Source organism: Aricia agestis, chromosome Z (genome assembly GCF_905147365.1).
Source record: "Aricia agestis chromosome Z, ilAriAges1.1, whole genome shotgun sequence".
Taxonomy (NCBI): domain Eukaryota; kingdom Metazoa; phylum Arthropoda; class Insecta; order Lepidoptera; family Lycaenidae; genus Aricia; species Aricia agestis.
The window spans coordinates 9,231,427-9,303,515 of NC_056428.1; the positions used below are offsets into that span (position 1 = coordinate 9,231,427).

Genomic DNA, 72,089 nt, shown 5'->3' on the forward strand with positions numbered 1-72,089 from the left:
AGTATATTATTATCATTACAAAAGAAAATAAGTCAATGTTAACAACGTAAACTATCCTCGTTCCTATTAATAACATTTTAAAATTGTCCGCAAGCAGACCTTAGGACTACCCCATTGCCTCACCTCTACTCGGAAGAAATTCATGAATGAGCGACCTCATGGTTACCCCTACTCGTACCATGACTCTCGCAGTAGGCGACGAAGTCGAGGAAAACCCCAAGATTTTTTGTCGATTTAGCATTGACGGAGGTATCGTGGTAGAGGGCCGAGACGATCGTCTTACAAAATCGTATCGCGTGCATCTTTACGTTGGTCGAAGTATAAAGCGTCGCGGCGGCAGAGGTTGCAGCCATTCCGACGCAAACGCAGCTCAGACAAGCTTGTGAACGAAGTTTAGACAAAAGTGACAAATAAGGCAGTGTTACGATACCGTAAGTGCCAAATAAGTGTTTAGAAAGTGATTTAGTGCGCTCAAAATTAATATTTTCCGGGAAGTTACTAAACCTAATAATTCTATATTAAAATTTTATAAAAATCAAAAGTATGAAATAAAATAAAAAATTCAAATATTTTACTAAAAAGTGTTAACCAAAAATTAAGATTTCTTTCGTTTGTAAATTATGCCAAAAAGTGTTTTTTAAAATGCATATTGTAGACTGCAATACTATGCATTTAATGTTGACAAGGCATTGCCCACTCCAAGACATGCATTTTAGAACAGTTCACGTATTTGCGGACAAACTCCTACATAAACTTTCACTTTAATCTGATAACAATGAAACTCGAGACTGAAGTTAAATTTACCGCAACTGATGTAATTACAAACTGTGTCAGTCCAATAAAAAAAATATAAATAAAGTTTATTGAGTCCAAATGCTGTAACCTATTGCATAATTAAAAAGTATAACGTAGGAAGTTACATCAGAGGTTGCGAGAAATGGTGACGCACCGAAAGAAACGCGCGAAGAATTGCAAATCGCAAAACTCTTGTGCCGGTTTTTGGTGACATTGACACCATTTGCTATACTCCATAACATGAGTAACTAATAGAAAACAAAGCTTATGTTCATTTTTAACATTATAATAATATGATTAAGTATATTTTTTATTGTTCAGATGTTCAAAATAAGCATAATCTAATATCAAAACATTTGAGGCCTATAGCATACAATTTTCTAAGCTGTTCAAGAATTTTAAGTCAGGCCAATTAATTTATATCATCAGTATAATATTGAGATGTGTCTTTTATACGTAACTCAGTGTCATTACACAAGAGAGTGCTGTCGCGGACTCACGCTCCCCTGCACAGTCTCGGCTCCGACAAAGACACTTACCGCTTACGTAACAGAGTTCGTGAAAGTAAAAGTGATTATCCATGAGTTTCGAAACCGCTCGTGTGGGACTCTAATTTGTTTACATACAACCTTTTTTCGCAGATCATGCGGTGGCTCACGTGTAGTATACTGCTGCTAGTGATAGCTAGCGCGACGGCTGACTGGTCGTGGAACGACGATACGGAGAAAAAGAGCGAGGACAATGAGAAGACACCGGAACTATTGCAGGGGGAGGAATCTGAGACACAGGAAAAAGTCTCCGAGACTAATGGAACGGTACTCGATGATATCGTCGATGAATTGGTGAGCAGCAAGCAGGGTAGAAGTTTGAACGGCTTCGACGACGTGTACAGCGATCCCACGATTAAGGAGGCTTTAGATTCTGGTGACGACGCCGAGGCCAGGAACCTTATTAAGGATCGCCTCTGCACATTGGGTCTTGTACAAGTAAGTTATGGTTTATATTTTGAATGGTTTTAAATAAATTGAATTGGTATTACGAGTATATAAATTGCAGGTAAAAATCTTGAATTTTTAGAATCTTGTCCCTTTGTTCACATTGTTTAAGGAGAATATTATATTATTAAACTAATTATAACTTTGTTATATTTTTAGTGCGAGGATGGTGAAAACCAAGAAAAAAGAGCCTACGGATACTCACCAGAAGAACTTATTTACGCACAACCAGTAGACATTAAGCCTATTGGAAAACCAGTTGCATCGATTCCCGTACGAGGCCCACCGAGAGCCTATGGCCCTGCCAAGCCTATGCCCTACCCCCCACACCATTCTAAGGCTCCACCAAAACGACCGAACTACGGACCTCACAGGCCCGGTTTCTCTGACAAATACGGAGTCGTAGGCGGTAACTACCAATATGCCCAAAATAGTGCATCTTACGGTGGAGAAACTAACTATGTAACGAGACGACCGACATTTGGCAACGACGGACCATATGCGTTTGAGAACTCAAAACCCAGTTACAATAAACCACCCACACACTCTAACACCAAAACAGAAACGGTTGTGCAACAGCACGTACATCATCACTATGTGCATGAAGACGCAGACAAAAATCCTAAGGTTATAATCAAGCCTGTTGCCGTACCTGTAGGATCAGTTGGTAACTTGGCGTCACAAAACATCCAAGGACAAGATTTCGGCGACTTCTCTGCTTCAGGCGCAGAATTCAATGGTGGATTTAAGCCTATGTCATCAAACTATCCTTTCAACAACAAACCAGGTTTTGATGACTCCGACACGATTTATGGATCACAATATGGTAATAACAAGGGAAGCTCCCATTTACTGTCCCAAGGATTGCCTAATCCCAATGGTTTCGACGATCAAAAATATGGTAGCTCCTATGGTGCTCAAAATACTGACTTCTACAAAAAAGAATTGAACGTTGGATCGTCCAGCAACTTGTACAACCAGGGACCAGCTACTTTCGGCCAAAGCGATCAATATCAGCAAAGTTATCATGAACCCAAAGCTCAGGGGCTCGAATGTGTCTGTGTTAGCTACGATCAGTGTCCTAGTCAAGAAATCATTGGCCGTAGAGACGATTTATATCTTCCCATCGATCCACGTAACAAAGGCAGTGAAATTGTAGCTTTGACTGAGGAGCAATTGGACAACTTAAATAAAAACGTAACTGAATCTGATGACAGCGTAACAAATGCAACTGAAACTAAAAAAGTTAGTAAACGTGAAGCCGACGAAGACAAGGACAAAGAAGCTACAAAAGAAATCGAACCTGTAAGTAAAACTCATTTAAATTATATAGAAACTAGTAACATCATAAAAATTGTAAGCTCACCCGTTCCATCCTCACCATTATAATTCCTAATCATTCATCACTGCTACAAAACCTGGGGTAACATAATATAATATTTCAATGACATATTCACTCATTTGAAATATTATAGACAAAAGGACAACTAAACAAAGGGCACTTACAATTTAACACTAAATAAATTCGACACTAAATATCGAAATATTACTGCAGCGCCTCTTTGGATCGGCCGGATACGGAGGCAATGGCGGCGGTAATGCCGGATTCGGAGGCATTAATGGCGGTGGTAATAACAACAAACAAGTGCAGCCTACGTTTGGTGTCTCTTTTGGGTTGCCCCAGCCTTCCAATGGCTATCCCATCAATCCCTACAATTCGAATCCTTTAATAAATCCATATGGACCGGCTTTGAATACCGGGGGATTCAATTTAGGTTTAATCTCGGTGAACCCCTTACTAGCAGTACAAGTGACCAAAAACGATTACGGCGACAAAGTTATAAAGCCTTTCGTTAATTTGCACGTCACGCCTAATGAACACGTGGTAAATAAAATAGGTCATTTATTCCATGAAAAGAAACATTATCTTTTGAACAAACATGAACACTATCACAATTACAATCCATACGTAGGACACCCGCCAAGACCATATGTACCAGGTCCACATGATTATCCTCATTATAACGATATACATAGACCAGTGTATCCTCAACCACAAATATACTCCCCACATTATCCTCACCATGGTCCTGGGCCTTCCGGACCTTACGGACATCATCGAGTGCAGCCCTATAGCAGTAACGGTCAGCCACACTCGATCGATGATGACTATTACGACGACGACAACACAGAAAACTACGAAAATCCTCTTGATTACAATAATCACTATCAAGACACACACGATAGGTCTTTTAATGCCACAAATTATGATGTTGACAATCGAAACTATGCTAATCGTTATGCTCACGCCCGTTCCCTTTCGTTTCCTTCTCAATCCAATGGGGCAAGCCAGCCGAGCCAAACAATTAGATTTCCCGACAGAAGAAGGAGAGAGACTCCTAGGGAAAATCCCGGAACAGAAATTATCGAGGAGGTAAAATCTCCTTCAATTAGAGTTACTTCCACCCATAGATAAATAATATTAAAACTTTTTGTTATTTTAGCGTCAAGGATACTTCGGCCGACCACAGTACCAGCAGTGTCAACAGAACCAAGTGTGCTGTCGCCGCCCATTACGGCCGCAAGCTTCTAACAAAGGACAGTGCGGAATCCGTCACTCCCAAGGAATCAACGGAAGGATCAAGACTCCCAGCTACGTTGACGGTGACAGTGAATTCGGAGAATATCCTTGGCAAGTCGCCATTCTGAAGAAGGATCCCAAAGAGTCTGTCTACGTCTGCGGAGGAACTCTTATCGATGGGCTTCACATCATGACTGCTGCTCATTGCATTAAATCGTACGTATTTTGACTGACAAATCAGTACCGTATTTCAAACTTGAGAATAATTTAAAGCAACAAACTAAATAGACACTAGACAGATTGAATGGTCCAAAAGGTTTTAAAGAGTTCACATCCATGCTCAAGTAAAAATAGATTTTGTCAATATTTTCCGATTTTATACTATCCATAGACCATATTAAATAAGATGTTCACTTTTCAGATACAAAGGATTCGAGTTGAGAGTGCGCTTAGGAGAATGGGACGTCAACCACGACGTCGAGTTCTATCCCTACGTGGAGAGAGACGTGGTGTCCGTGCACGTCCACCCCACGTACTACGCCGGAACGCTCGACAACGACCTGGCCATCCTGAAACTCGAGCACCCAGTCGACTATACCAAGTACCCGCACATCAGCCCCGCCTGCCTGCCCGACAAGTACACCGACTACGCCGGCCAAAGATGCTGGACCACCGGCTGGGGCAAGGATGCGTTCGGCACCAACGGGAAATACCAGAACATCCTCAAGGAAGTCGACGTGCCGATTCTTGGTCACAACCAGTGCCAGCAGCAGCTGAGGCAGACTCGTCTCGGCTACAACTACGAGCTGAACCCTGGGTTCCTGTGCGCCGGAGGAGAGGAAGGCAAGGACGCCTGCAAGGGTGACGGAGGTGGTCCCCTGGTGTGCGAGCGTGGCGGAACCTGGCAGCTAGTCGGTGTAGTCTCCTGGGGTATCGGTTGCGGGCAACCAGGAGTGCCCGGAGTCTACGTGAAAGTGGCTCACTACCTGGACTGGATCGCACAGATCACTGGGAAATTTTCACCTTATTAAGTATAAATGACGTGGAGTCTATAAAAGCAGGATACAGACGAATATTAGGTTCGTTTATGAAAAGTTCTTGAGACTTATTGATATTTGAAAGCTTTTTACCATAAAATATTAGTAAACTCTGTTTTACCGGAAAGAGTCTTGTAGCCTCCAGATTAGATGTTAGATGTTATTTATATGAATAATTTATTATGCTCCTTTGAACGGTAATGTTCAGAGATGAAAAGTAAATGCATGTGCAGTTTTTGTAAAATATTTAATAAATATTATTTTTTTTAATCAGCATTATTACTTGTATTTAGCTAATTAATTATTTCCCCTGTGGTAAAAAATTAAATATCTAGTTCCAAGAACTGATTTTTATAGGTCTACCAGAACCAATCTGATGGCAAAAAGTGAGAAAATAAATTGACTCTAGCAATACCGGGGTAATTGGAATAAAACATTTATTTAGACCCCATGATGTTATATTATAAAAAAAATCATTGGATAGACCTATAAAAATATTTATTGTTTAATTATCTATATCTATAAAACTTAAAGGTGACTGACTGACATGGTGATCTATCAACGCACAGCCCAAACCATAGACTTATTTAATACATCCGACACAGTATAGCAATATGACATAGGGACTAATATTGCTATACTGTGATCCAGGACCAAACCACATTTTGTTGCATGCAGGTAGATGTTATGACGTAGGCATTCGCTAAGAAAGGGTTTTGATAAATTCCAACCCCAAGGGGTTAAAATAGGGGATGAAAGTTTGTATATAATAATCTTATAGCTTTAAAATATATATATATATATATATATATATATATATATATATATATATATATATATATATATATATATATATATATATATATATATTCTTGTATATAATTGGAATCGATCTAGCTAGGAATCATTTTTAGAAAATGTCATTTAATTCGTGTTTTATCGAATACCGAGCAAAGCTCGGTCAAATAGCTAGTACTTCTTAATGCGAGCGAAGCCGCGGGCAAAAGCTCGTTAAGTTATTGTTTTCCACTTATTAAGTGTACAACAATACTATGAAATGCATAAGTATAGAATTTTTTTATTTTATTAAATTAAGCCATTTCGAATTCGACTCACTGTAGTCTGTAAACATAATGAAAATACTTAAGTAGATTTTTAGATACATTCTGAGATTACAGTACTATTAACCACGACACTATCATCATGTATTTCCATTTTCCTATTGCTGTGAAAGTTCCTAGACAGTTACCGGAGCCTATCTTAACGAAGATATTGTGGTTATAAACAAGTTAACTATATTTTATACCTATGACGTAATGGAGCAAAGAAACATAATACAATATTAGGTTAACCTTATTTAAATAGAATTGGGACTTCAATATTAAGTTTAATTCAGTGAGCAGCTAAAACGAAGAAATCAAAAAGCACGATAATTTTAAATTATAACATTTTTAAGACCCTTCTGACAGTGAGCGGCATCACGCATTCAAGCGTTCTGCGTTCGCCTTCTACATTTGAGCCATAAAGTTAATATACCTAGCGGAATAGAGCAACCTTTGATTATATACTATATAATCAAAAAGAGCAACAATCTCGAGCTGTCAAACGAAACTTAAATTGGTTTTCATCTATGTGAAAAATATGTGTACGTATACACTTACACAATCATGATTGAAGAATTCTATGTGATTAAAATTGTCAACGTGCGGCACGTGCCGACAGGAAGTCAAAAAAAGGAGTGCTGCTGTCATGTATCACACGTCTCTTTTTAACACGCAGTGTTACTGATAGTGACATCTCTCTTGCTCAGGCCTTTGTTTCTCTATTCCGCTAGGTGTATTAAGTTTATGGTTTGAGCGTACAAGTAGTTTGAGTGAAGGAGTCTGACGTGGTCAGAGAGCCCCCTAAATAAATAAGTAAAATAAAAATAAAAAATAAAAAAGCATTTTATTTCCTCTAACTTAAGCTAGTTTTACAAATAACTATATTTTACTAGTGCGTTAACAACATTTTTCTTTTGACTCTACATACATATTATTTTTACACGTAATATAAACTTAATAAAAATGTTACAATTTTTTTAAAGTTTTTTTGAAAAATTTATAAGTATAGTAAATATTTTTAAATGAGGAACCCCTCTCGGGTAAAGGCCTCTTCCAAACCTAACCATTTTTCCCGGTCATGGGCCACATCACAATAGACATGCCACGTCTTGCCAGTTTGGCCCTGCAACTTTTCTTATCAGAAGATGGCGCTATATTTTCATGCACGCTTCTGGTAAGTACACAACACAACTTGGAGAGGACCACAAGGAAAACGACCGAGAGGTAGACCACACGCACGCTGGGATGACGACATAAGAAACGTTGCAGGGCCAAACATAGGTAACAAAAAATTTAAACAACTATACAACCTTACATTTAAGTTTTATAAAGCGCCAACAGATGGCAATCTTATACTTTTTATGTTTTTGACATTTGGCCGTGTTCGTCGGCGTATTTTTGGACAAACCTTTTATTGCGCATGTCCAAAAGATGTCATGGCAACGCCATAACAAGTTGCTGGTCAAGTCGTAAACAACGTATTAATTGTTTATACATGATTAAAATAATAAAAACTAAGCATAAAAACATAAGCCTAAATTGTCTAAAATAATTTATTTTACACTATAATAGTGTTTGATTATTTTAGAATGGAAAATATGGTTATGGATCACTTGGAAAAAGTAGTGGAGGAAGTTATCGAGGTAGGTATTAATATTATTTAAATGGTTAAATGTCAAGTCGTAAACAAACAGTATATATTAAGTCTATGCTAAAAATTACGCCGACGAACACGGCCAAGGGATTTGAAACAGTACTTTGACAATTTATCAGACAATCAGTACTTATATTGTTTATTTTCAGTTTTTCTCTATGCAATCAGATAATGTTGAGATCAAAACAAAGCTTAACGTACTACTTTTACTTGTTTGTGTTTATTTTGTAGTGTTATTCGTAATTAATTAATAATTAGCAATAATGCCACCTAAAAATACGGGAAAGAGGGCAAAAAGCAAGGAGTTCCCTTCAACAGACAACTTGTCACAGTTTGCTCTGCCCAGTAGTCTATCATGTTCAGAAGTCGAGTTTCCCATTTTAATTCCTACCAGAAAAAATAAGGCTAACTGGGCTGATATTTTACGAGGGAGTGACGAAAAGAGACAGGAAATTAAAAACTATACTGAGCGGAATGTACCTCCGGTGCCCAAATCACCGTTCCTTGGTAAGGTTTTAAATTTTACAAGACTGATAAACAAGCAGATGCGTTACCAGTTGGCAAGTGATTTCTGCTAAGTAATCGAAAACCTGATATCTGTAAAAATATAAAATAAATATACATGACTGATAAAAAGATTTACAAAATTTACAGGCATTATGTGTGTCCCACTGCCGGGGGCAAAGACGTGAAAGAGCCATGCTTCGGCACGAATGGGCCGGCTCTACTGGAGAAATACCACGTTCTCACAGAAAACCGGGGTGAAACAGCGCTTGCTGTTTCACGCCGGTTTTCTGTGAAATTATATAAAATTGATTTTTCAACGTGAAATGAACCTTGAAACACATATAAATGAAGATTATATTTTTCGTCAAGATGGGCGCCCAAAGGAGAGCCGCGCGGTTTACGTCAGACTGGAGTTAAATGCATCCGCGCGTAAGCGAGGTTTCGCCGCTAAAGCACAAGATCACAAGCAAATATTATGTAGGTACTCTTGACGGCGCTCTTGCGGTCGCACCGGGCGCCGTGCATCCTACGCCCTCTGTGCCTCCTTCTCATGTGATCTACGTATTAATTTGCTTCCCGCTCTCTTTATACAGCTTCCGTTTGCGACATAACAGTTTCGCAGAGGGTATAAGCTACTGCCTCCCAATAAGTTGTAAGGTCCAATCAGCAGCAGCTGTCTATTGCGGGCGCCTATGTGTTCCGCCCAAACAAGACTGCAGGACCTCTGTATAAAGCCGTCTGCAGGTGGGCCCTGGACGACAGATTTTGGCAGAAGGCGATTCAGGGACATGGCCATCTTCTTCCGTTTTAGTGCCGATCGACGAAAATGAGGGGTAAAGATCCATTCAGAATCTAGGACCAAACCCAAGTACTGTATTACAATGCCGATCGGTGCACTCTCCCCCACATCTCTGCGATGCGCAGTGATGCTTCCGCGGGGGCGGTGCTTCTGGGGCCCATAGACAACAACGCTTCTATAAACGCCACAACCTGAGACTCGCCCACTATTGGCAGGCGACAGGCGTATTGTCACCTCAAACATGTGTCCGGGGACCAGCATGTATGTGTCGTCAGGATAGCAGACCAAATGTAGCTCACGGAGATGGGCCGCTCGCAGGATGCAATGGTAGCCGATGTTCCACAGAAAAAGGCCAAGAACAGACTCCTACCAGATCAGACCACCTCAAAGTCATTAGACTTTGAGGTCATAGATGGCATTCATGAATCATTATAATATTTTGTATGCTAGAGAATTGAAATTCTCAGATTATCTATTTCTGTTGCCTCTTTTGTAAAAATACTCAAAACAAAATAAATTTAATATAAGTAAATTAGGGTTACAATCCCATAGAACAAATGTGATTTTTTTGGCCATTAAGTAATATCAATAACTCAACTCAAGTTATCTCACTCACTCTCTACTCAACTACTCAATACGATATAGTAGGCACTTGAAATATTCACAAAATACTTAATTGTATTTGTACTTACAGAAACATTTAAGGGGCTCCCATAAAAAACATTATTTTTTGCCTATCTTTGCTTTATAATCGTACAGAACCCTTCGTGCGCGAGTAAAACTTGCACTTGGCCGATTTCTTTTTATTTAGAAGGGCGTCACTTTGTTTTCGCACCACCTGAAAATTTTACTAGGAACGGCACTGCCTCACTCCTCACCCTGAGCGGCTGGAGAAACTACTTATACTCTGTACCCATTTCATTTTGACCGCGCGCTTGCTAGGGGGCGCTCGCTAGAGTAATATGTCCACACTGGCGCCACATGGGCTAGAGACGGCCCTGGGCAAAGGCCTCCCCTTTTTCTTTCCAAAGTACATCCTGTGATGTTACTGGCCACTCTTTATCGAACTCATCTAGTTCGTCGCGCCACCTCTCCTTAGGCTGGTTTTACAGTCACGCGTTTCGCAGCGCCGTTGGAGCGCGCGCGTTCGAAGCTGTAACAAACGTATGGACGAACGGCGCTGCTCAAGCGCGCGGACTTTAAAACGCAACTACTACCCCCATACATAGACGAGCGCGCGCGCTCCGACGGCGCTGCCGAAACGCGTGACTGTAAAACCAGCCTTGGGTTAGCCTCTGACGCCGACCAGTCGGTAGCCACTCTGAAACTAGACGCGACCACCTGTCAGGGTGCATACGGGAGACGTGCCCTGCCCAGCTCCACCTGTAGACTGCTAATAATAATATTAATTATTATCAGTACTGTCTTATATAATTTCTCTATGATAATAATGATAGCTAGTAATATTATGTCCCTGTCTGTCAAGTGACATTTCTTACGCATTTGGCCTGGATTTTTTTATTTTTATTTCAGATGTTGAAAGTGAATACATAAAAGAAAAGGTGTTTCCTTACCTCATTCCTGCCCTGGAGGAGACACTGAAAAAGGCACAAGTATGGAATGTGTTTGAGGCACAAAAGTCTTTCTTCAACGGAATTGATCATATTGTGCAGGTAAATGAAAAATATTTTTGCATTGCTTTTTGCTCTTAAAAATATTACTTATAGCTGACATTTACTAAAGAAAAATGTAATATTTTAGGTATTATGGAATAGTAATCCTTTGTATCCAGAACGCAAAAAGCAAAACTTACATTTATTTAATATGCCCTGGGTTCGTGAATCCTTGGAACAGAAGTAAGTTTATAAAAAAATCTTAAAATAATTATAATATTAGAAACTGCATAATGGATATTATAATATGGAAATTAACATTATTATGGCCCCATAATATGTCACAAATACTTATATTGGCGGCTCTCGACATATGCCGGCTCTTGATATAGGCGAACGCGTTGGCCAACGCGTCTGCAGACGCGTTGGCAGTGCGCTTGCAACGGCGTTTGTGAGTAATCCACACATAGGAAGGTCGTTCAGTATGCTTTGGATCGCGCCAATGTGCGGACGGATTCAAAATGGATGTTTAGTCGCTAACAGCTGCAGCTGTTTATTTATTCACAGCTTATAATTACTTTGTAAATGTGGACAAGAAAAAGTTTTTAAAGAGTATTCTGGAAATAAATAAATAAAAGGCGAGAAAACGTAACAAACAAAGAAATAAACTCACTTTTACATAATATTTTATAATATTAAAATAATATAAGTAATTATTTTATTACCTACTTATTATTTATTAAATTATTACATACAAAAATTATTACATATTATAATAATTATCATAATTATAACTCCGGGCAAACTGATCGCGCGGCCTATGTGTGGATGGAGCGCGAAGCTTGCGACAAATGTCCTTTGATCTTTTGCCGACATTTCCGACCCGCGCGGCAAGCTCGCAGATGCGTCGGCCAACGTCTAAATACCTACGGCCAACGCGCGAACGCCCGTTCTACACATTGGGCCAACGCGTCTGCAGACGCGTTGGCCCAATGTGTAGAACGGGCGTTCGCGCGTTGGCCAACGTCTAAATACCTACGGCCAACGCGCGAACGCCCGTTCTACACATTGGGCCAACGCGTCTGCAGACGCGTTGGCCCAATGTGTAGAACGGGCGTTCGCGCGTTGGCCGTAGGTATTTAGACGTTGGCCGACGCATCTGCGAGCTTGCCGCGCGGGTCGGAAATGTCGGCAAAAGATCAAAGGACATATTTTGTCGCAAGCTTCGCGCTCCATCCACACATAGGCCGCGCGATCAGTTTGCCCGGAGTTATAATTATTATAATATGTAATAATTTTCGTATGTAATAATTTAATAAATAATAAGTAGGTAATAAAATAATTACTTATATTATTTTGATATTATAAAATATTATGTAAAAGTGAGTTTATTTCTTTGTTTGTTACGTTTTCTCGCCTTTTATTTATTTATTTCCAGAATACTCTTTAAAAACTTTTTCTTGTCCACATTTACAAAGTAATTATAAGCTGTGAATAAATAAACAGCTGCAGCTGTTAGCGACGAAACATCCATTTTGAATCCGTCCGCACATTGGCGCGATCCAAAGCATACTGAACGACCTTCCTATGTGTGGATTACTCACAAACGCCGTTGCAAGCGCACTGCCAACGCGTCTGCAGACGCGTTGGCCAACGCGTTCGCCTATATCAAGAGCCGGCATAAGAGGATGTAGCAAAACTTAGTGATAATAATTTATGTAGCGCGTGTGTTAATTGTTATTATTGTTTATGTGTGCGTAATATTATTGTCAACGACGCCCGCCAAAACGAGCCGATCTGTTGCATCGAGGCTCGAGGTCAAGAGGCACCGCGGTGTGAAGCGTTCTAGAATGCACCGGCGAGCGCGGCACCACCGCGCCAGTCGGGACGCGCCAAATATATACTAGTAATCTGTGGGACGCGCGAGCGTAAGCTGCACTACTTGATTGTGTACTTTGTTGTTATTATATGTAATAGTTATTAGAGAGCCACACCTGTATTTTAGTGCATAAGTAAAGTGAAAGTATTGTGAATTAAAAATTGCGCCCAACTTGTGGCCGGACCACAAGAAATGCCGAAAACGACAACAAGAAAACGCGAGTGCAGAAGAAACTGACGCTAACATGGCGGCGCCCGCGCCTGTGAATACCGGCGCCACATTGTCAGAAGCCCAGTTCACCGCACTTCTAAGCGGCGTGATCCAAAGTCTTCAGTCACAGACACAAGCAGCACCCGCCCCGACTCCGGCGACAGCAACGGTAGGAAATTTCGTCGCGTGCACCGCCCGCTTCGACGGAAATAAAAACGACGCCGACGCCGTAGAAGCATTTATCGATAACATAGTTACGTACAAAGAGTGTGCGAATGTACCGGACCACATCGCGCTCCGTGGCATGCCTATGCTGCTAACGGGAGAGGCTGCGGTATGGTGGCAAGGCATAAAATCCACCGTACAAACGTGGGACGACGCAATAAAAAGGCTACGTTACATGTTCGGCGCACCACGCCCCGCCCATTGGATATTTCGCGAAATTTTCGCCCTAGAACAAGAGGACGAGCACGTCGATTCCTTCGTGTCGAAGATCCGTGCCCACTTCGCTCGACTCCCGTACGAGGTCCACGAAAAAATGAAGATCGATATAATTTATGGACTGTTAAGTGATAGTATTAGGAAGTGCGTGCCGCGCGAAAATAGATAGCATAGATTGTTTGTTATGCCGGCTCTTGATATAGGCGAACGCGTTGGCCAACGCGTCTGCAGACGCGTTGGCAGTGCGCTTGCAACGACGTTTGTGAGTAATCCACACATAGGAAGGTCGTTCAGTATGCTTTGGATCGCGCCAATGTGCGGACGGATTCAAAATGGATGTTGAGTCGCTAACAGCTGCAGCTGTATATTTATTCACAGCTTATAATTACTTTGTAAATGTGGACAAGAACAAGTTTTTAAAGGGTATTCTCGAAATAAATAAGTAAAAGGCGAGAAAACGTAACAAACAAAGAAATAAAATCACTTTTACATATTTTATAATATTAAAATAATTTATTTTTTTATTACTTATTATTTATTATATATAAAAATTATTACTTATTACTTATTATAATTATCATGATTAATAATATATATTTATTATTTATTAAATATTTAATTTATTTTGTTTTAGTATATTTTGTTGTTATAGCGACAACAGATATAGGTACATTATCTGCGAAAATTTCAGAAATCTAGCTAAGTATAGCGGTTCTTGAGATACAGCCTGGAGACAGACAGACGGACAGACAGGTGGACAGACAGACAGATGGACAGACAGAAATGCAGACAGACGTTGAAGTCTTAGTAATAGGGTCCCGTTTTTACCCGTTGGGTACGGAACCCTAAAAACATCGTGAGGAAAATAGAATGTCCAATAACCTTATTTTTTTTGCAACTTTCGATACGATTTTTGGTTCCACAGGCAGTTTTTACTCTGATAGGGTCTATACAGACGGACCGCATTTCAACTGCAATCCAACCGCAAATTGCAGTTCAAGTGCAGTTTGAATGCAGTTGACATGACTGCAATAAAACTGCAAACCAAATGCGCAGTAGGATTGCAGTTCAGTTGCAGTTGGCGTGCAGTCGTGTGAACCGCATACCGACTGCATCCAAACTGCACTGCTACTGATTCCATGCGCGGGAGAGTGGAGCGTGCGGGTGGGTGGGATAGTGCATTTTGGATGCAGTCGGTATGAAGTTCACACGACTGCAGTCAACTGCAATCCGACTGCGCGTTCGGTTTGCAGTTCTATTGGAGTCGTGTCAACTGCATTCAAACTGCACTTCATCTGCAATTTGCGGTTGGATTGCAGTTGAAATGCGGTCCGTCTGTTTAGACCCATAGGGCCCAATAAATTTAAATGTTTTCTCGATAGGTACTCATATTGTTCGCCATTTCGTCAAGTTAGATGTTAATTCGCCACAAGAAGGAAACGTGCACTCTTCATCGCCGCTCCGGGCGAACTGATCGCGCGGCCTATGTGTGGATGGAGCGCGAAGCTTGCGACAAATGTCCTTTGATCTTTTGCCGGCATTTCCGACCCGCGCGGCAAGCTCGCAGACGCGTCGGCCAACGTCTAAATACCTACGGCCAACGCGCGAACGCCCGTTCTACACATTGGGCCAACGCGTCTGCAGACGCGTTGGCCAACGCGTTCGCCTATGTCGGGAGCCGCCATTAGAGCGCGCTAGATATGTACGGCACTCTGTTTATAATGTTAACCCGTTAAACGCGCATGGGGGTAAGTTTGTACCAAAGGCGCCCGTTGCCGATGTTTATTCTAGTACCGTTAGTAATACGGATAGTAAAAATAATATCGTGTCTAAACGACGTGTTAGAACGCGTTGCGCGTCGTGTAGGAGAATTGGTCATACCACCGACGAGTGTAGACGCAACGTAACGCCCAATGCCGACGAGGTGAAAGCTAAACCGATTTCTTATTATGCTTGTGGTAAAGAAGGTGTGATTCGCTCCAAGTGCCCGACGTGCAGGAGCACCGCTTCGACCGACCATCAAGTAAGTTTTCAAACGGCCGTTACGCGCGACGCCGGGGTGGCGCGCGCGGTTATAAAGATTAAAGTATGTTCGCAGGTTGGTGTCGCTGTGCTGGATACCGGCGCCACTGAATCCCTGGCCAGCCCAGGACTTTATAAAATATTATTGGACAACGGAGTAAGTTTTAAGCAAGTTCGTCGTACGATTGGTCTCGCCGACGGCACACGACAGGTGAGCAACGTATTATTATGCGAGACTAAAGTTTAACTTAATAATCGTGAGTTTACGACCAAGTTTTTAGTAATCCCAGAAGCTAATAATAGGACCCTTCTAGGGCAAAATTTCATTGCGCAGGCAGGTATATTACTCGACCTGAAAAACGAATGTTGGCATTTTTCAGACGCACCTGGAGCGAAGTTCCAATTCTTCCAAGGGGGAAGCGCGAGTTAACGCCGGCTACACCTCGACTATGCAGCTGACGCTGGAAAAGAACACTCTGATGTTGAGGAACGACGAAGCGCCGCAGCTGCCGACAGCTCAGACGACCCAGCTCAACCAGCTGATCATCAGTTAAGCTGAGCGGTTTGCCGACCGGGGACCGCCGACCAGCTACGCGTCTCACCGCATTCGGGTCGATGAGAGACAGGAGCCTATAGCTTCACGACCGTACCGCTTGTCATGAGGTAAACGTGAATTATTAAATAACGAGCTGGAGAAGCTGCTGGAAGCAGACGTGATTGAGAAGTGCGAGTCGCCCTGGGCGGCAAACGTCGTACTGGTCACGAAGAAAGATGGCGGCGTACGACTATGCGTGGACTACCGGAAGCTCAATGCCGTGACGGAACCGGACCGATACCCGCTGCCGCGCATAGAAGACGTACTGCACGCTGCTAAGACCACTAGCTACAGGACCACCCTCGACCTCCGCTCTGGATATTTTCAAGTAAGTGTCTACGATGAGGACAAGGACAAGACAGCATTTATAACACCAGCTGGTACTTACCGGTTCAAGAGGATGCCGATGGGTCTCCGCAACTCAGGCGCTACGTTCCAGAGATTAATCGACCAGTTTAAGTCAAACCTGAGCGTACCGATTGTGACAGATGTGAGCGACGGGACCGAGATATCGCAGAGCCCACGTGGAAACAGCACCTGGAAGACCTGGAAGCTGTCTTCAGGAGGCTGGAGGTGTTTAACCTGCGAGTCAATCGTGAGAAGAGTTGTTTCGCCAGAGACTCAGTAAAATTCCTTGGCCATATTATTGTTCCTGGTGGTTTACACGTTGACCCGGATAAGACTGCAGCTATTGCTGAAATGCCTGCTCCAAAAAACGAGAAGCAGCTCAAAGGATTTTTGGCGACGTCGAGCTGGTTCCGACGTTTTGTACCCAACTATGCTGCCCTGGCTAAGCCATTGACCGATCTTTTAAAGAAGGACAGTACCTGGAGATGGACTGATGACCAGCAAGCTGCATTTGATCATATTAAAAGACTTTTAGTCACTGCCCCGATTCGACAAGCTGATGAAGCTAAACCTTTTTCCCTCAGGACTGACAGTAGCGGCTACTGCCTCGGAGCTGTCCTGATGCAGGGGGAGGGCATCGACGAACGGCCCGTGGAGTACGCCAGCAGACTGCTGTAACCTGCGGAGAGAAACTACTCAACCACGGAGAGAGAAGCTTTGGCGGTCGTGTGGGCTGTGACGAAGTTCAGAGGTTATATAGAAGGTTCCGAGGTAATTGTTAAATCTGACCATCAGCCCTTGCGCTGGCTGATGAGTTTAAAAACACCGAGTGGTCGCCTAGCAAGGTGGGCCCTGACGCTGCAGTCATATAACCTGCAGATACAGTATACTCCTGGTAGAGTGAATGTCATAGCAGACACTCTCAGTCGCCCTCCCTGTTGCAACGGTGGAGCAGAGAGTTGCGAGGTGTGCTTTGTCACTGTAGACATACCGCACAAGACTCCTGCAGAGGTGCGTGAGAGTCAGCTTAAAGATACTGACTTAAAGAACATTATCGAGGATCTAGAGGCCACCGACGATCCCTTTAGGGGGAGGAATTGGTCAGAGAAAGGTTACCTGATGTCAGATATATAGGTGTATTGTATAGATGTACCCCCGAAGCCGATGACGCTGATACTGCTTGCCTTGTGATTCCAGCACACGAGAGAGAACAGGTGCTTGCCGAGTTTCACGACGCACCCACAGCGGGCCATTTCGGAGTGGAGAGAACCCTGCAACGCATCAGGACCCGGTACTTTTGGATGGGTATGAGAACAGACGTTACCAATTATATAAAAGGATGTACTGCGTGCCAACGCTACAAGGCAGATAACAGGAAGCCTGCCGGCTTGCTCCAAACGCCTGCGACAAACCGACGCTTTGAGGTCGTCGCTGTTGATTTTTTTGGGCCTTTGCAGAGAACAGCTAAAGGCAACCGCTGGATTTTGATTGTGGAGGATGTCTGTACCCGATGGACAGAGCTGTTTGCCCTGGAGAACGCCACCAGATGGAATGTGCCGCTGCCCTGGTAACCGAGGTATTCTTGAGATTCGGAGTACCACGGAGGATGATTAGCGATAATGGAGTGCAGTTTGTGGCTAAGGTGATGCAGCAAGTTTGCCACGCCTTTGGCATCAAACAGTCGCTGACCCCTCTATATCATCCCGAGGCGAATCCCGTAGAGAGGAAGAACCGCGACCTAAAGCCGCAGCTTGCTATCCTGGTAGGGAGAGATCACGGCTCCTGGGACGAACACCTGCCCGCAATTAGGTTTGAGATGAACACGGCAATGACGGCGAGCACCGGTTCTACCCCGTCATTCCTTACCTTCGGAAGAGAGCTGCGAGCTCCTTCCGACGTGATATCAGATATGAGAGCTATTGTGGAAAATGATAATTTCGTTCCTAATGTTACTCCATACTTACGCAGGTTGTCGACAGCACTCGTAGACGCGCGAGAGGTTCACGAGCGTGCCCAGTCCATCCAGAAGAAGTACGCCGATAAAGGTAGGAGAGCACCACCGGATTACGAGGTAGGTAGTTTAGTCCTCTTAAACACTCACGGACCGAACAGTGTCGGATCCGGGCAGTCTGTTAAGTTTATTCCGAAGAGGAACGGTCCCTATCGTATCAGTGAGGTAGTTAGTCCAACGACGTATCTTCTAGAAGGCATTGGACGTTACCACGTGTCACAATTGACGCCATACGTTGGCGAATTAGAAGCACCTGTTAGGGCCAAACGTAAGCGCGAGCGACCTCGTAAGTGCTAGTCCGAACGCGGGACGCTAGTTCGAACTAGAGGGGGAGTTTGTAGCGCGTGTGTTAATTGTTATTATTGTTTATGTGTGCGTAATATTACAATAATATTACGCACGCTCGCCAAAACGAGCCGATCTGTTGCATCGAGGCTCGAGGTCAAGGGGCACCGCGGGGTGAAGCGTTCTAGAATGCACCGGCGAGCGCGGCACCCCCGCGCCAGTCGGGACGCGCGAGCGTAAGCTGCACTACTTGATTGTGTACTTTGTTGTTATTATACCTAATTATAGTTAATAGTGAGCCACACCTGTATTTTAGTGCATAAGTAAAGTGAATAAAAGTATTGTGCATTAAATTTAGGGTTTGTTTGTGTCCCTTATAATTATAGAATTCAGTGTGAAAATAGCAGTGCTGTAAGAGCATTTTTTTGTTAAATTAATCCACTTGCAGGACGCATTCAATATTGATAGTTATTTTGTGCTCTGTAATGTGTCTGCTTCTATTAAATATTTGATTTGCTACATTTTTAACTGATTTTTATAAAATTTTGCACAAAATACACTATGCTATGGTATACCACTGCTAGTGGAACTCTGGAACATGTAGTTTACATAGAAATATATTGTACTTAAGAGTTAAGATCACTCAGTAGGAAAAAATAATACAATTTCTTTAACAGGCCAAGACCATACTATCCCAAATCCTGGCTATGGCCTGAGGACCACGCTGCTGCGGTAATACAGGCGTCTGTCCGCCGATTCTTCGTCCAGCGCGACCCAGAAGTACAGGAGATGAGAGAATTCTGGAGGGTATGAATAATCTCCCCATGAAAAAATTTACAGTAAACCCATGTTATTAATTTCCATAAAAAACTTGAATTAAATTTTCGTACTTAGATGGAAATATCAGATAATCAATTTCAGTTTTTATTTATTGTAATTCCTATAATTACTCTTTAATGGTAGATTAAGGGCCTGTTTCACCACTTTCTGATAAAGTGCCTAATAGGCTATTCACAACTTTTTTGACAGATTCTCCATACTTGATATGTCTGTGTGTTAATTAGTGGATAGCCTTATCAGGAAGTGATGAAACAGGCCCTCAAAATATTAAAATTATTGTTACAGAAATTGGCTATTGAGAAAAACAGGCCAGGCATAACTACAAACCCACTACTTGCTAAAAAGTTTGCTTTAGTGCCATCCCCAAAATGAGAATCTACTCTAAATACTGTTAAAATAAAATGCTGAGACATATTTCAACTCTTTTAATTATATTAAACTATACTAATAACACAAATTAAAAACAGTAAACTATATTTAAGTTTAACTTACTCAAACGTTGTTTTGTAGTCTTCTGTTTTTGTTTAACTACAACTACTCACAATTTGTTTCTCATTCTAATAATTGCACTCCCGCATACAAAGACAGGCTAACAGGTTTTCCGAGGCCCATGGTGAACTTGACGGTGGGTTTCTCATCACCCTTAGCTATTCTCATTACTCTGTTGGGACTGTAGTTGTACCTCAATGGCATTTCAAAGTCGGTCAGCGTCTAGAACAGCACACATTTTTTTTATTATGGTATATTTTTAATTGTTGTTTTTAAAATATAATATGCAGTTTTAAATAACATACTAATATTCAATTATAACTTATAACTTAAGTTATACAATGCAGCATGTAAACTGCAATATCAGCACTTTAAATCAACAATTAAAACTCAAAACTAGTCAACATCCTTAGGCCGCCAAAGATGGATGGAAATGGAATGAAAATGAATGAAGCCAGAGTCAAAGCAAGGTGGTTTGCTATCATATAGAAATTTATGGAGCTCAAGGAGCCAAAAGTTTAAAAAAACCGCTTCATAGAATTCAAAAGTGAAACGTAATAGTGATAGTTACTTACCTTCAACCCCTTTCTTTCATGATCTTTTACAATGAACTCCTTCATAAGTGGTGGCATTTCAATCTTGTTTGGAAGAATAACATCTGAGAAGTGATGTTTATTGGTAATAGAATTAATTAATTTTTCTTCCTCATGTTTTGGTATTAATTTGTAGTCCGGCTTGTATGATGTTCTATATATTTCTGTCAATTTGTCATGAGTATATCCTCTAAAGGTTTTCTCAACCCAAACTCGTACTCTCCTCCTTTCCTGTAATTCACATGAATATCTTATACATATATACGGCCTCGACCGACACGACCAAGGGGCCTCCCGCCCCATGGACAACAAGGACTACCACACCTATACCACTATATACTCACTTGATACTTGATAGATTAAAATATAGTACTTTAAAGTATTCAGAACTTTATGGTCAGGTTAGTGATTTGTTATGTAAATTAAGTGTGATTACGTGTAGGTCATTGTTCTGTTAGTACTTAAAGAGTTACCTATGTATTCCATATTACAAAACTTAACTGTAAACTTAATTTTGAAGCCAAAAATATTGTAGACATAAATTGTGAGGTTATGTACAGTAAAAATACAACTTACTTCATCTGGGCATGTTTCAACCTTTACAATACGCATAAAACTCGGTTCAGGATACCTTTCGAAAACGGACCGCACCACTATTCTTCCAACACCGTAATCTTTTAAGCGCCCAATTATTTCCCATAAGGTTTTGCCTCTAAAATCAGTTGTCCTTCCCACATACTTGATAATAGTATTATTAGCCATATTATTCTATTGTATTTTTAATGGTTAACACAAATAATCAATAATATATTACTGGAAATGGCTTTTTAATATTTCTCTGCTTTTAGCTAAACAGCTATTTTCATTTTCCTATTTTATTTCTCTTTTCCTCTTCTTCTTTTTTTTTCTGATCTTATCATAATATGGCGCTTGGCTTTTTAACCAATAACCATGGCCAGCAAAGAGAATATAATCACTACGTGATGGCCAGTGTCAATAGTATCTAAGACTGGTGAGAGCCTTAAATCGGTGTGTGTATAAGCGTCAAAAGCGTGTAATGTTATGTCCTACTTACTAGGACATAACAAAGGAGTTGGTCAGCATATTTAATGTTATGAAAGTGTTAATAAAGGTTTTTAGTGAACATTTAATGCACATTATTGAGTTTTGTGGTTTCGCTAAATAATAAACCATAAGAATAGTCAAAGAATGCCTCAAACACGTGGATTTAACATTAAATACGTAAGTTTTGAACAACGTTTTTTGGGCTTTGCAATCGGTATTTTTGTAAGCTAAAAAGATTAAATTTATAAGTTTAATCATCTCTTATTCGTGCTATATAACGCATTAGTGCTAAAAATGTCACATCAATTAATAATTTGGCTACGAAAATTGCATAGCTTTTTACGTGTGTTTACGGATTCTCGTCACTTGAACTATAAGTTAATCTATATCATGAACTAAAAGACTTTCTTTCCTGTATCATAATGTGCTTCGAAATAATCGACACATAGAAATATTCAAGAAAATAAACGCAGACTACTTGTATGAAAATAAGCACAAAATTGGCCATGCGATGACGGGCTAAGACTACATATTCTATAGGCATTTCTCCAGATTTGGATTATTTAGTTGATTCCCTGTTACATTTTTATTTCTGCATATTTTTTAAAATCAATAATCGCATATTATTCTTTAGTGAATTATAAAAATAATTATCTACTTGGGCCCTTTTTCACTTCACAATTTTAGAAGATATTTTGATTTAAATTTTTCTAACCTAGGGAATCAACAAAGCTAATAGAAAAAAGCTTTTTCAGCTAAATCAACATGTTAAATTTAAATATAAACATGTATAACATTGTCTACAAACTAAACTTGTTCGTTAAAACCAAATACAATGAATAGAAAATGAATTTATTTGAAATATTCTGACTTTAAAAAAAATATTTTTTTATATATTTTACTTATTGGTGTCATTTATTTGTATCAGTATATGAAGTTAATGTAATTTATTTTAATAAAAATAAACAGATATGTACCAATTAGATAAATAAATGTAAAATATTTTGATTCCCTACTTAAAATACCCAGGGAATCATCAAAATGTGTGTAGAGGGAATCAATAAAAAGTTAGTTTTTCCTGAGGTGTACAAAAACTGTGCGTGTAGGTTAAACAATAAATAGTCTAACTAAAAACCATACTCATTATCGTCGTTTACATCGTGTCTAAGCAAACTTAACTTTGGAAATGACATTGTAATTAGCGAATAGGGAATCAATTGTGTAAGGAACCAAGGTTGAGGGAATCAGATATTTTCCTTTGTAACTCGGAAACGGAGCAACGAATTGTGTGACCTCCTTCCATGATGTTTAGAGGGCTACCGAACCTCCCACCTTGCGCACCCGCAACCACGTGCTTCTTATAACTAGGGAGGTACGAGCCTCCAAGTGAAGCGTATAGGGAATCACTATGTGAGCCAGGACAAATCTTAAAATGACTTTTTCTATTTATATAACGATACATACGTTTATATACAATTGTTTTATAAATATTTTGTTAATACTCTTACGATTTATTTACTTTGAAATTAGAATTTCATCGTATTTGTGGGATTTTTTTGGGAATTTATAGTGAATTCTGGGGACAGGACACGCCCAGGGAATCAATTTTTCGACCTTTCCATTAATTTGAATTATATTTACAATTAAGTTTTTCTCCAGAACTTAAGTGGCCCAGTTAGATCACACCTTATATTACTATAAAAAAAATACAAAGGTCTACATAATATGTAACTGCGCCGCAAAGTCTGCGGGTAGTTTATACGTCCGGACAACTAAATTTTGCGATTTGGAGAATCAACCCTATACTGTTGTGTGTATGTATAAAGGTGCGCGTCCACTGGATCGGAATCGGAGCGTACGCAGCGGACGGATTTGTTGCCTAAACCTTGTGGATTAAATCTGTTTTATTGTTTTGTGTTTATTTAGCTATGTACAATATTTTTTATTGAAATAAAACATTTATTTGAGCTCATTTTTTTTTTCATTTTTTTTAATTGTATGTTTAGAGTGGAAAGTTTTGCACTTAAAAGTTTTAACTTTAGTTTCAATTTGAAGAAATTATAAATGTTAATTTTTTTTCTTCTAAGTCCGACCTCTTGTTACCTAGTTTATGATATTATCTTTGATTGTTACTCTTTCCAACTAACGATTCAGTAAGTTTTTACGTGGGAGAGCCATGCTTCGGCAATCGGCATGAATGGGCCGGCTCGAACGGAGAAGTACCACGTTCTCACAGAAAACCGGCGTGAAACAGCGCTAGCGCTGTGTTTCGCCGAGTGAGTGAGTTTACCGGAGGCCCAATCCCCTACCCTATTCCCTTCCCTACCCTCCCCTATTCCCTCTTAAAAGGCCGGCAACGCACCTGCAGCTCTTCTGATGCTGCGAGTGTCCATGGGCGACGGAAGTTACTTTCCATCAGGTGACCCGTTTGCTCGTTTGCCCCCTTATTTCATAAAAAAAAAACCTACGCCCGACCACGTGGTACGGTTGTGGTTGTCGTGTGTGTTGGATTTAGGCTGCGTTTCCACTGAAGCGGAGCGGAGAGGAGCGGCGAAAAGTGCTCAGTGTTTCCACTGAAGCGGAGCGGAGTCGAGCGGAGCGGAGTCAAGCGGAGCGGAGTTATGTCTATTGTGACGTAACGATGTCGCGGTCGCCAGTGACCGCCTGAGCGCGAGTACGCACCGCACCGCTCCGCACCGCCCAGCTTCGCACCGCCCCGCTCCGCTGTCCTCCGCTCTGCACCCCGTTGTCCTCCGCACCGCTTCACCTCGCTCGGCTGCGTTTCTATGAATATCCGCTCAGCTCCGCTCCACCCCGCTCTTGCTGTGTCCATTGAATCGGAGCGGAGATTTCGATATCATGGTGATAATCATGGTGATTGGTCAATTCGGGCACCGCTAAGCTCCGCTCCGCTTCAGTGGAAACGCAGCCTCAAAAAGGAAAACAAAAACATTAAAAAATCAACTTCCATTTATTCTCATACTCTTATGTAGGTAGTATTGGAATTTATGCAATACAAATTTTAAAATATAACTAGTACAGTTAACAGTTTAATTTTAAATGCAGATTTATTGATAACAATGTCATGGAAGAGTACCAATCAAGTTATACAGCAATGATTTAAAATCAAGTCACAATATTGCAAGTAATTAACAAAATTACAATACACTTAAATAATATTCTCAAGTTAAAACACCAGAACTTTCTAATGTTGGTTTAAGCAGTCAATATTTCTATGTTCTAAGCAGGCAAGTTTAGGCATTAACAAGAAAATCGACTGCTTTACATAAAATTAAAATTGATAGCCATGACATTGGGGATTCAATACACATTCATAATCAAATATTTCCATAATCAATATTAAAATTTAAATTACAAAGCGAACACAATTTATACAACAAGCTTTGCATTAAACAAAATGTACCGAGTGTATGATCAAATCATTACTATTTTAGCTACTCCTGCTCAACTCGTCACTAATTATACTTATCACCTTTGGTGAACTCCGTATACCTTTGCTAAGTTAGGTTTTATGCCGTCGCGGGCTCATTGCCTACGAGTGCAGCGTTCTACCATCATTACAGTATGAATATTCACGCCTGCACTCCTCCAATCCTAGTGAGAAATCTCTCCTTCCTAATTCGGTTCGTTCCACCTTTCCTCGCACCGCCGTCGCTAACTCGATGAACGATTCAACTGTCGATCGGCTAACGCGAAAAGAAGAACGAAACGTTAGACCGAATGCATTTTTCTACGTTTTAAATCTGTACAACAGTCGCATTCCGTTGGCAAACGATAATTAAATACAATAAATAATTATTCATTTAGCTACAAATTTCCTAGTTACCAACCGGAACGGGCTACGTGAACACGCGGGTGGCTGTAAACAAGTCCATCCTTATCGTCGAGGCCAGCGGTAAGAGAACTGCCTACGATACGTTACATCTAAACAATTTCAATAATAAATTACCACAAATATTTACATATTATTACCGATAATATCCACAATTAAATATGTAACTTAAATTAGATAAATAATTTAAGAGAGTTGGGACAAATCTAGTAGGAATCAGTCATTCAGCGTCAACACACTGATCGATCGGGGACGTCGCGTCTTCTCACGGCGCGGGCGCGGGGGGCGCGGCTCCGACTCGGACGATCGTTCATGTAATCCGACACGAATCACTCGCGCTCGTGAATGTTTCCTCTGGATGATTTCGTGCTCAAAAAGAAGCCTAGTTATATCCTAGAAGTGTGCACTCGCCGTGCGGAGAGCGGCAGACAGGGCGCGAGCGAGCGCGGCCGTTGCGCCTAAGTAGTGTCCCGTCCGTACGTGCCGATGCGCACCTCGTCGATCACGCGCGTCCACTCCAGCGCGTACGACTCCGGGTCTTCCAGGTAGTAGGTGCGGTTGGGCTGTAACAAGATAAACGGGACGTTAGCACCGCCATCGATCGAAAAAATGGAAAAGTCAAAAATAAAATCGGCTCGTAAGTCGTAGCATCAGCGTGATAAATATTAATTAAAGGAACTCACCGTATATATTAAAAATATCCTAAAGTTTTTGGCTTCGACTCTCAACTCCGACGACCAGGGTATCTCCCCCTTGAGGACCATGTTGAGTGGGTCCACGTAGAACAGACGCGGGCCGGTCGTCAGGAGCAACATTCGCCGGCGCGCGAAAAGCCCCTTTCTCTTTTCCACGAGTCCCTGCTTCAATATGAGCTCGCCGTCGACAAATTGGTGCCATTTGTTTTCACGCGCCTGGACTTCGAGACGACGTCGTTTCTCCTCCTTGCTGATATTCAAGATTCCTGGAAAGAAAAAGCAATTTATAAAATACCGGTCGAAAACATGTGTAAACAATGACTTGGCATTGATTTATCGTTTTATCCAAGCAACTAGAGCGGCAAGAATTGCCGTCGAACGTTACTATCATTAATATAACTCGGGTGTGGCGCGCCATTCATGTCGCGAGTGGTTAAGAACGCGGAGCTACTGCACTGCGCCGGAAAGATGACGTCAGTGCGTCTATGGAATCGAGAATACAGGATGTCCGTTACATGTGAATACCGGGCGACACGCTGGCACGTCACCGGTCACACCATGATCAAACACATGTAGATATCGACAATGCGAGAGATAAAATTTACGTTCGGCAATGCGGGTGTTTAAACCGCGCGGAATTTTCAGTAACGGAAAGACGGAACATACCAGACGTGAGACACGCGCATTTTGCCAAGAATTTAGGTCACGGACGCGATTGCCTCTTACTCGTCGCTTCAATGCATTCGCTCATTCTATGCATTTTGCCCGCATTCGAAACTACGCATCGAGCTTTTGAATCACGCAAAAACGTGAAACGTGAAATATTATGTAGGAATAATATTTACCTCTAGAAGTAGACAAGTCCCACTCCCACAAGCGGACCAGCTGACTTTTGCCCAGGCCGGGCTCCAGATGGTCGGGAACGGTGTACTCCTCTTCGAATGTACCACCGGGCAGGTAGGGGCTGATGGTAGGTGGAGTTTGTTCGAAGAGGTTATCCCAATCGATCCCTTCGAAGAACGGGTGATTGCGTATGCTGTCATATGTGTCCCCGTCGGTGGCGCCGAGCCTCTTCGTGTGGTCTAACACTAGTAGTTTTTCGACTAAATCCTTAGCGTCACTCGGGAAGCCCTCCGGAAACTCGTAGTCCATTTTGAGTATTTTTTGGAACGTAAGGAACTCTGTTGAAGCACGGAAAGGCGGCAAGCCAGAGATCATCTGGTAAATAATACAACCTAAAGCCCATAAATCAGACGCTCGTGTGTCCACACGATTCTGTAACAAATCCGGACTGACGTATTGTGCAGTACCGACGAAACTAATTTTTCTAGAGCGATCATTGGGAGCATCGCTCGATTCGTCCTCTGATCCCTTGTTTGTTTTTTCTGGCACCTCCGTCGATCGAATTTCTTCTTTGTTCTTAATCTTGACGGTACCAAAATCGGCGATTTGTAAATGCATGTTTTCGTCCAGCAAAATATTTTCTGGTTTCAAATCGCGGTGAATTATTCCCTTCGCGTGCATACTCTCTAACGCTAGCAACAACTCGGCAGCATAAAATTTGGCTACGTTAAGTTCAAAGGATCCCTCCTTGTTTATGTAATGCAATAGCTCTCCATTCTTCGCATACGACAGGACGAAGTACAGCCTCTCCTCATCTTGGAAGGTGCAGTACAGCTTAACGAATCCATGAGGCACATTAAAAAGCATGTTTAATGCATCCTTCTCGCGTTTGATGTATTGAACTTTTTGGTGGCGGACGATGTGGCTCTTGTCGCAGACTTTAACTGGAAAAGAAAATTCAACGGTTAGCTGCAGCCCGAGAGAAAGATAGACACCCGCTAAACGTGGTATATTCTGCAAACACTTACTTGCATACTCCTTGCCAGTGTGTATGTCTTTCGCTAGGAACACCGTGCTGTAGCAGCCGTCGCCGATGAGTTTTCCAAATATATAATCCTTGGCGGTTCTCTTGGAGTGCTTGATGGACTGGGTGGACGAGTGTGTGGAGGTGGGGGTGGACACGGGCGCGGACGCTTGCATCTTCACAGGAGACTCCACGACAGTTTCAGCAGTAGCTATCGGTGCCCGGACCTCGCTCGCCGCTCGATCGTTAGCCTAAAACAATGGAAACTTTTGTTAAAACTTAAAACATTAGATTCACTTTATGTAGATACTAACCCAAAATAACCTTTAGTAAATAATATGCCTAAAACCCATGATAATTATTATACGCAAACATCGTCATGTTATTGTCGCTTATCACTATTGTTATGACTTTTATGACATATTATTGGGTTGTAGATGTCAAACACTAATCAACGTTGAAAGAAGGTATTATTGTTCATTTTATTTTAGTTTACTTAAAATTGTAATAATATAATATTATAAAACTTATTAAAAAAACGCCGCAAATACACAACTTTTAAATCACTACATAAAATTAGCCTAAATATCTTAGGAATTTCCCGGCGACGAGCACGTGAAACATTTAGATTTTAGGGTGTATTTAGCAAGCGTGATCCTTCCAAATGGACGCACAATCACGACGAGAGGCGAGTTTACAACTATGTAAATGTCCGATGTATTCGAAACGCCACGTTCATTGGCCTCACCAACAGTTCGATGATCCAATTTCTAAAGTTTGCGGCCCCGTGTATTTTTTTCTTGACGTTTTTTGGCCGTGCTGTCGTACAAAAACATTAACCATTCAAATTCGACAGTCGAATGTAATTGCGACACGTGACGCGCATCTACTCCATGCCCCAGACAGCCCCAGACGTCTGCGGTTACTGAACTAGTCGATTTACATTTTTAACGGAAACCAATATTTAACTAAGTTCTAATATTATGTAATTAGAATAATATAGGTACTACTGCGTATCGTATTACATAACATTCTAACCCAAACACGCAAACGGAAAAATATTAACCTTAAAAGTTCCATTTTAAATCAACAATAAAAACTTCATAAGGCGCACGAGCAGATGCGACGAACAATTCATCAAGTTAACGGGCGGCAGGAGATATTTGAACGATTAGTAGAGCATGAGTCATTGAAATAGGCGAATTGGTCTGTAGAGTGTAGACCGCAAGTGGGTCTCGCATTCCGTGGCTGGCGGCGACGGCGCGGAGGCACGCGGAAGGGTTACCCTCGCTGCCCGCGCACGGCGCAACGGTACTTGGAGCGCATTCCCACCGTAACGCATTCCGCGACCCGCCCGCACTCGCTACTCCGCACTCCGCACTCGACCTCAATCCCATACCACAACCAGGGTTGTCAGATTACCGAAGACAACAGATTACGTTACCTCAGTGTCTATTGCTGGGAAAACTTTCACCGATGATACTCCGCCCCAACTCCCACCCGATGAATGGGACGGTCTCGAGTATTTTTAGGTGTGCACTAAAGGAAATTAAACTTCCTTCGCGTCGCACCCAGTGCATTCATGGGCTAATTCGCTTCATTCTCGGGTAATGTAGGCTGAGGATCGTATGACTTAACAATTTCAACGGTCGGAAGCTTTGCGAATGCTAAAGCAACTGCATCCGCCGATTCTATGACACACTTCCAAGAGTTGTCTTGTGGGATTATAACTTGTATCCGTCACCGAATCGGAATCATAGCATGCAAAACCTGATAACAGAGTAATCGTAATATGTAGTTAAAACTACATGGGTAGTTTTAACTATTACGATTACTCTGTTATTAACCTAGATGAATTTGACCACAGGACTCCGAACATTTTAAATACGATTATTTTTATAACTCACGTTCAAGATAATGTAGTTCACGTCGTTATCAACAAACGGAGGCACATTGACCACGACACCAATGAATGACTATTATCTTGTTTACATATTCCAAGACTTGTTTTTTACATCCAGTACTAGAAAGTAGATCATCGGCGGGTTTGTTATTGTATTACACAATGTAGTCTAAAACTGGTTACTTTTGTAATTTATTTGTAAATAAGCAAAATTATGCCTCAGCCTTGGGAGTTTTTTTAATGATTTCAATGTTTTTACAAAATGTTATGTAATTCACGATTGTTCTCACGCTAGCACAACTTGATATTTTTATATATTTACAATGATATAGTAAGTACAATGCAGATACTGTTAAATTAGTTACAACGTCATCAATCGGATATTGGTCGAGCTCGGAAGATATAGCGGCTCGTCTGTAGCGAGTGATGAATGCGGATCGCAGTTTACTGGTAAACAAGGTGGTCACGCCGGCGACGCGTGAACAAACAAGTGTCGTGTCAGCCGCGCCCGCCGCGTTTGCATCATAATGTATCATACCGCAATACGCGATACACTCGTCGACACTACAGCCCGACTCATGCCTCGCGAGTCGCGCCGCGCTTGTGAAAACACGAGCGAAAGTGCGCACCGAGAAACCGCAAGCGTACAGCGAAAGTTTACTAACAATCTTGCGCATCCATTTTCCATACCGCCACGTAGCTTTTTTTAATTCGTTAATGACAATATTTACATCGATTTTCACAAAATAGCCATTAATATCGACCCAATTGACGCATGAATTATTTATATTTACGTTTTATAAACACGAATTTTAAAGTTACACGTTATATGAAATACAAATGAAACACACGAAGATACGCAATAAATATTTATGGAGATAAAATATTATTAATATTATTCTGATAAGGTTTTGGACTTTGGATACAGTACACAAATTAATGATTATTTGCCAACAACTTTAAAAACGAGCTTCGATCGTGAATCAATCGTTGTGAAACAACAATCAACAATTATTGTAGGAGGCTGTTGACCTTACCTTCGTTTTGGGTGAGGGCTGTTTCCCGCGCTTCGAGGAACTCACGCCGAGTAGTTTGAGAATTCTGTTGGCCGCCTCGAGAAGTGTAGCACTACCCCTCGATCCCCTTTTTACTCTTATGGTCAATCCACTCATTTCTATACTTCGCGACGTTGTATTCCACCGTTTTAATGGAGTTCGAAACGGTCCAAAACAAGATCACAGTTCATGAAGCTTCTCGATTTAAAAATAACGAGCGCGACGGACACGAGAGATTAACGTAGAATAAACTTAAACAAAATTTAAAATTTTACTAAGGAATGCAATAAATAACTAACAACTAACGTCTAACACACTAGTCAAAGACAATTTTACTATTCAATTTATCTAGAGCGCACGGACACGACCGATCGTTGTGACGGCGCGTTGCAGACTAGTAGTAACAAACACAGCGTTTGACGCAAGCGAGTCGAGGCATTGACTACGTCCTCCGCTCGGTAGACGGAATAATCGCACGATTGTGATACGTACGGCGCACGGCCCCGATGTTTGTTATATTGAAGAACCCCGTCGCTCCCCTAGACCCCTACACCGGCTACACCTCCACCGCCGCACTCGCGGTACTGCACTCCATCGAAGCCCAGTAGTATCGACGTGATACTTTTAGTGGTTAAATTACATTACACGTACCGTTTTACATAAACATGATCGGATCGCTAAAAATATCCGAAATAAAATACCTACTCGGCGTTGCAAATCACGAAATCGAAAATTAAGTTACAAATAATGGAACCACGTGCAAAAATGAAACACGTGTTTCGTGCAATTTTAAAGTTGCTACTTTCTAAAAATTCCTTATGCGCAAACAGCATTCTTGATAAACAACAATCGAACAACAAACGTTATCGCGTCGGAAACCAAAAATTGCTTATTTTAAGCCACCCACGTGTTTATGTTTTGAAAATTTCGGGCGGGAAGAGTATCGTCCTGATGCATCGTAGCGTGGCTTGACGCAGAGGCGGGAGGGGCGGGAGGGGCGGGCGGGGGATTGAGGAGGGCCCCGAGCGCGAAAAACGGGAACAAAATCAATAACATCAAGATGTGAATTAGGAGCAAAAGCGTTACGAAGTAGTAATGCTCGAATAAATAATGCCAATGAGGATACGGATTAGAACCGTAGACGTAGAAAGTATATTCAGGAATCGCTGGAAGAGTAGTTAAATTACAAGCTTGTGGTAATAATGAATACGCAGTTACAGATTGTTGAGAATAAACAAATTGTGATAACAAATTGTACTACGTTGTTAAGAAATCATAACACAGTGTTATGTAATTAGGTCGAGATGACATAAAATAATTTGAATGTTAGGAATAAAAATCCAATGTTATTACTTATTATAAAACCAGATTACGGAACGTGATGATAACATTTAAACGATTTTCCTCTAATCCAATTATTACAAGCAGGTGCATTATTACCGAGAAGATTGAATGAAATTAAACTTCTTGATAATTAAAGTATCTTAAAAAATTATCTTCTCAGGTTCGACGTTGGAATATTATACTTACTTACTTACATATAATTTATTTGCTTTTGTAAATTCTAGAGCTGATATAACTGGTGCATATTTTGTGAACTATAAACATGGAAGCCTTCGGATTGTTTTTTTATACAATACTTGCTACAAAAAAGGCTTTTTATAAGGCACGCGGTGTATTTGAGGAATAAAGGCGTGCAGCTGGCGCTAGCACGTGCGCCCACCATGTGGCCCCCGGTCTGCGCAGTACTTCTGATATTCTTTTGATACCTCAGCTACCTTCCGATGCCATTTGGTCCCGTTATAAAACAATCCCAAGAGATACCTAGTTATCTTGAAGCGTTTAGACTGAATCCGAACAAACGGACTAAAAGCGTAACAAAAAATATCATGGCAACTTGAAACTCATCGTGTGAACTTTAAAAGATGCAACTTATTTCACTAGCGAAAAGATCACCTGTGAGGCTGCAATCGATGCACCGAACGCACCTTTTCTCAGAAAGGATCTGATTCCACCAAAAACATTTTTATGTAAAAATGTTGCCAAGATGAGAACATATTATAGTTCGTGGTGTCAAAAAGTAGTGAGATATCATGTAGAGCCAAGTTTCTAACCTTACATACTCAGCCCTAAATCTAAAAATCTTAATTTGACAGTAAATCGCTGCAAAATACTTGATAATAAATAATAATATAATTTGTCAGCCGTACCTACGAGAAGAATCTAAAAACTCTACATATTAGTCAAAATCGGTGGCCTGGCCATTTTAAAATAAAAGTTATTAATTAGTACAACAGAAAAGTAATATATTAAGTCTTATCCTGACGAATAACAAAATGGCCAAGACACCGATTTTGACTAATGTATAGAGTTTTTAGATTCTTCTTGGCAACATTTTTACATGAAAATGTTTTTGGTGGGATTTCATTTCTTTTTGTAAGTTAAATAATTAGGTTAGGTTATAAGAAATTAAGATAATGAAAAAATATTACAGAAATGTAATTACAACGACCAAATAAATACGCATTGGGATGTTAGACATACGAAATTCTGACTTTGGTACGTGTAGACCACGCAAAGTTGTGATAGCGCCTTAAAACAAATGTGGATTTGTATGTCAGATATTAAACGATATATTTAAATTAATTTTATGTTACGTAAAAGCTTATTTTTCATAATTTTGTCTAATATTCGAAAAAAACCGAAAATCCTGATTTTGAAAAGAAAAAATCCGGATTTTTCAAAGGCCCAAACAATCCGGATTATCCGGATTTCAACAACACTAATTGGGATAACATTGCAATCCCTAGCCTTAGCACACAAACGTTCTTTAACAACTTTTTTTTTATTAATTGAAAGATTTTGGACGTTTTCTGGGATTTTATTGTATAGGCGTATACGTTGACCTTTGAAAGATTTGTTTACTTTGTTTACTTTTTATATTTTTTGGATACAACCGTACAACGTTGACTCACAAGTTAGTCATTGCATATTTCCCAAATTGCAGTCATTAGTCGTCAAGAATGTCGTCCTGTTTAATAACCAAAGCGATTTGAATGCATCGCGTTATTGAAATTTCGATTGATACGTTATCTTACATTGCTTACTTTGTTATTTCATTTTAATGTTATAATACCAAAGTTCATTTATAAATCGCTCGAGATAATATCACTCGTAATTAGCACGAAATATAATAATTCGTTTCGCGCTAAATCACTTCCAAGCACGATTGCTTTATTTACCTTTAGTACTCAATAATAAAAAAATATTACAGCATTCATCAGACTCAAATGTAGATGACTTTAGATTTTTAAGCTTTAAGTGCCTTGTGAGTTGTGACATTAATAATTTTGGTGTTGCCCTAGTTGTACCAGGAATTTCGTTCGAAATCTGAAAAATAGTTCATTCTTTAAAAATCCTTACTTGTTGCCGAGCGAACATCACTTTTTCGTTCAATTAATAACGTCAATGTAAACAATCCAATGTAAATTAAGATTGTGCAGCTGTAAAAATAGAAGTCAGTGCACACAATTTTAGTAAAGGTGCAGACATAAAAAACCTGTATCATTATTAAGGAATCGTTAGGAAGGCAGTCGGTATCGCCAGGTGAGCCGACGATTTTTTGTCGAGTCGCGCAACAACCCCTAAAGAGCCAGGGTCGTGGAAAAAATAAAAACTCGCATCGTGCATTGAACCCTGCACCTGGCATTTGTGATAAATAAACCGAGTAAGTACGCGACGGCCGCTTTTGCGGATACTTTATCGCGCGTTGCATTGGGTTATCGCTGCGAGTGATTGCTTATATTATTTTTGTTCGACGACATCGTTGCGTAGGTCAGTTTTTTTGTAAAAAAATACATTTTCGTGGAGCGATAAATAACTCGGCACAGTATTTAAATGGATCCAGTTATATAATATACGATAATGTCCGAAACATGCGAATTGCGAAATGGATTGTCGTTATGCCTATCCTCCGAGTGGGCGTTACCGGACTATTAGTGTTGTTGAAAAAATTTAAAAATACATTCTAATAGAATTTACAGCACTGCTAAATCATTTTTAGTCCATTGAAATGTTACATTTGCTTTGCATTTATTAGAGGACGCAATTTTATTTTTGGGATAATAATATGTTGGGGGGGTCAATAGAATCTTAACCTCAAGTTTGTGGGGTCGACACCAGCGTTGCCAGACGTCCCGATTTTTTCATCAAAATTAAATGTCCCGCGCGGGACAGGCTCAGTCCCGCTTTTCGGGGAAAGCCCGAAGTCCGAACGTACGTGCTGCGTGGCGTGCTGAGAAAGAAAGGTCCGTAATGAAGATATTGAGTGTGGGAGGTAGAGGGGCGGATTTTCATTGGCTACTATAGCTATATAATATTGTCACGTAAACTTTATTTTATCGCAAATAAAAAGATAAAACAACAAACAACTTTTGATTTTATACCTTTTTTTACTTTGTCCCGCTTTTGACTGAAGAATACCACTTTTTAACTCAAAAAGTTCCTAAGTCCCGACTTGGCACCAAAAACATCTGGCAACGCTGGTCGACACCCGTGTCCCCCGGCCGCCATTGTCCATCAGCCTGCGTTTGCAATGTAAGCGGAGAAAAATGTAATTATTTACGACATCAGTGTAGGTCTACTACGACACCGTTTTGAGACTCGAACAATCGGATGAGAATGCCGCGTCCTGCCCCCGAAGACAAGTGGCAAAACGCTAACGCTACAAAATGTATGGATTTGACATTAGTATTCGCTAGCGAAGCTATGACTTATGTCAAATCGCACACATTTTGTAGCGCTAGCGTTAGCGTTAGCGCTTTGCCACTTGTCTACACGCCCTCTGTTCCAACAACGTAATTTCTCTTTGTTAGAGTAGGACGCGGCATTCTCGTACGATTGTTTGAGTCTCAAAACGGTTTCGTGGTACGGCCCCAGATTAGAAACCTCAAAAATAACATAATTTCTCCAATATTCAATTATTGTTATTTTACTTATAAACCTTCCTCTTTTATCACAACTATCTATTTAAGAAAACCGCATCAAAATCAGTTGCGTAGTTTTAAAGATTAAAGGGAACAAAGGGACATTCAATCAAGGGAAGAAAAAGCTACTTTAATTTATATGTACTAAGTAAGTAGTGATTCATTATTTATTCAAAAACAATTTCCAAATTAAATAATATTAATATTACTGTGCACGACAGACAGTAAATAGTGTATGGACTATGGACATTTCAGTGAAAAATAGTGCCATTCAATGGGATGGGTTTAGAGCCAGTGTGGTAGTGCCGATTTCTGTAACCGAAAAGTGAGGGAGATAGTATACATCTCGAGCGGGCTATCCTTGTCCCAGACAAGGAAGTCCCGTGCGAAAGGGACAGCCAGAGGCGACCGTTATGTCGGGGGGCGGCGAGGTAGTATAAATATAGGAAAAATAGATTTTTACAATTATTTCGGTTACGGAGGTCGGCACGAACATGTTTATTATGTAAAATTATAGCTAAGAGAATTGTACAAATAAAACCAATGTATATTTTGTAAATTAATGTAATTTTCGTGGAAACTCAATAAATTTTCCTTCCAAGGGGGTGAGGCATGGAATGTTCTAGAAGCTGGGTACCGGGGCCGATATAAATATGGGTCGGCCGCCATAGTACGACACTCGCTCTCCAACGTTGCCCAGCTTCGGAACTACTGTGTGCTTGCTACCTGGAACAAAACTGAAAAAGTGTTTAAATTCATCTCCTCATCAAATAGTCATCATCATCATCCTCATTACTACAAGAAACGCTGACCTAGGCGATCTACGGGGAATTAGCGCAAGCTGTCCCCCACATTGTATGGTCCTTCGCAAAGCCGGATTCTACGGCCGGATTCTCTCCGAGGAAAAAAGAAAATCAAGAAGCCAGTGCGGTCAGTGAAGAAAGATGTCCAAATCAAAGGCTTCAAGCATCGCCGATGGGGCCGAACGAGCGAGTCAAACCGGAGTCCAGACGAGAAGCGGAGCATCGACGCGCCCCGCGGCTCCACCGGTCGAAGAACAGGAGGAAAACTCCAGGGAAACCGCCGAAACGTCCGAAACAGAACAAACCTCGACGGAACGAACCTCTACCACCGCCAGCGAGAAAACAGCAGTAGAAGAGGACTCACGACGGAAGAAGCGTGCGCCTCAGGGAAAGGAAAGCAGGAGGAAAATTTTGGAAGCTGAGGAAAAGCTGGCGGAATTGAAACTGGCAGAGGCACGTGCATCGCTCGCCCTCGCAGAAGCCAAGCTGGCCAGGGAAAAGGCCATGCTGGCCTGCGGAGACGAGGAGGGAAACGAGGTAGCAGAAAAGGAAACGGACAAGGTGGAAGAGTGGCTGCAAGGGCAAACCATTAACCCTGCGGCCGAGGAAAAAGAAAAGCAGAACGAAAATGAAGAAAAGAAAAATGAAAATTCGGAAAATGAACCGGAGCACAGAAAAGCTGAAGAAAAACAGAAGAGCAGCGACATCACTTCGCTGGCGGCGGCGCTCACACAGGCCGTCCGCATGTCAAGAGACGCCCCCAGGTTTCTCCAAGAGCTTCCCCCGTTCGCAGGACATTCGACGGGGTGGCTCGGCTACAGGGCGGCGTACTACGAGACTGAAGAAATGTTCTCGCACACCGAGAATACTATGAGGCTAAGAAGAAGCCTCAAGGGAGCAGCCCTCGAAGCGGTCGAGAGTCTACTCATCAGCCAACCGGAGCCGCGAGCAGTCATCCAGGCGCTGGAAAGAAGATTCGGCCGTCCAGACACACTGGCGATGGGTGAAATACAGAAAATCAAGGCGTTGGGCAGGCTGAGTGACAGCCCGCGCGAACTCTGCATATTTGCTAACAAAATAGCGAATGTGGTGGCCACGCTGGAGACACTTAAAAAGGTACACTATATGTTTAATCCTGAATTAGTGAAAAGTATTGTAGAAAAGCTGCCGCCCATTCTGCGCAACAAGTGGTACGATTTTGCCGCAAGAAGAAAAGAAGATACGTCGGACTTGAAGAAGATGACCCTGTTCCTCAATGAAGAAGCCGACAAATGCAGTGCGTATGCGCTGCCCGAGGAGACCGAACCTCACCCGGAGAGGCCCCAGAGAAGAAGACTGGAACGGGCTTTCGCCACAGAGGTAAGTGGCAGGAAAAGGTGCCCGATGTGCCAGAACGAACACCACTTGACGGAGTGCAAGCAGTTCCTCGGGACCCCTGTGAACGAGCGCTGGAACATAGCGAAAAAGAACCGCATCTGTTTTCAATGTTTGCGGAGCAACCACCGCCGAGGGGGCTGCGGGGCAAAGAGGTGTAGTGTCAACGGGTGCGGCATGGCGCACCACCGCCTGCTGCATCACTCCAGACCACCGGCAGACCAGCAACAGCCGACGGCGCCGCCACAGGCCATGGAAGCAGGGGAGGCAGCGACCGTGGAAATAGTGAGCAGCACCAACTGCCTTCAGGAACGACAAGCCTTCCTAAAGGTCGCTCCGGTCACGGTCTTCGGCAAGAACAGCACCAGAATAGACACCTACGCACTCATGGACGACGGCAGCACAGTGACACTCATCGATGAAGACCTGGCGGAGCTCCTCCACCTGGACGGGCCTCGCCACGACATGTGGGTGCAGGGCCTCAGCGATACAAAGAAGTACGAAAACAGCAAAAAGGTAAGCTTCAAGATAAGGGGGCGCCACTGTAAAGAAGAGTACGGCGTGGGGAGTGCAAGAACAGTAAAGAAGCTGCTATTCACGCCGCAGAAAATTCGCAAGGAAGACCTGCACGACTGCGCGCACCTGAGGGGCCTTGAAGACCACCTGATATACGAAAATGCGCGCCCGAGAATCCTGCTGGGTCAAGACAACTGGGAGTTGCTGCTGGCCCTCGAGACGAAAACGGGAAGGAGAAACCAGCCGGTCGCATCCCACACACGACTCGGTTGGGTGCTGCACGGATACAGGTCGTCACATACGCAAACTATAGCCTTCTGTGGCCACACAGTAGCCAAAAAAGAGGAGAAGACAGAAGACAATATGGAAAACATGATGAAGAGGTTTTTCGACCTGGAATCACTTGGGATCGAAGCCAGAAAACAGAAAAATGACCCAGAAGAGCGTGCGCTGGAGATACTTAAGAAAACCAGTCGAAGACTTCCTGATGGGCGCTTCGAAACCGCGCTGCTCTGGAAGGACGAGAAGGAAGTCATTCCCAACAACTACAACGATGCCTGGAAGCGTCTCAGGTCCCTGGAAAAGAAGCTGGATCGAGACCCGGGCCTGAAAGAAAAATACGAAGAAAGAATAAACAACCTGCTGGAATCCGGATACGCAGTGCCAGCACAGGAGCCACCGGCAGCAGGGAGAACATGGTACTTACCTCACTTCGCCGTGTGCAACCCAGCGAAACCAAAAATCAGGTTAGTACACGACGCCGCGGCCAGATCCTATGGCCGCAGCCTCAATGACATGCTGCTCTCCGGCCCCGACCTTCTTCAGTCGCTGCCAGGAGTCATCATGAGGTTCCGCCGACACTCTGTGGCGGTAACCGCGGACATCAAGGAGATGTTCATGCGCATCCGCGTCCGGAAAGAAGACCGGGACGCACTCCGCTTCCTGTGGAGAGGTAACGAACGAGAAGAAAAGCCGCAAGAGTACCAGATGGCGTCCCTTATCTTCGGGGCCACGTCATCGCCATGCACGGCTCTGTACGTAAAAAACAAGAATGCAGAAGAGTTCCAGGAAAAATATCCGCGTGCTGTAGCGGAAATCAAGAAGAACCACTACATGGACGACTTCATATCTAGCTTCCCGAGTGAAGAAGAAGCACTGGAGACATCGCAGGAAGTCGACATGGTCCACCGGCACGCCGGGTTCGAGCTGCGAGGCTGGACATCGAATAACGAAGCCATACGCCGACGTCTCGGGAACGACCGAGACTCCAAGGAGGTCCCTGTGGGAGAAGACTGCGCGGACAAGACGCTGGGAATATGGTGGGAGGCGCATGAAGACCTGCTGCGCTTCAACCTGAACGAGGCGAAGATACCTCGCACCATCATGAGCGAGGAGCGGGCCCCCACGAAGCGTGAAGCCCTCAGTGTCGTGATGTCATTGTTCGATCCGCTCGGACTACTGTCACCGCTCACCATGCCCGCCAAGAAGTTCATGCAGGAGACCTGGAGGTACGGCACCGGATGGGACGAGCCCATACCGGAGCAGCTCGTCCCCAAGTGGACGGCGTGGACAAGAGATCTACAACAAGTAAGAAAAATAAAGATTCCCCGCTGCTACAACCTGCAGCCTGAAATGGTAAGTGAAATGCATACCTTTGTCGACGCGAGTGAAGAAGCATACGCCGCAGCTGTCTACATTCGTATGGTGCGCGAGGACGGAGCAGTACACACGGCGCTCGTGGCAGCCAAAAGCCGCGTAGCCCCGCTGAAGCCGACGTCCATCCCGCGCCTGGAGCTGCAAGCTGCTCTACTGGGTACCCGCCTCGCGAAGACTGTGGAGAAAGAACTAGAAGTCGAGCTGGTAAGGAAAACATACTGGAGCGATTCCCGCACAGTGCTGGCGTGGATACGCGCCGAGCCGCGGGCCTACAAAACGTTCGTCGCGCACCGCCTCGCCGAAATAGAGGAAACAACGAAAGTCAGCGAGTGGCGATGGGTGCCGACGAAAGAAAACGTGGCCGACGACGCGACGCGCGCCACACCCACGGACTTCGGAGCCGCCCACCGATGGTTCAGCGGACCCGAATTCCTGAAAAAAGAAGAAATATTCTGGCCGAAAGAAGGAAAACCGGCGGAGAAAACGGACACGGGTGAAGAAAAGTGTTTTGTCGCACGATACATCGCGCTACAAGACAGTTTACCCGACATCGAACGCATAGGAAGATGGAAGACGTTGATACGAGCTACAGGTCGTGTACTACAGTTCATTGACCTCTGTCGTTCCCCGCGAGAAACCGTGGCAGCTGTGCGACAACGCACAAAGAAGAATAAAGAAAAGGATGCGGCCTGGGACTCGCGGCGATCGAAGAAAGGAAAATCCGCGACACGAATGGATCCAGTTACGCGAAGAAAATACGTCGCACTCGACGCACGGTACCTCACTCGTGCCGAGGCACTCTGGCTGCGCCGAATGCAAGAAGAATCCTATAGAAAAGAAAGAAAACGAATAAAAGAAAACCGTTCTCCAGCGGCGGGAGACCGCCTCGCCTCGCTGAGTGTCCACCTGGAGGAGGGCCTCATCAAGCTACGGGGTCGAGTAGCAGCCGCAGAAGACATCAGCCGAGAAACCAACAACCCGGTTATCATGGATGGCAGCCACAGGTACACGAAATTATATATCCAACAGATACACGAAGAAATGCATCACGGCGGAGTAGAAGCAACCGTGAACGAGATCCGGCAGAGGTTCTGGGTGACCCGGATACGCCCCACAGTCAAGGGTGTGATCCGGGCCTGCCTGGCCTGCCGCATACGCCGAGCCAAGCCGACGCGTCCGGCCACGGGCGACCTGCCCGTCGCCCGGCTGGCGCAACACGCGCGGCCATACACCTTCACAGGGCTTGACTATTTCGGCCCTGTGGAGGTCACCGTGGGCAGACATCGAGAGAAGAGATGGGTGGCCCTCTTCACATGTCTCACCATGAGGGCCGTCCACCTGGAGGTGGTGACGTCTCTCAGCGCCGACTCCGCCATCGCAGCACTGCGGAGGTTCGTCGCCCGACGAGGACAACCGACTGAACTATGGTCGGACAACGCGACCTGCTTCAAGGCCGCCGAGAAGGAGCTACAACAAGAATGGGAAAAGTATAAGAGCGAAGTCAACGCCCGCCGCATCAACTGGCGGTACATCCCTCCGTCCGCCCCCTTCATGGGCGGTGCGTGGGAGCGGCTGGTGCGGAGCGTAAAGGAGTCCCTGCGAGTCACTCTACACGAGCAGCATCCGAGCGACGAGACCCTCTACACACTCCTGGTAGAGGCGGAAAACATCATCAACTCAAGACCACTTACCTATGTCTCGGTTGACCCCGAGGAGCCCGAGGCCTTGACCCCCAACCACATACTGCTGGGGTCGGGCTGCCATGTACCTGCTCCAGGAAGATTCGAAGAAGAAAAGACATCGGCGCGGCAGCTGTGGAAGCGCGCGCAGCACCTGGCAGACGTGTTCTGGCGGAGGTGGGTGAGGGAGTACCTCCCACTCCTCCAGCACCGCCGGGAGCCACATACCCGAGGCTCCGATCCCGCGGTGGGTGACGTCGTTATCATATGCGACTCGAACCTACCGCGCAACATCTGGCCACGCGGGAAGATCAAGAGAACGTATCCAGGCAAGGACGGCGTGGTACGGGTCGTGGACGTGGAGACCGCGAACGGCCACGTTCTCCGGCGGCCCACCAAGAAGATCGTCGTGCTACCGGGGGTGTCGCCTGCGCGACCGGCGGGAGAAATGTGCACGACAGACAGTAAATAGTGTATGGACTATGGACATTTCAGTGAAAAATAGTGCCATTCAATGGGATGGGTTTAGAGCCAGTGTGGTAGTGCCGATTTCTGTAACCGAAAAGTGAGGGAGATAGTATACATCTCGAGCGGGCTATCCTTGTCCCAGACAAGGAAGTCCCGTGCGAAAGGGACAGCCAGAGGCGACCGTTATGTCGGGGGGCGGCGAGGTAGTATAAATATAGGAAAAATAGATTTTTACAATTATTTCGGTTACGGAGGTCGGCACGAACATGTTTATTATGTAAAATTATAGCTAAGAGAATTGTACAAATAAAACCAATGTATATTTTGTAAATTAATGTAATTTTCGTGGAAACTCAATAAATTTTCCTTCCAAGGGGGTGAGGCATGGAATGTTCTAGAAGCTGGGTACCGGGGCCGATATAAATATGGGTCGGCCGCCATAGTACGACACTCGCTCTCCAACGTTGCCCAGCTTCGGAACTACTGTGTGCTTGCTACCTGGAACAAAACTGAAAAAGTGTTTAAATTCATCTCCTCATCAAATAGTCATCATCATCATCCTCATTACTACAAGAAACGCTGACCTAGGCGATCTACGGGGAATTAGCGCAAGCTGTCCCCCACAATTACATTATATTTTATTACGCAAATTCTCATAAACAAAGCAAAAATTGCAAAATGTCTATTCGCGAAAACCAGCAAAGCTGATCTACGGTATTGCGCGTGGCGCGCAAATTGTACATTCTGGACTCTGGTGTGAAATATTGGTTACATAATACATTTTCACATTTGACCTACAGACATCTTTTGCAATTACATTTAATATCATTCGGCACGTTTCGTGAATTAATTAAAACAACCGAGTCAGCGAGCACGAGTAAATGCACATTTTTCGACGTTCGTCAACATAATATTTTGTTTACAGCATGCAGGTGATACGAATACAGGTTGTAAGCGGATTAGATACCGAGTTTTCGTATAATAACAACGCTGATAAGGCGCAATCAAAATTCCAATAGCCGCGATGATAAGACAGCGTCGACTGGCGCCGCAGTACGCGCTGTTTGTACAACATTGACGTCAACTGCTGAAATCCGCAATTTCAATTCGGCAAATCATTCCAGACTCACCTACGACCTGACGAGCAATTGTCGGCACTTATCATCATCAAAGGGATGTATGCTCCTGAGCGTGTTCTTTATCGCTTCTTTTGGAACCGCCCGGCGCCCGCGCCGATCACAATATCGAAAGCTTATGTCAATTCCATACATTTTAGTCGGCGATTCTATAAAGAAAACGTTTCTTTATCGCTTCTTATAATAATATAGAAGAAAGTAGCATTGCCAGTGTTTGCTAATATTTTATTTGCGCAAAAAATGCACCGAAGACGGTAACCTCAAAAGGACAATAGTACCCACTAGTCACTACCCAGGTACCAAAGACTCTATTGTAGTCGGATTCGCAGAAGTCTGCATTGAGTATCTCTACAATAGAGTCATCTCTAATCTTTATGTCTTTGAGAAGGGTTTGTACATTCACGTTCTGTTCATGTGAATTACCAACTGGAGCTTGTAGAATAAATGTTATTTTGTTTTGCAAAACAGCTCCGTTTTTATATTGTTTACATTTTTTTATTAGCTACCTCTGTCTTTATAATAGCAACTTATTTTTATACTATTTCTGTGTAAAACATATTATTTTATCATTTCGATACTGTTATTCTACCACATTATTAGACACTAAATGTTTATCCTCTCTCATCGGCATATTTTGGTTCAAGCATAAGTTTAGCACCTTAAGTTGGTCAATAAAATAATTATGTTTGTTTACATATTTCTATAATATATTCAAGATATTTTAAGATATTTATATTCAACGTTGGCAGAGGCAGTTTATAAACAGTTTACAGTGGATGTATCTCACCAGATGTTTGATAACAATGCAACAGGTGCCCGTGCAGGTGATCAACGCCATCTTGCATCTCATAAAAAATACCCATACATTACTCGATCATCATCATTATGGACTGATGTCTCCAAAAGTGAGGCACGGGTCTCTACTTATCTTAATGGGTAAACTAGAACAAAGCGAATCTGCCGTCCTTACGAAAAAAGCAATAATTTGGGTTCAAAGTGCAAAAACACAACTTATTGCACTTTTCCTGTTCATAACTAAAATTATAAAGTAGATCTACATATAATATTTTTGACTCCTAAATCTGTGCTGTGCTAATGCGGGTTTTCCAAGTATAAGAGGTAAGACGAATATTTAGGGTCAATATTCGTATACTAAGTACAATTTCATCATCGTTATCACCAACGTCCCCATTTTGACCCATCCATTCGCCTGTGACCTCAGACCGCAGACCAAATAAAAAGCCTGTAACCTAATTTGGACGAGCCCATTCGAATATTTGTATTTAAACGATATGGATCAATTAAGCAATCTTGAAAGTCGTTTCATTATCGAATTTCAGGTTTTTTATAGATCTTATCTGTTTACAAACTTTGCACCTGTATAAACAAACAGAGGCAGGTGTATGGATATTTCTGACGAAAAAATGAAATCACATGTACGGCAGCGAGGCTATTTCTCAGCTAAAGGGAAAGTGACGCTAGCGCTACTGATGTTTTGTTATAAAATTTTATTAAAATCTATAATATACATATTAATACGCGACTCGCGAGCAAAAAACTTTGCATCCCATTTTGACGAAACATGCGGAAACGTAGACTTGATTGAAATTTTGCACAGTACCAGTGGTCCCCAACCTTTTTTTCATGCGGGCCACAAACATGTTTTGGTCTCGATGTCGCGGGCCGCAACAAAATTTTTTTAGGGTTAAAAAATAACATTCTTCAAATTTAACGATTTAAAAGTAGAAAAAAATTGACGACTATCACGTAGACATTACGTTATTTTGCCGGTGGGGGTAAATTTCAAAATTGTTTAACATCACGCGGGCCATAAATTACTTATATTGTGCTGTGTGCTTCGTTAAATAAATATTGGTTAGAAACAGCATGAAATAGTAATAAAGTATGATGTCATGTAGACGCTACAATATCTAAGCGTCAAGTTATATGCGACACGTGCAACTATTGTTCGAGTTATCACTAAATGGAAATATTTTAGGACATTTAAACATTTGCAATAACACACGTATGACGTACATAGTAAGTATATAATACAATAACAAATCATCAAAATAATTCTACAGATATCAACACTTCGATTTTTCTAGTTTTCTTACATACAGTATTTTTATTCGCAAAAATAAAATAAAAACACTTAAGTAATAATAAGTTTTGTTTTTGGCAGGAGTATAAAAAATAATTCGTTTTAAAATTTAAGAACAATAAACTTAATTATTATTACGAATACAACATCAGGATGCCACAAGGTATCGTTTTACCTTGAAACTAAGATTTTAATACGAAGCAATTATAATAATAAGTAAATACAAATAATTAATAAGACCTTCATTGAATATTATACACATTTTTGTAAGGGCACTAACTGCGCAATTTGTTAATTTGTAAATTCAAAGATAACAAACTATGTATTAAATAAAATATAATAGTTATATAGTAAAAAAAAACCATGGCTATTTTTAATTTATTTTTTTCAAAAACGTTAACAAATTATATTACATTGTCATTGGCTTTTAATACGTATGCAAAGTTTCGAATTACTTAAGACTACTGGAGATAGGTAAAAATCGTGCTCAAAGATTCCATTACATACATACAGCCCAAGCTAATAAAACCGTGTTAAAAAATAACGTGGATTAAAATATCAACCACGATCTCGACAATAAAAGGCAAAATACCTAAAACACACAAATCTCACCGGCTAATGGACAAACAGATAACGCAAAAACATCGGTAGGTAACGTACCGGAACTGGTACTAAAAGGCGATTGAGGTTATCGACGTGTCTAACTGGGCCTTGAGACGGTCCCTTGACCCTCCGGTTCGCGGACCACCTGCTCGGGTGCCTCCGCACATGGCGTACGCAAATTCAAATAACCTCCAACGGTCGCTGGCACAACCCTACTTCCTTTGAGCGCAGGTTAATATTCAACGTGGTAACTTTGTTTACGTGTCGCCTTTACGACCTCCTTTTTACAGGTACCATCATTTCCTTCCGAGATAACATATGGACTTACAGATTATACATGCAATCTATACTAATATTATAAATGCGAAAGTATCTCTGTCTGTCTGTCTGTCTGTCTGTCTGTCTGTCTGTCTGTCTGTCTCGCTTTCACGCCAAAACTACCGAACCGATTGTAATGAAATTTTGTATACAGATAGTCTAAAGCCTGAGAAAGGACATAGGCTACTTTTTTACTGGAAAAAGGGGTTGTAAGGGGGTTAAAAAAACGAAAATTTGTTCAAATTAAATTAGGTCCAAAAATTCATACTAGATGGCGCCGTGCGTCTCTTACATCGCGCTAACGCTTGCCCAACATCTTTCTATAAGAGGTGGTATCATCATACATCCGAGTTACGATTTTTTTTCAACAGTTAATTCTTTTTTACGTTATTTAATATGTCAGTACTTTATATTATATACAGTGACATAACCTTAAACCTATTAATGATAAATAGTTTATGGGTAAAGTTGTGTAATTGGGGGGCTAAATAAAATTTAGGCATAAAATATAAAGTTTAATTTTAAAAAACGAAATATCATGTACATACTGCACAGCTGTTTTGATTTAAGGGGTACCAGGGGTTTTTTTTTATAAAAGCTTATGACACCAATTTTGTTGACATCGCGCGCTATAAACTGAAGTCCACGCGGACGAAGTCGCGGGCAACAGCTAGTATGATATATTATGATATAAACTGTTATTGATAGCCATAAGGAAAATACTTTTGGCCAGTAATAGATCTCAAAGGAAATATTCATCTGTTTAAATTAGTGTTAGCTTTTAATGTAAGTTAATTATAAGAGTATTGTATAGTTTTTCCCTTTATTTTGTGGTGAAGTCACTCATTGCCCCTTGCAGAATACCAGTGCAGCGAGCTAGCTTGCTGGCTGCTGCGTATAGCTGAGCTTGGGCCAATTTTGACATCACACAATATTATGTATGTATTGTGTTTTACATATTGTGTTGATTTTTTAGTTATTGTGACAAAATAAAAATGTTCTTATTCTTATTCTAAACGCTTGGAATCCTCGCAGGTCGGACATTGTCGCAGTTATCAGTACGCAGTACCCGGAAGTTTATTTGAAATAAATGACACCTACCGATTTATTTCTGAGTAAAGTAGACAAGATGAACGACCCAATAATAAAGGACTAGATCATCCATGTAAACAAGCAACTCGTATGTATAATACAACAAAATAAAGCAATAAATTACAAAAAGAAAAACATAAGTGAAAAGAGAACTTGGAAATGTAAACACCATCAATCTCGAGCTATTTACTTACCGAGAAGTTCCGCTTTCACCCCACCCCGTTTCTTGTGAGTTCTATGTCGCACCCTGCCTGAACTACTTATGTATGCAGAACGTGAAACAGTTACTTGGATAAATAAAACACTTCCATGTAAGATACATCCAACCAAACTTAAACGTAGTGTAGACGAACAGCGCTAAAGTATAAAATAATGTATTTGAGAGCGACACGAGAATATTAAATTTTGGCGCAAAGAGGGTGAAAAATTTCGTCAACGAAATTTAAAATCGACCGAACCTTTGAAAAAAATTAAGAAACTTTACCAAAAAGGTTTAATAGCGTATCTTGATTAATAGCAGTAAGTCATTGGAGAATTTATTAGATATTAATAGCGTCAATAGGTATTTCGGACCGATAGTAGGTAAAAATAATTAATTTAAGATTGATGTTATAGTAGTATAGTAGACAATAGTAGGGAAGTTACCTAAGAAAATTAATCGATAATTTAAAAATATCGAATCACTTCGTAAAGGAATTGCAATCGAAATTATCAATCTCTATTGGCATAAGTTCCGTTTCATGCATCTGACATTTTTCAAATATTTTCGTAACAATCATTTTCACAGTTAATATTTATAATTTTATATTAATAAGTTAGCATTTAGCAACTTTTCATTTTTATTCATTTACAATTATAGGAAACATTTGTTTTTGTAGATGGAATATAATTTATTACATTTTGGTTTTTTTGTTTTCTTGTAAAAAAACCCGTAGCAAGGAATATGAAAAGTGTCACCCATATCATCTTAAAACGCACAAACTATAATAGTTACGAGATTCGTCATGTTCAAAGATATGCAGAGATAACTTAATATCACTTTTTTCCACGTTTTTTTACACAAAAACCATTTCAGCCGTTGTCAGTAATTGTCACCACAATGTTCTTACAATCTGAACACCTAAATTTTAAACTTCCAAAAAATTAGCATTTACATGTGTCGCACGCAGCGATATAGCGTAGACTAATTAATTACCTCAGTATACTTAAAATTCACCATTACAAAGTATTCCTTGAAGTTCATTACCTCCTCGATTGAATATTTATGAGGCGAATATACAATCGGCTTTAGCGTTTAATTAAAATTACGATCACCGGGGTGTAGACTGTAGAGTGTAGATACCCACTATCATCCTCGTGGGCGCCGCCAGCCGTGACGGTCATTGTCCTGGAGGTACACATAACGCAACTGGAGTGAGGTGGCTTGCATGCTCCCGTGCTCGACTCTACCACATATCTCACTACTGTGAAGGAAGCTAGCATCGTAAACACTACCTTTACTAAAGTTTGGTACGATGTTTCAACGAAATTTGAATAACCTTCAATACTAAAATTGACCGTCTACAAAAATTACTTGAATTAGACAAGTCATTTTCTTACTTAATTGGAATTTTAAATTGAAAATGTCAAACGTAAATGCAGTTTGAAAAAAATGAAAATACTAAATTTCACCTCACAAACACAAAGTGACAATAAAAGTAAAACAATAAGTATGTCGATAATAAAAAATCTAGTAACACTATCCAAAACAAATTGAGCACGTACAACTTCCTATCACTTGGTGGGTTTCCTTCCGTTATACTAAAGTTTCTTTATTGAACAACTATCCAAGTATCCGTATCAGTATTCAGTAGCGAAAGCTGTTGTTTACACTTTTTAAATTATAAATTTGAAGACGATTTTTATAACTCCACTAAGTGATTAGTAGTTAATATTAAATTTCTCCTATTGTAGGAGACCTCCTGTATTCCAGTATTCTTGTAGTAAGTAATAAATGCTGTAAGTATGTATCAAAAGTTAAAACTTAAAAGCATACTTAAATAATAAAGAAAGTTCATGATTATGGTTCACTTATTTCTGGCTTAACAAGCCGAAATGTAAACAGTCGTAAACATAAAAAATCTCAACACAACGGACAAATAAGTACTTCCAATTCAAATAAAACAAATCATTCATTCAAAAACTAACATACCGACGTACCTTAATAAATCTCTCTTTCAACAATAGACGCTAACAGGGTAGCGGACAAAAATACACCAGAATATCCGACATTATCGCAAGGCTACAAATAGTTTAAAAACATAAGACGGGAGAGACTCTAGTCTCTACCTATATAATAGAGCGCTGTCGGCACTCGGCCGTCCGCTGCAGTTGTTTGGAAGTTTCAGAGATGCCGAGTGCCGACACACGCACGTTTCTTATTCCGGCGAGAAGAATGCCTTTTACTCACATACTTTTATTCACTTCCCGCGCGTCTAGACATCCATTCGATCGCCAATTAAGCAAATTAAACCTTGGTAGAAGAACTTAAGGTTTTAATTACGGTGAACCGGCCAAACTAACCCGAATAAAACTGCCTCGCTGTCCTCGGAAAGTGCATTGATCTCGACGCTCGTCCTTCTATAGCACAAAAATCGCTGCACGTGATACAGGCGTCCCTTTCTTATTCGAGTGAGAATACACGAGCAAGTAGGACACGAGAAACGTAGTAGGCAGGATGCGCATAGCGAACTGCGGGCAATACACCCACAGAACGGGCGCAATGAACGGCGGCCATTAACGTGGAAGTACCACGCCGCTTTTTGGCGCCAACCATTTACGACGTAGGAAAAATCCGCTCGTTTATGCATAGAATATTGAATACAAACAAGCAGTAGGTACTCCAGTTGCACTAATTGTTTGATTATGTACTCGATACTGCAACTGTGTAGGGGGAAACGGAAAATATTTTAAAATTTAATCAGGCTCGGTTTAAATGGAAAACCCGAGTACCTACGTGCATACTATAGAGTTACTATAGAGTGTGCAGTGCCATACATACATTTCATATTCGTACCCTCGCGTCTGAAAGCTTCGCCGATGCGAGGGTCCGCGCCCTCCCGGCTCCCGCCCTGTCTGGACGAAACGATTTTATCAACACATTAATATTATATCCTCCATAAAAATTGTGTCTGGGTTTAATTAAATTAACGCGTACATTTTCCGAGGGTATTTCGAGTGAATAAAATTGCAATAAACGCAGAAATGAAGGATGTTTGATAAACAATTACGGTACACGCCCGTGGAGGCATGAATGGCCGCCCGCGCCGTGTAACTTTGGCGCCAAATCTGTGATAATATTGTAAGATGGCGGCTACCACGTGGTCGACGCTTACAATTTTATACGGAAGGGCCCGACGAACACGTGCCCGAGACTATTTATGAGCTTAGAGAAATGATAGATGCTTTATAAAATTAGGTCGTTGTACCTAATTGAAAATGTCTATTAATAAACTTTTAATGAATCAAAAATATGTGGGATATATTTTGGTAATATATAAATTATGACTTTTAATGAAATGATCTTAAAATATGGTAATGGTAAAATAATAAAGCGTTCCCAAGCTAATAAAAGTTACAACCAGGTAAATATACTTAATAAATACTGTTATTATACTTAACGACGTTATGTATTTTCACCGTCAAAATTCCATTCTTGGAAAACCTTTATTGTTGTCTAAAACCATCCCTAAGATGCAATATTCATTAAAGGATAAAGCATTCCAAGCTACAGGTAGGTAAAATTATTTTTGTCACATAGCACGAATTCGTCGAAACTCGCAAAGACTAACGCCGCCGCCGTCGAATAATATCGATGCAAAAACTCCAGGGCGGCAGAATTAAGTTCGGTCTGTGTGAGTGCAAATTCCAAGAAGGATGAGAACCCTTCGCCAATACATTCAACCCAGATCGACCGCCTCGACCGTGAGGCGTTGTCCGAAACGACCGTTGCTTTTAAAAATCCCTGGGCGAGTCTTGAAAGTTGAGACCTGTGAGAACTTTTCCTCGGACTTTGCCTCCGAGTAACTCTATAAGCATATGAATAGCGAAGCCGCAATTCTGTCCTATGGTTTATATTTTAAAACAGCGAAATATATTGGTAAATCCATTAGATACGCAGTACGCTACCTAAAACATAAAACACAAAAAGAACGAGAGGGGATTCCAACATTCGTTCTGTCTGGCCGCTGAACTCTGTAGCGGCAAAAAGTTGTTTACTGCTCGTAGAATTTTGTATTTTACAGACAGTTAAACAGTCGCTGTTTATGACGCCAATTAATTCTAGAATAACTTAGAAATTAAAGTATATCATAAAAAAGAAAAATTAAAAAATATATCGTAGACTTTATTTAACATATTTAAAATCAGTAACCGCCAGAATTCCAAAACTTTAGCAAAGTTGAAATATTTTTTCGCATGAAGCACATGGCGTTTCAAGTACCAAGAAGTGTAAAGCAAACAATGTCTGAGAATTTACCATAACGCTATAAGAAAACAGAAACATAGCGTAGCGTGAATCAAGAGAAGGGAATGTGCGTGAGGCGGCGCGCGCCGGCGCGGTCGTTCGCCGATGCACGCTGCATTCTGCAACCGGCAACGTTTGCGAGGCTACATTCCTGCCATACCCGACCATCTCTTCACGTCCGTTAAATTATTCTAGCGAGAACTAGTTGTTGAACCCCCGAGATGCGGCGTACCGCGTACCGCGTAAGGCGCCCACGATGCGCATCAATTCGCCTTGCCTCGTGGCTTTATAAGTTTTTTAACACGCTTTCCGAGATTTCCAACTTTTGAGAGAAGAAGTAAAATGTAGCATTACATAATATTATGTATTCCATTTGTCTAGCCTTGTTTTCGTATATTGCATACTATTTTATCCTCAAGTTTCCACATACCCTTCAGAGCTAATTCTAACTGCAATAATTTGGGTTTCCATATTTTTCAGTAAGAACTTTGTACATTTTGTTAGAAAGAATTTGAGATCATTCGTTATTCACAAGAACTATTTGTCAGCCGATAATTTCATTCACTTTCGAAGTATCGGAAAGGCAAAACAAACAAACGTGACTACCGTTAGCCGAAGCCTTTTACTTATTTGTCTATTTTGTGAATCACGACCCGACATCATCAGACGGTTTTCTCTGATGCTCGTTTCTCACAGCAGTCTACTATGATTTGATAATAATTTAAGAAGATGTAGAAACAATAATGCTCTTGTACCCGTTCGTGTAATCTTATCTTATATCTTTAAACGAGCAATTTATATATATATATATATATATATATATATATATATAAATTGCTCTTATATATATATATATATATATATATATATATATATATATATATATATATATATATATATATATATATATATATATATATATATATATAATTGGAATCTCGGAATCGGCTCCAACGATTTTCATGAAATTTGGTATATAGGGGGTTTCGGGGGCGATAAATCGATCTATGTAGGAATAATTTTTAGAAAATGTAATTTTATTCGTGTTTTATCGAATACCGAGCGAAGCTCGGTCAAATCGCTAGTTAAACTTTAAAGGACCAACATTTGAACACTCGAACATACTTTGCTTGAAGACTAGAGTTATGTGAAGTTTTGCAAGTGTCCGCATGATTTTGCCAAATTAGACATCATAATTGAGGCCTCGCCTCAGGCTCTTCGAGGTAAAACACCGAAGACCTAATTTATACATGACCCAGATAAACCATAAAATTGTGGACATACGCCATCGCCGGCTCTATAAATAAATTACGCGCATTTTCCTAGTATATTTTTAACTATATAAAAAAGGTCGTGACTGGTCTAGCAGAGTTTAAAGCCACCTTCGGGCCAACGCGAAGTCGTGTTTTTATAAACTTTTATTTCTCGCTCAGTATAAAAGGCGACATTCAAGGACACGGGACCGCACTGGGCTCTACTGCGTCATTTTTCTCAGGTTGTAGACCCAGTCATTCACCCCCTCTTGGGACACTAATGTACTGTCATTACTCATTACGAACATTTTAACATCGCTTTAATGGGTACATTCTTCATTGTCAGATAATATTGTTTTAATAAATGATCGTTGATCCGTTTCGTGATTAGGACCGAGGACGTTTACGTGGACGTTTTGATGACACAAGTTTTGTTGTAGTTATACTTATTTGAATTTTTAATTACGTAGCTACTTAGAAGGTGTAGAACAACAGTACTAGATTAGAAACTTTATATGTAGAGCGGCTCCACGAATGAGTTTACTTGAACATGGAATTGAGGAAAATAAGAAACATCCGATGGTCACTACAAAATGTCGCCTGAGTAAGATAATTTATTAAATCACAGAAATATCCCCGGAAAGAAGTGAACTAATCAATTACATATGCAAACAAACATTACGTCTAACGGCCGAGAATATTTTATTATAAAACGTAATATTAATGCTCCACTGATTCAATATTAATGTGTAACTCAATCATGCGTTTTGGTCAATAAATTACGACTGCTTGAGAAAATTTGGGTTTGCGTAACATTATCTATTTACTTACTTGTATAACTAAATTTATTGGGTCCGTTTGTCTCTGTTTAGTATTTAGTCGATTCTTGTATGTTTGGGTTACTTTTTCCTGTGTTTCTCAACATTGCAATCACAATTTTTGTTCCTTCTTTACAAGACAAAAATATATTATCTATATAAGTAGGTAAATACCTACTTGTCGACTTGTAGTAACCTACGTAAACGCCTCTCTATTTTCTTACAGATCGACGCTTAAGCCTTTAGAAACTATGGTTAAGGTGACGCGACGAGTTGACGACATTCATCTATATTATTTCATCTCCATTGAGTCACTCCTTATTAATTATTACTTACTGTATGAGCAGTATAAATCACAATTTGTAAGTTGTGTATTTTGTTAAGTCCGTGACTACATCGCTGAACGATTTGATTGCAACGGACGCGCAGCCTCGCTGCGAGTTGCGCTTACGAGTAGTGACGTCTTCTGTTTACATTAACACAAAACGCGAGTAATTAATCAAGAAACCAGTTACGAAGACTGCACAGTGCACATCAATAACGTTAATTAAATGTATAAAAATAAAGAAACATTTTTACCCAAGCCGGTATTTATGGATGGAGAGCGCATTCGTACATTCAAATTAACAAAAACTTCGGAATGCAGCCGCTTTTTAACGCGATGAAAATGTAAATAAAACGTAAACTTTCACCGGGGCTATTCAGCGTTTAAAGGCTTTAGAGGCACACCGCATTGTCGGACTGAGCGGTGGAACAAAAAACTTTAGTCAATGACCAAGTATGAGGCGTTGTACTTTTGTGAGGCGTGTGAAGTGATCGCCGCGTAAAGGGGTCATTAGACGACTGCCGCCGGCGAAATATTATATTGAACGAACACCATATTTTATTCGTGCTGCTCCTCCGCATTGGCAAATATGAGCCCTATATTTCACACGGGACGTCTCAAATTCCTTCGATCTAATTTCGAGAGATTCGCTGCAGGAACGACGGAGGCTTAAATGTGAGAGAGCTTAGGAGGCGTCACGTGGGAGGTCCGATGAGTCACGCGGTGCCGCAACCCGACGTGAGCCGCTCATTGTCTGCTCTGCGCCAGCGCCCATTCACAAATAAGGACGTCGGAACACACAAAGAATGTTAAGGGTCAGCCGCGCTGTTAACGGCCACGTTCGACACAGAAATTAATTGCATCTCCTGTGTAACACCGAAATTGATGGCTTTATGCACACCGAACGATTCCTTCGAGCTTTATTCGACTGAGCTGGATTTACAGTTTAATGGTCAAACGTAGAGATACCACACGAGTCCTTGCTACCGTTTATATTAGTATTGCGGAAGTGCCGCTATCGAATACCACAAGATTACAATTAATAAACATAATATGATTTCATGAATATGGAGCAGATATGAGTAAGGCACGGCACTGCTCGGACGGAGTCGCTTGAATAAGCAGACACCTTATCAAGAGGAGCGGATATGAGGCGTAAACATGGTCGTGTTTTTTGCTTAGTCACGGATCAAGAGCATTGTTGGCGCCAAGCGTGAGTAACCGACGGCGTGTACATATTGAGAGCTGGTACAAAACACCCATGACTTTTACGATTATGGAGTTGTATTAAAACTTAACTCTTACAATGTTGCTTTGTTGGCCGGTTCATACTGTGAGCTAGCGAAGTCGAAAATGCTTGCAGCCTGTTTCACACCACAAACTTTAACGGTTAAAGTTTTTTGTACACGCCGGTTTGACAGGCACTTCTTAGTTCTTAGCAGATTAGGGTCTCAAAAAACGAAAACAAATGAATGCTCACCGGATGGACACGAACGAAGCCGCGGGCGACGGCCGGTAAACAAGTACGAATTGCCATTACATAGCAAATGACATACATAATGTTCATTACACTGCGCAGTTAAAAGCCAAAAAGTTACCGTTAGCCAGTGAGAGCACTAGCCCGCAGCGGTAAACCGACCTGAGAAAAAAATGAAAGGAGGAAAACCTGTAAACAATTCGTTAGGTGAAACAATCGTTTCACAGTTGTTGTAACTTAATGCGGCTCTCCACATTGGCGATGATGGACAAATACAGGTGATTACGAGCGTGTAGAGGGGGTATATTAGTCTTAAATTGCCCATGATCGACATGAATAATTGTGCATACTGTAGAAAGCTAGCGCAATCATGGTGGCAATCTTGATTACCTATCCACTATTGGCAAACGTGGAAAGGGGTCTTTAGAGAAAATTATATCGTACTATGCAGACAAAAATACAATTAGCAGAGAATTTCTTGAAAATATACGTAAGTGAAATTTCTTCACAATAATTAATTTGTTTGTTGTTATTTTGAATTTGGCTTGCAATTTAGCGTGGATTAAATTTAAATATTTTAAGAATATCTCTGCAGTTCATAATTATAATTATGTTTTCGTAATTAAGTAGTGCTATTTTTAGTCTGCAACCTCCGAGATGCACAAGACAAGTTATTTTAATCTCTTAATTATATTTTCGATTAACAGGTACTAGCAAATATTTTAAATTATGTTTAGAACGAAGCGATAAGAAATATGTATTTAATTAAAACGAAACAAGTCTCAAACGAGATGTAACGTGGAGTTCGAAACGCGATAGTTTAAAGAACTCTCGAACATTTCAGACGTCTAGACAAAATTTTAGTCTAGACTCTAGAGTCTAGACGGGCCACGACCCTTTTATCGTGCTAGAATCACCTCGAATCTCGGGTATACGAAATCAGCCAAAAAATGTTACTTTGTACAAACTGCTTAATCTCTATGATGTTTATCAACATAGCATTTGCTGAGATCCCAATATTAGCTTCGAAAGCGAAGTTACAAATCAGGGTTGTTTGGAATTTGATAGAATGCAAGCGCCATAGTCACTAAGCGATGCGTTAAGAATATATCAAAGAGCATTAAATTTTGATTTCAGTGCAAGTTATCGATTGCGATTTGAATAACAACCAGAGCCTTTATTTCAATTCCATTACTAAAAGCTCTGGCTTGAATTATGGAAGGACCACAAAAAAGTCCAACAACGCCATGTCAAAAGTGATCTATAAGTTACAGGACGAATATCTCAAAGAGTCCTTATCCTTACTGTCTATAAAGTTATTTCAGTGTCGATGTCCTCATATTCACAAATTATATTCCCGCCCGATCGTCGTAAACAACAAAATCTGAATCTTAGTAAATTTTCATCTATACATCTATACATACATATAAATAAAATTGGAGTGTCTGTACATAATATACCAAAATAGCACTTTTTACAATTTTTGACATATACATAAAATTGGAGTGTCTGTTTGTAACATTGAAAGAACCGTTTTTTACTACATGCATATGAATGTACATACAGCATAAAAGTGCTATTTTGGTATATGTACCACCAAAATAGCACTTTTTACAATTTTTGTCTGTCTGTATGTCTGTCTGTTTGTTCCGGCTAATCTCTGAAACGGCTGGGGCAATTTTAACGGGACTTTTTTTTGGCAGATAGCGGATATAATAAGGAGTAACTTAGGCTACCTTTTAACTGACTTTCAATAAAGGAGGAGGATATATTTTAAATTTTTACATTTGTTCATACATATTTTGTAATTTCAACTTTCTAGCTAACGCGATGCTTGAGATAATATATCGGCCTGCAGACATACTACTATTATATTATTGCGGCGGACGAAGTCGCGGGCAACAGCTAGTAATAAATAATAACGTAAACACAGCGTCTTGTAAGGCCGACAACAACAACACTGCACAGGTGTAATCCAATATCCTGCAATTCATTGGAAATGTTACGCGATAATAATTATACACACAAGTGCAATGGCATTTGGCACGTGCATATTTACTTTTCTGTTGCTTTGCTATGGAAAGTTATTGTCAACATCAACATTGAATTATTTCAAATTAAGCCCGGCCGCACATTGTCCGAAATTTCTGATACGAAACATTTTAACGTCGCGTCGGCCGGACCGCCACACCGCACACTATCCGAAATTTCCTTCCGGCGAGTTCGAGCTCACTCGGCTCAGTACAAAATGTAAGAGAAAGCGCGATCCGATTTTCTGATCAGAAACATTTGACGTCATCTGACACATAATTAAAAATTTCTGCCATCCGATAGACGGCATCTAACAACTCATCTGGATCGGACGTCAGACACAAAATATATGAGCAGAGTACTCTGGTGTTTCGTCCCAATGACCAGATATGAATTTTTAACATTTTTTCATAAAATGTTTTCATCTGGCGATTGGGGAACAATCCATTGTTTTCTGGCAAGAAATTTTAAAATAAGGTTGGCACAAAAATAATCAGTTATAACCATAATATTGTTTTGTAAATTTAAAAAATATCTAACATATTATAGGTCATCCAATACGAGTTTTCATTTTACTAATTAGTGCAACACCGCATTAACAGGAAACATTTAATATTCAAAATAATAATAATTAATTACATAAATAATAACTTATTTAATATTTATTTAAGTCAGATATAATAATTGTTAGAAGAGACTATGCCGATTAAGTCGCACACTGTCCGAAATTTCTGATCCGAAACATATCTAACACTAAAAAATATCTCACACCTTAAAACTTATAATTATTATTATTATTAATAACTAAACATACCGCGTCGAATCAAGTTTTTAAAAAATACCTGCTCTATAGGTACTGCATGAAATTTTAATGATTGTTTTCCCACAGTAAAATGATTCTATCTTAGTAGTACGATTGGGAAGTTTTTTTTTGTATTCAAATCATAAATAAAATTCGGCCGGGTTATAGCCGCTCGCGCCTATCGGCAAAGTTTATCTACGTGACACAAAATATTTTTCATTTTCAAATTCAAATGTCTTTATTGCCAGAATGTTGTTGATATAAAGGTCTTATTAACTACTTATAGTTTTAACATTCTGCCACAACAATGGCGCGCAATTGAATTAAACTTACTTATATAAAATTAATTAATTAATTAGTCGTTCTCTTACAAAAAAAAATATATACTTACCTATAATTTGCCAATTAAAGAAATATATAAGCTTTATATAAAAATAATAATTATAAACTAAATTTTAAACTGAAATAACTATACAATAATAATGTAATTAGATTATTTAGAAAATAAGTACTTTTGTTATTATTTATGTCATAAGAGATTTTAATATATACATCTCCATTGTATTATTTTTCTTTAAATATCATATTATATTCATTCAGTGTGTAATAAATGTTTTCATACAAAGTAATTATTTTGTTTTTTATTCAAATCTACAACTTTTTTGCTACGGACATAAGCCCAAAAGTCATAAAAAATAATTACTTGGGACCAATCGCCAGATGAAAAAAATAATAAAAATTCATATCTGGTGATTGGGCCCACTGGGCCCAAAAACCTTGGTTGGGACGAAACACCAGAGTACTCGATCGGATGGCAGTTCATGTTTCTGATCAGAAATTTCGGACAATGTGCGGTCAGGCTTAAACTCCTTATTTGTCATAAAATAATAATAATAATGAATTTCGTTTACGTCATACTTTAGGCCGGCATCACACAGCCGGAATTTCATAATCGGAAATTCATATTCTTACAGATCGACATATGAAATTCATAATCTTCTGAAAAAATTAGAGTGTGTGTGGAGCGTACTGATATTGTATGGTATTCCGGTCTTTCTGAATTAGTAAAATGAATTTCTGGCTTATGAAATTCCGGCTGTGTGAGGCCAGCCTAATACTAAGTCCTTTTAGCCCGGCCGCACATTGTCCGAATTCTGATCAGAAACAGTTGAATTTCGCCGGACCGCCACCGCGCATACTATCCGAAATATCCTTCCGGCGAGTTCGAGCTCACTACAAAATGTAAAAGACAGCGCGGACGTTCAACTGTTTCTGATCAGAAATTTCGGACAATGTGCGGCCGGGCTTAAACTTAGGCGTCCATGTTAAAAACTATCATTTCATTTCTATACTCCAAAGTCCAAACATCTTATAATCTGTACTTACATAATAAGAAAGAAGAAAAGTCTTTGCATCGTATATAGGCTCTAAAACTAACACTACTAGACAAATTTTAATTGATATCCATACTAAAGTTATAAATGAGAACGTGTATCTGTACTCTGTCCGTTTGTTACTTCATCACGCCCACACCGTGAACCGATTTTGCTGAAAGGTATATGGAGATATTTTGAGTCCCGGGAAAGGAAAAAGGTTACTTTTTTTCCCGGAAAAATGTACGGTTTTCGCGCCATAGGCGAATTATACTCCACTCGGGCTAACTTGTCGCTAGCGGTCATTGACTCCCTGTCAAAAACTTGTCATTTTCCATATATAACCACGATTGACAATATCTGACACTTCATTGTCAATCGCGGTTTATATGGAAAATGACAAGTTTTTGACAGGGAGTCAACGACCGCTAGCGACAAGTTAGCCCGAGTGGAGATTAGGCACTTCGGAGTTGCGGGCGTCATCTAGTAAATAAATATAATACAGACTAGACCACAGGAAAAAAAACATAGAGTTGAATCATAGAGGGAAGAATAATATGTAAGATACTATTTATGGCGAGAAAAAAATCCCGTATTGCGCGAATAGGATTGTATTTTTGCGCAAACAGAGTCGCGGAAAACATATATTCTAACATTGTTATGAAGGACGCTATCACATAAAAAATAGCAGGTCAATGTCTGTCAGTACGAATATCGACGTTATGGACATTAAAATAACATTCACATCAGCGCGCCTTGTACAGTGGCGGTTACGACGTTAGCCGCGTTCTTGATTGAAGAAAGAGAGCGTTTCTTATTTTTTTATAAATGGAAATGTTATTTATTTTTATATAAAATATTTAGCACTTCGTAGTTCGTACAGGGGACTCAATAAGCAACAATTTTTTTGTTTATTTATTTTCCTTAGTTCAGTGTATTTAGCTAACCTAATCAGACCTATGCGATTATTGCGATTAACGTATTAAATGTTTATGGTGTAGACGCGACGTAGAGATGAACATATTATTATCTTTCATTTGAAACCAAAATATCCTCGCAGTGTGACTCCTAATTCTTTAAAAAGGTACCTGAAAATCGCTGACATTTGTGAAAAAATATGATAGCGTCCTTAACACTTATGAAAAAGCCAGTAAGTACATCAATAAAACCGTTTAGCATAAAGCTATTCCAACGTGAAAATTATTCATCAAAATCTTGTTTACTCGTACGCGCAAACAAAGTGTGTTTAATTAATGAGGTTCTTCCTGTAGCTTACTCGATTTAAAAAGTTACGAGGGGTCGTTAGCTGTGCTCACCGAGGCGCTCCGTGAGTCGTGACCGAGCACGGCCGAAGACGCGCCGTACACCGGTTCGTTAGTTCCGCACTATTGCCGTACAACTGTTCTGCACAATTCATTAACAATACTCGGACCGTTACAGGTACATTACAACGTCATTAAGTTGGATTTGGATCTTGTGTTTATACGAAATCTTATACAAGTAACGAATTGATCTGTGCGACTTCACCCGCGTTCGGAGTGACATCTATAGTCTATACTCTATAGTGAATAGTCTATACATGCATAATATTATAAAGCTGAAGAGTTTGTTTGTTTGAGCGCGATAATCTCAGGAACTACTGGACCGATTTCAAAAATTCTTTCACCAATGTATAGCTAAGATATCCCTGAGTGCTATAAGCTATTTATGTATAAAACCATGCAAAGATTACACACAATAATATAAACATTCGTCTTAAAACACCCTACCTTTAAAAAGTCCGTTGCGTAGTTCTAAAAATTTCAGATCTTGAGGTCTGAACAGCAGTATTTTTTTTTTCTTTGAACCGTGAGCAAAGATCTTTCTCGCAGGTACTTTTATAAAATCAATGTACAAACACTCCTGACTAGAACTCTTCGGCTTTATACGGGTTAATTCTCGCAGATTACCGCTTCTTTCCAAGGCTGGAAAATGTATTTATTTTGATTAACTATCGAGTACCTCTCAGTGTAACACCTTGTCTAAAGCCCTGCGGTCTTTAGCACAAAAAGAGCTTTTGGGATCTTTAGAAAACATTCTTGAGCTTTTTTTTTTTTTTTTTTTTCGAAAGGGTCTTAGCTACTGGTCTGGTTAAGACCATGGTAGTTTAATCGTGGCTATAACTAGTCTGTTGCTAGTTGGTTTGGAAATTCTTGAGCGTGTGATCAATCAACAAAAGATTATACCACCGAAATTACCAAAGATATTCGACATTCTTTTTAGAAAGGATGAAACCCTTTTCAAGGGTGTTAACTGTTATGGCGAAACCAGCAAAGCGGCGGATCAGGTTGCACACATAATTCAAATCTATACTGATATAATAATGCTCTAGTGTGTCTATCTGTAAGCCCTTCACGACTAAACCACTGAACCAATTTTAATGCAATTTGGTGAGAAGATGCAAACGGAATGCAAAAGCATTCCGGGAAAAAAACATAGATCAGTTTTCACCCCGAAAAATTACCGTTTTGCACGACAAAATAATATGTCATCTAGTTTCTCAATAAAGGAAACGCATTACGCACCATTACTGCGTATAACGTAATCATAAAATGTGTACACTTGATGATTTCACATGATTATAGTCGTTTCATTGATATCTCGTAGGTCGTAACCACTATTGGTGAGACACGCCGCGTGGGAACCTCGTAAGCATCTATCAGTTCCCACGTTTGTTGTGGGTTCTGTTGTTGGTGTTCTGACCTACAAACGTAACCCACGAAGATGACAATCACTTCATGCGATTTGTAGTGTGGATGTGTTGAGCAAAAAAAATTAAAAAATAAAGTGGCAAGTTCTTTCAGACCTCGTCTACTGAACAGATTTTCCAGAAAATCGGTATGGAGATACTTTGAGTCTCAACTCTCAAACATGGACATTAGATTGTTTTTCTTCAAAAAAAATTATAGTTCTGACGCGATAAATGAATTTCGGCTCAGCAAAGTTTCAAACAAATGATTTAAAAATATATTTTTTTTTATAAAATCTTGATGCCGTAATTTCTTCGCTATTTAGCTTAAGCCTGGAATTTGAGAACCCTTTCAGGGAGTTAAATCGACCTCGATATCAACTCTACCTCTAATTGTTTTCTGTGTCGGACACGAATAATTATTCAATTGCTCACGAAAATTAATTATCCCATAGGAAATGCGTCCTTTATTGTTCCTCTGTAATGTTGTCTCTAATTTCACTTTTTAATATGTTTTATCTAACAAAGCAACCTTATTCGGTTGTTCCGACTTCGTTTTGTACAGTTTTGATTCTGATTCACGAGTAACATCATCATGCTCTTTCGCTCTACGCGCTTGAGGAAAAGCTCTAAGCTTTAAAGCGTTAACAGACAAACAGCCTTTATTAATTATACTTATTATTGAATACTAATACTACTTATTAGGTAGTTTTACGCATTTTGCGGTTGCACATTATTCACTCGTTATTGTTTGCTCCTATTCATTAAAATCTGAAAAATGAATAACATATGGGACACAATAATTATGTATTTACTACACCTTCTATCCTGTATATTTCCAACGAGTCAGACATGATAATCATGTTTGTTGTATTTCTAAGTGAAACCAGTTTTCCTGTTCACTAAAAGCATTATGATATAAATATACACGACGGAATATCGTTATTATCGTATGTAATACACATTAGTTGATTTCGTTTGTCGTTGAGGCAACGATTTCCTTTTCTGATATTACAATATAAAATTATATCATTTATTAGTAGATAATGTTTCATTTCCCAAGAGAATTCCATAATGTGACTCAATAGGTTTGCACCTTATTATAATATTTTAACGGCTTGTACTCCTATAGAGGTGGAAAATATTTTGCACGTATTCTAAATTAGTTAGTCGGATCACTTTATTTTCATTACATTATATTAAGTATATTTATTACAGTTTTTTAATTTCAGTAAGTCTCTTGATTTTTAGTACTTATCCCAAAACTTTTAGATCTAGAGGCGCTGAGTTCCCAGTTCCCACGTATGAATTGGCATATTATGTAACTAGATTTGAGATAACACTACAAATACTAAGTATAGCTTATTTATGATAGGTCCGCGATTTCCGGTTTCCGGACTTCCGGTCTCATCGCGCCGCCAGTCACGACACTCACGACATGAGAACTCCTCCAATCGCAATCTTTTCCCACAACATTTGTTTACAACTTTTTCAATTAATCATGCAAAGTTTCGGTGGGAAAGCTCTGTGTGAATCAGGAAGCTTCGTTTTGAGGATTTTGAAACGTTAAATATAGAGTTTGTACAATATAGGTAAATCATTAATGGTAATTGGTACAGCTATATAGTAACACAAAACTGCTTTATTAGTAACCCATACTGGTTACAAATAAAGCAGTTTTGTGGGCGATAAAGTAAATTTTTGGAATATCCAATAAAAGGCTGATCATGATCCTCTTCGTCGGTTTTTCGCTGTGTATAATATGTAACATTAGAAAACACAGTGATAAGTATTATCACCGAAGAGGACAGCAAAACATGTTGTTACGCAACGATTAATAATAATTATTATGTAAACGAACAATATTAAGTAGAGTTCGCGAGTCCGCCGGCGGCGCGGCGCCATCGTCAAGGTCGGGTCGTTGACCCGCGCCGCGCGCCCCCGGCTGCGGTATGGGCCCCTCTAATATAATCATCTTCGCGCCGCGCCGCTATGTTTTTTTCAACGCAACTTAAAATTTCCATCAACGTCAACCGCGATTGTTTACGGCCAATGACGCGACTGTCTTTTCATATTTTGTTTTTCTATTATTTCGCTTACATTTCCTGCAAAATTTACTCGATGGTTTTGGACATTTTCATATTAACTAGAGATCGCCCAATGGTCGAAATTCGACCTTACTTGCAACGACATTAGGACTACTACCTATATATTTTTTTTAAATATTGACTTCATCATAGTTTTTTCAATTCTTGTCTCTGGGACTCAGCTGATCTCAGACTGGCCGTTTAAGCATTGTCTAATAGTATCTAAAATTAAATAAAAAAAAACAATAATCCATTTTCAATTTGTCAACTTGTTGTCAACAGACTTCAACCATAAATAAAAGAGTATAATTCGTATGTATAGGCTTGTCACTCAAAAATCTGTCATTTTTCCTAGTAGTAGTGTCGTAGTGTGTGTAACGTTTTATTTGTTAAAAATATATATGATAAAAGCATAATTTTAAAATAATATTAGCTCGATGCACTCCTTCACTATATAAACTATAACTGTGCGAAATTTCATGCACCTACGTTTCCCCATTTTTCGTAAAAAGGTTTACAAAGTTTTTCTCTCACGTATTAATATATAGATTTTGATTTTGTTTTTGGTAACCTATCAGACTATTAGGGTTCCGTACCCAAAGGGTAAAAACGAGACCCTATTACTAAGTCTTCGATGTCTGTCCGTCTGTCTGCTTCCAGGCTGTATCTCAAGGACTGCTAAAGCTAGACTTATAAAATTTTCACAGATTGTGTATTTTTATTGTCGCTATACGCATTACACAATAACTAAAAACAAAATATACTTAGTTAATATTTAAGGGGTCTCCCGCCTCCCATACAACAAACTTGATTTTTTTGGCTTTTTTGCTCGATATCAATAATGGTAACAGATAGGAAATTTTCACTAAATTCTTGTTTATATTATATATATTTTTATTAATTAATTAAAATATTAAAATGAAATAAAGAATGCAGGGGGCTCCCATACAAAAAATACCATTTATGCAAGATTTATGGCCAATTTTTTGCACTATAACGGTACGGAACCTTTTATGAGCGAGTCTGACTCGTACTTGGCCGATTTTTTTTTCATCAAAGAATATGACATTACAATGTCGCCATTTGTTTTTTCTAGTTACTTTTATGATCGATATGATAAAAATTAAAGTAAACTCATGAATAGTTTACAGATTTCTCGTTTTCGTTTAAAGTTCTCAGCTTTTATTAAACACATAAATTGTTAGGTTTTTTGTCGATAACAAATGGTTTTATTTACCCAGTAATATATATATATTACTGGGTAAATAAAACCATTTGTTATCGACAAAAAACCTAACAATTTATGTGTTTAATAAAAGCTGAGAACTTTAAACGAAAACGAGAACCTTTGAGTTTTATATATAAGTATAGATAAGCTTGCGTATTAAAAAAACAAAATTCTAAATTCTTGCACATGATGTTTGTTTAGGTGCTAAAAAAAGGCTTTGTAATTTTTATTTTATTCACGCAACACAAGCAATTCGTTTAAAGTTCTCAGCTTTTATTAAACACATAAATTGTTAGGTTTTTTGTCGATAACAAATGGTTTTATTTACCCAGTAATATATATATATTAAAAAAAGGCTTTGTAATTTTTATTTTATTCACGCAACACAAGCAATTCGTTTAAAGTTCTCAGCTTTTATTAAACACATAAATTGTTAGGTTTTTTGTCGATAACAAATGGTTTTATTTACCCAGTAATATATATATATTACTGGGTAAATAAAACCATTTGTTATCGACAAAAAACCTAACAATTTATGTGTTTAATAAAAGCTGAGAACTTTAAACGAATTGCTTGTGTTGCGTGAATAAAATAAAAATTACAAAGCCTTTTTTTAGCACCTAAACAAACATCATGTGCAAGAATTTAGAATTTTGTTTTTTTAATACGCAAGCTTATCTATACTTATATATAAAACTCAAAGGTGACTGACTGACTGATTGACATAGTGATCTATCAACGCACAGCCAAAACCACTGGACGGATAGGGCTGAAATTTGGCATGCAGGTAGATGTTATGACGTAGGCATCCGCTAAGAAAGGATTTTGATAAATTCCAACCCCAAGGGGTTCAAATATGGGATGAAAGTTTGTATGTAATAACTAATAATACTTCTTAATAGTATGTAATAATTTTTTAACATGCTCAATGTGTTTAAAAAAAGCTGAATTGTTCTTTTTAGGGTTCCGTACCCAAAGTCTGTCCGTCTGTCTCCAGGTTGTAACTCAAGAACGGTAATAGCTAGAGGGTTGAAATTTTCACAGATTTTTTTTTCCTTTTTTGCTCGATATCAATAATGGCAACAGGTAGGCACTTGATATTTTCACAAAGCCCTAATTATATGTCTACTTCAATATTTAAGAATAATATCAAAACTCCTCCCATACAAAAACACAATTTTTCACCTATTTTTCCTCGATTCCTCAAGGGTCCCATCATTAGATCACCACTTTTGTGAACATAGTACCAAATTCGAGTTAAACCCTATACAACACAACAAAAATTTAGAAAATCGGACCACAAACGGCTGAGTAATTGTTGAACATACAAAAAAAAGATACATACAGCCGAACGTATTAACTATTACCTCCTCCTTTTTGGAAGTCGGTCAAAAACAAAAATTTCGTCATTATAACAACTTTCGATTTGTAATTGTCTTGACATGAAATACTTAGTTTACGTGTATAAATAATACATAATTAACGCGTAAAATAATAAAAACATTAGAAATCTTGTGGTACACTTTTGTAACATTTATTATGTTTAATTGGTTTCCTAACATGCCACTAGGCGGGCCATACAAGCCGCATGTATGAGAGGCCTTTGCCCAGCAGTGGGACAGCATAGGCTCTTAAAAAAATGGTTTCCTAGTAGCAGAAGATTTTGGTATTTTTAAAATATGCATTCATAGAATGAAGTTCCATCTTTTTTTGTTTCCAAGACGTTAATCAGGTAAGTAATTTATTACTATAGGTCTACTTATCAGTTGTTAGATAATACTCACACCTCCACGAACTAGAGCATTATTAGAAAAACACTTTTCTTTGGAATGCTCTGATATTATGATGAAAACAAAGTATGAAAAGGTAGATGCATTCCGACGGGAATTTGACCAGCGACGTGTTCGGTTAAGCGATGTTCGGATCATTGACGCTCGACAGCATCATGAAAAGTATAAATATGAGGCAATAGGTTGTATACGTCTGGGAGCCGGCGAAATTCTCACCGCCTCAAAGCCTCCAGTGAGAATCTTCTCAGGCGAGGCTCTCACAGTTTTTCGTCAAACAAACCGTATTTACGCGCTCAGCTCAGGAAGTATGTGAAACAGACCGACAGGTAAACAACAATCAGATGACAATGTTCAAGGTGCATCAGTGGGGAATCCTCGGATGTGTTTTTAAGTTGAGGAAACGTTTAAAGAGCAAAATCGTGTGACGCATCTTGTTAAGTGTGTGTTTAACATTTATTTATTTAGTAAATTCAGGGCAAGCATTAATGCTTCTTATTCCTGTATAACTTAATAAACCTGGCTTTGACACAATCAAGAATGTTGAAGTACAGGCTGAAGCAGAAAAGAAACCGAAGCGCCAAATCTTCAATAAATTGAGCATAATATGTACGAGTTAATTATAAAGTTGTTACTTATTATTATCTAGCATGTCATGTGATAAATCTAGCGCAATTTAACATTGTTTATAACAATCGTAATATTGCTGCGTAGAGTGAACCGTGGGTCGCGCGTGTATACTGTATAGGTGAATAAACTTGTACACACACTTTACATAATTCGCTATAAATTTATTCTAAACATGTCCCTGGCTTATGTTTGAACATTAAACAATTTTGCGAAAATAACTACGCAGGCGCCCAGGCGGCACGAAGCGGAAATAGGATACTTAGAATTCAACGAATATTCCTTCCGGCCTTGAAGCTAATCCTTCTGGTTGTTGACCGTCTAATATAACACCGACGGTAACCTCCATTCGTACACTTGGGGCACTCACGGTCAACCGATCATTATTTTCTGCGAAATTAATTGGCTATTGCTCCGGAACTACCATAAAAATAACCCTTTCAAAGTCAAAAACAAACAAGCCAAAATAGGTTTTGATAGTGCCACTCTCACGATTCATGACTAAGGTAAATCTTATTTTAGAGAGTACGTACTCTCTAAATATAAAGAAATCTAAATAAATATAATACCAAGTATACACTCAAAATGCATAACTTTTCTGGTGTATTAGTCCAATAAATAATAATTAGAGCCTTTTCTTTCTAAGTTTTGAAGTAAGAGGAGGTTGTAATATTCCGATGTTTTGTAACGTTTTTTCCTTAATGATTTATAGAGGCAGCCACCGTTATGCACGCAAAAAAACAACCATGTTTTGGTAAACAAGTAAATTGATGTCAATGATACGAGTGAAGTAAAAACTGTAAATAACTGGAGTGTTTTCGTAGCCGTAAATAGGTAGTCATATAAATTTGGCAGTCATTGATACAGAAAAAAATAAAAAAAAAACGAACGAAGAAAGTAAATGTGTTATCTATCTTTAGTTAGCTTGTCATAACAACAGCGGCCCCTATATTATTCCAGAGGCGTTCGTTCGGAGTAAACATGTTTTGAGGGGTACATGTCACACGGTAATCGGTATGGACGGCTATGTTCCGCTTCCAGAGCAAAATATTATCAGTTACAACCTAGTTACAACGAAAATAAACTAATACCCGGTTTCGAAAGTTTTTGACAGAATGTATTAAGCGCAAGTCTGGCCAATGTCAAATAAGGAACCAATCAACAACGCTATTGAAAAGTAAGTGTCTAAACACACCATGCCGAAGTTATTTGGCCGAAGTTCCGCATGATTACGATAACGCGACGTAATTTCGGCATTGTGTGTCATCGGTAATCCCATCTAGCCCTATAAGCTCACCGGTGAGCGAGACACAATAAAATAGCAATAGATTTCCAAGAATCCACGATCGAAGGATTATAAATTGTAATACATTGTAGACGTAATCATGCGGAACTTAGGCCGCGTTTTTCCGGCCTAGTGTGTTTAGACTCTTAAACTGGGCGTATATAATCCAGAATTCCAAACAAACAAATAAAAAGCTTTATTAAGTGAATTTTCTTTTACACCTCTTCACTGTCGCTGACGCTACATAATCAGCCAAACATTTCCTGTAAAAACAATACAAAACTGAAGTAACGGTTCATAACAAAGCAACCCCATTATCTTGAAGTAGCATCCGTAAAGTGCTCCTCTCCTGCGCACGGCGTACCGCGCGCACGCATCGGCCGAGTATTTCCGGTGCAGCGTGCTGCGTGATACATAGATAGGGCAATGTGGCAGAGTCCAGCGGAATGTTCTTCTTGTTTACGAGAGCTTGGCTCGTGCATACAAACATGACTATTATTTTATTTACAATCGTCATAAACGTTGTTGTGTTAACGATTGTTTGTTGGAAAATTTGACGCGACTTAAGAGGAGTCCACACCGCCCTTTTTTCCATATAAACGTTGTCCCCTGTTTCCTCCCTGGATAATGCTACTTAGAGTTATGATTTTTTCCTGAATATCTACGGCCACTAATACAATGTCCCTATGTTTTCTTTTTTTTCATAATTTAATTATTAAATATGATATGAACGTTCAAAGACCCAAAAAAATGGCCAGATTTTCCGCTGTGTTCAAACATCCAGAAAACAGATTTGGCTAGATTATACAAAAAAAAAAACATAGGAACACAGCTCAAGCCTTTCTTTAATCTTTAATGAAAAAAGTACTTTAATCGGTTAAGTTTTGGACAAGGAATCAGGGGACAACGAATCGTTGATTTTCTGCAGTTGTCTCTATCGCGTTCTGCGGTATAGGCTTGAGGTAAGTTAGACAGCTATAGATATTACACGTACTTTTTTTCATTTCTCTAGCCCCTGGTGAATCCTCTTAATTAAAAACGTGCGTGCGCTCTGTTGAAATTTCTTCGTGCGAGGACGTCAAACTTGGGACTGAGGAGGTCATAAGAATTATTTTGTTAGCATCCAAAGACGTAAACAAGTTTTCTGAACGTAGCAAAAACAATTAAATATAATTTATCATTCCATTTTTTAATGTATTTTTAATTGTATGTATGTAAATTAACAAACTTAATAGCGCTCCTAATGTTGTTTTCAGATTTTTGTCTATTTTTTATTTGTCAGACTTGAATCATGTTTCTGTTTTGTTTTTCACACATTCAACCTACGTATTTTAAAATAAATACTTAACACTGTTTCTGTCACTATTGTTTCATTTTATCCTACGGAATATTACAGCTGTCTTTCTTTTCTGGCCTTGTGCACATTTGATGACCTGTATAAAAATAATCAGACATCGCAAAACACATTTGAAATATTATGTGACCTTATTTTTCTTAAACACACAAAAATAATAATCAAAATATGAATTACGCAAATAATAACATTGCACACACGTTACACACCGCCTTCATGTATAAATCATCAAAACCACACAAAATTACAGAGTTGTTTACAAACACGACCTCAGATATAAGGTTATCGTGATGGCGGTAATGTACTGGAATCATATTAAACGTGAACAGAATCATTACGATGTTATAAAAAATACTTCATGATGCCCGCAACTCCGTTGCGCCATAATTCGTTTATTGCGCGGGAACCGTACATTTTCCGGGATATAAAGTATCCTGTCCG

The 72,089-nt window shown here is 40.1% G+C and overlaps 5 protein-coding genes across 7 annotated transcripts; 3 read left to right on the plus strand and 2 right to left on the minus strand.

Moving 5' to 3' along the window:
- Positions 1-362: 362 nt before the first annotated feature.
- On the plus strand, positions 363-5,634 carry LOC121738310. 2 transcript variants are annotated; one of them, XM_042130284.1, is made up of 5 exons: positions 363-431; positions 1,437-1,781; positions 1,950-3,095; positions 4,295-4,587; positions 4,793-5,634. In XM_042130284.1, the coding sequence occupies exons 2-5, from the start codon at positions 1,440-1,442 to the stop codon at positions 5,400-5,402; spliced, it is 2,391 nt and encodes a 796-aa protein (XP_041986218.1). In that variant the 5' UTR covers positions 363-431; positions 1,437-1,439; the 3' UTR covers positions 5,403-5,634. The 2 variants fall into 2 exon arrangements, with proteins under 2 accessions (XP_041986218.1, XP_041986219.1); XM_042130285.1 differs by lacking the exon at positions 363-431 and adding an exon at positions 1,283-1,365.
- A 2,686-nt stretch (positions 5,635-8,320) lies between these two features.
- LOC121738320 (IQ domain-containing protein K-like) lies at positions 8,321-20,129 on the plus strand. Its single transcript, XM_042130297.1, has 5 exons — positions 8,321-8,672; positions 11,005-11,144; positions 11,233-11,327; positions 19,553-19,682; positions 20,001-20,129. Exons 1-5 carry the CDS (start codon positions 8,429-8,431, stop codon positions 20,085-20,087), a joined length of 696 nt encoding a protein of 231 aa, XP_041986231.1. The 5' UTR covers positions 8,321-8,428; the 3' UTR covers positions 20,088-20,129.
- On the minus strand, positions 20,126-25,043 carry LOC121738322 (28S ribosomal protein S34, mitochondrial). 2 transcript variants are annotated; one of them, XM_042130301.1, is made up of 4 exons: positions 25,032-25,043; positions 21,374-21,565; positions 20,780-21,028; positions 20,126-20,426 (listed from the first exon to the last, which is right to left on the minus strand). In XM_042130301.1, exons 2-4 carry the CDS (start codon positions 21,557-21,559, stop codon positions 20,268-20,270), a joined length of 594 nt encoding a protein of 197 aa, XP_041986235.1. In that variant the 5' UTR covers positions 21,560-21,565; positions 25,032-25,043; the 3' UTR covers positions 20,126-20,267. The 2 variants fall into 2 exon arrangements, with proteins under 2 accessions (XP_041986235.1, XP_041986233.1); XM_042130299.1 differs by lacking the exon at positions 25,032-25,043 and having other exon boundaries at positions 21,374-21,668.
- On the minus strand, positions 24,815-31,725 carry LOC121738312 (3-phosphoinositide-dependent protein kinase 1). Its single transcript, XM_042130287.1, has 5 exons — positions 31,218-31,725; positions 28,282-28,528; positions 27,256-28,197; positions 26,399-26,676; positions 24,815-26,278 (listed from the first exon to the last, which is right to left on the minus strand). Exons 1-5 carry the CDS (start codon positions 31,350-31,352, stop codon positions 26,174-26,176), a joined length of 1,707 nt encoding a protein of 568 aa, XP_041986221.1. The 5' UTR covers positions 31,353-31,725; the 3' UTR covers positions 24,815-26,173.
- A 5,439-nt stretch (positions 31,726-37,164) lies between these two features.
- LOC121738277 lies at positions 37,165-42,720 on the plus strand. Its single transcript, XM_042130233.1, has one exon. It carries the CDS (start codon positions 37,165-37,167, stop codon positions 42,718-42,720), a length of 5,556 nt encoding a protein of 1,851 aa, XP_041986167.1.
- Positions 42,721-72,089: the final 29,369 nt, after the last annotated feature.

Excerpts from the sequence above, each read along its gene's own strand:
- LOC121738312 (XM_042130287.1), bottom strand. The coding sequence starts at position 31,352 with ATGAGTGGATTGACCATAAGAGTAAAAAGGGGATCGAGGGGTAGTGCT. Across the intron at positions 28,198-28,281 it reads CACTGGCAAGGAGTATGCAA|TTAAAGTCTGCGACAAGAGC; the intron begins GTAAGTGTTTGC and ends TTTCTTTTCCAG. Across the intron at positions 26,677-27,255 it reads GGACTTGTCTACTTCTAGAG|GAATCTTGAATATCAGCAAG; the intron begins GTAAATATTATT and ends TTTTCTTTCCAG.
- LOC121738310 (XM_042130284.1), top strand. The coding sequence starts at position 1,440 with ATGCGGTGGCTCACGTGTAGTATACTGCTGCTAGTGATAGCTAGCGCG. Across the intron at positions 1,782-1,949 it reads GCACATTGGGTCTTGTACAA|TGCGAGGATGGTGAAAACCA; the intron begins GTAAGTTATGGT and ends TTATATTTTTAG. Across the intron at positions 3,096-4,294 it reads CTACAAAAGAAATCGAACCT|CGTCAAGGATACTTCGGCCG; the intron begins GTAAGTAAAACT and ends TTGTTATTTTAG.
- LOC121738320 (XM_042130297.1), top strand. The coding sequence starts at position 8,429 with ATGCCACCTAAAAATACGGGAAAGAGGGCAAAAAGCAAGGAGTTCCCT. Across the intron at positions 8,673-11,004 it reads GCCCAAATCACCGTTCCTTG|ATGTTGAAAGTGAATACATA; the intron begins GTAAGGTTTTAA and ends TTTTTATTTCAG. Across the intron at positions 19,683-20,000 it reads AGATGAGAGAATTCTGGAGG|AAATTGGCTATTGAGAAAAA; the intron begins GTATGAATAATC and ends TTATTGTTACAG.
- LOC121738322 (XM_042130301.1), bottom strand. The coding sequence starts at position 21,559 with ATGGCTAATAATACTATTATCAAGTATGTGGGAAGGACAACTGATTTT. Across the intron at positions 21,029-21,373 it reads TTGAAACATGCCCAGATGAA|GAAAGGAGGAGAGTACGAGT; the intron begins GTAAGTTGTATT and ends TGTGAATTACAG. Across the intron at positions 20,427-20,779 it reads ATGAAAGAAAGGGGTTGAAG|ACGCTGACCGACTTTGAAAT; the intron begins GTAAGTAACTAT and ends GTGCTGTTCTAG.
- LOC121738277 (XM_042130233.1), top strand. The coding sequence starts at position 37,165 with ATGTCCAAATCAAAGGCTTCAAGCATCGCCGATGGGGCCGAACGAGCG.